We start from the raw sequence: 71,933 nt of genomic DNA, 5'->3' as shown, positions 1-71,933 counted from the left end.
GCCACATGAAACCACTTCGCAGGCCGGATCCGGGCCACGGGCCTTGTGTTTGACATGTCTGTTCTAAAACCTGCTGGCCCATTGTCTTATCAATGAATGTTATCCCTTTTCTGTGATGTCTTGATTTCCCCTCCCACCCTTTTCTAGCAATAAGGACAATCCTGTTAGTGTAACTGATGACACAGAGAGTCTCAGTCAAGATGAGCTGAGCGACATCCAGAAGATCCTGGAGAAGAACTTGTACAAAACAAGGAGGATGGTGAGATCTTTCTCCAATGAGAATATTTTCCAGGAAGGGAAAAGATCAGCGAAAGCTTTGGAGGAGTTTAACCTAAGCTAGAGACTTGGTGCGGTGGGTCTTTAGCGTTTTCTGAGCTTGGTTCAGTGGTGGGATTCAAATGTGTGAACAACCAGTTCTCTGTGTGGATGCCGCTTCTGGAAGTCCATTCTGGGCCTGGCAACCAAAAATTAGCTACCGGTTCTGCTGAACTGGTGGGAACTGGCTGAATCCCACCACTGACTTGGTTGTTATTATCCAACTAGCTAATATCATCTGTGTTAGAAACCTTACTTCTTTCTAGCACTGAATAAGTTACCTAGTTTGGGTAATGAAACATCCGCAAGTAAACAACCAAGCGCGGAGAGCACCAAGGCCACCACAATTCAACTGAGCTACAAATATTCTATTGGTACTGATAGTGCCTGGCCCTACAGGCGATCCTCGCTTAACATTCACTCATTCAGCAAATGTTTGAATTTACAACAACTCTGAACAAGTGGGACTTATGACCAGTTCTCCCAAGTTCTGGCTATCACAGCATCCTCGCAGTCATGTACCAATAAAAAATATTTGTAGCTCAGGGTTGAAATGAAGGTTCCTTGGTGTTCTGTGAACTTGCTTGTTGTCTTGAAGATGTTTCATTATCCAAAGTAGCTGACATCATCCGTGCTGGTCAACTAGCCCTGATGATGTTACCTAGTTTGGGTAACGAAACGTCTGCAAGTAAACAACCAAGCTCAGAGAGCACCCAGGACCCCTTACTATAGAGTCATGTGATTAACAACAACAACTTTATTGATTAGCCCTTGGGCCATATCAAAGTACAAAGTTCCAGCAACAAACCGTCACCAAAACTAGATAAAAACAATCCGAAATGGAATTTGATAAAATATAATTTAAAATGGAATTAAAATACAATTTAAGTTAAAATAGTAATAAAATACAAATTTAAGATATAGATAAAATATGTTAACATTATATTTCGGAGTCGCCCTTACAATCTACCCCAATCAGTCCCACATATGCAGATCTTAACTGGATCATTTTGTTTAAATACTGTGCTACATTGAATGTTCTTTTCAAGTTCTGGCCGGACATAAGGTAAGTTATTTTGATATGGGGATCCCAATGGGTCATTCGTTTGGTATATAGGAGTCATGTGATTGTTATTTGTGACCTGCACTGCCAGAGCTGCCATTGCTAAGCCACGTGGTCATGTGAAGTCACACTTTACAGTGCAGTTGATTAGCAGTGGAAATTCCAGTTCCAATAGTTTACTACCTCTTTAAGCGCCACAGCAATGTGAATTTCTTACATGGTGTTTGTAAGCCCCCCACCTCAATAAAATGCAGAGGTTTCCTGGATTATTTTAAACAGCTGAAATCTCACCGGACCTGAAGAATGTTGGCTTTGCTGCCTAAAATGTTGAGATGCAAGCGTTCTTGCTCTCAAACTTTACAGCATTCCATGTGCGAATGTTAAAACCTTTCAAAAACTTGGCCGTTCTCCATTATTCTGAATAAAAATGCCCGAATTGATTGGATCTCAAATCTGGGGACCACTGAATGAGATGAAAGCAGCTCTTAATAGCCACAAAAGATTTTGCAGGCAACTTTCAGCCAGTAGATGAGTCAGCTCCACTGGGCAGAAGAAAGAAAGAAAGAATGTTTATTGATATTGGTCTGTTTACATTGCCACAACCAGGTGTCGGCTTATAATCGCTACACACTTCCTCGGGAGCCAGAACCAGTGGAGCAAGTCAAAGAGATGGTGATCCTCAGGCACAAAAGTTTGCAAATCTGTCTGGAAAGAAGTGCCTCGGGCTACCTCAGGAAGGAGGTACAGTGGCTGTGAGGAGGGGGAGGTAGATTCAGATGATGGTCCGTCCGATGACTCCGCATTTACTCTGGGCCAAGTTTCCCAACCTTCTCGACTTGCAGTTTTCACACAATGTCAGAATTTGCTTTACAGCTTGTTTCAACTGAGAAGAGAATTTTTAGTGATCTTCTCTTGCGTGGAGTATGGTCACTGCTGGGATTCAGCTGGTTCCCACCACTTCGGCAGAACCGGTAGCTAATTTTTTGTTGCCCAGGCCCAGAACGGACTTCCGAGAACGGACCTCCGGAAGCGGCATCCACACATTTTGGGATTTGAAGTCCACAAGTCTTAAAGTTACCAAGGTTGGGGACCCCTGCTCTAGATGTCTTGGTGTTGACATTGCCTTCTAGAGCCATTTAATCCCTACTATGCTGAAATAATAGTGAATAATAATTAAATAATGTTTTAATGGCTGCTGTGGCTTGCTAGTATGAAAGAGATGTAAGCTGGATAAGGCAATTCCAGGCCTAGTTTCATTTAAAAATCTATCTTTTATTTGGCCACAAGATGGAGCCAATATAATTACATTTACAAGAGAAAAAGAAGGGCAGGGATGGGAAGCAAAGAGAAACATAATTTGAAAAGTTAGAGAGACATGTTAAATGTGAATTTATCAGTTAACCTTCTGGATGGGAAGGGCATAGGGCACTTAAGGTGACGAAGGAGACAAAAATCATTGGCTGAAAACAGCAAATATTAAATGATAAGTCAACAATAAAATTAGAGTTTGGGTAATCCCTCCATGGTCCTAAATGATGATGTGTTTTCTCAGCTCAGGGATGCCCTTCACTCAAGCTGCAATGATCTTTTATTAAGTTTATTTTTCAATTTCATCTGAGTCAAGGAAATCTAATTATTAGCTTTGTAAGGATTGAACTTCAGACCATTTTTTTAAAAAAAATATCCTAGCCTGTCCGAATCTGGTCATCATTTTTCTCGGCTTCGAAAATGGAAAACTTGGAGCCTTCCTTTTTATGATAAGGAAAGAAGAAAAGACAAATGGGTTGATCCTAATGGGATTAATTCAATGGAAGTTTGATCACCCCAATTCAGCTCATCTTTAGCGCTCCAGATAATCTCAGTATGACAGACCTCATTTAGAGTAAATGCAAGTTTAATCAAACGTACATTGATTGGCCAGATGTCCTGAAGTCTGATCAGTTAAATTCTGAGATGGGCTTTGCCTGGGAAGAAAAATCACAATTGGGGCTGTTGAAGGAAAAGTCTTCATCAGGGTCCAGTCCAAGCCGGGAATAATCAAAATGGCGACTGCTTTAGAAAGAAGGTTGTAGTTTATTGAAGAGGAGAGCCAGACAGAAAGATGGCTCTTGAAGAAAAGAGAGAGAGAGAGAGAGCACATGTAGTAGGGAGTGGGTTTTTATACCTTCTTGGGCTTTTGTTTGGAGTTGTTCCTGAGTCATGAACTTTGGCCTGAGTCTTTGTGTGCCTTTCTGGTATTCTGATAGTGGTGGGTTAATCCTATTATGTCCTGTCTTAGAGTTTGGGTGGGGTATGTAGATCTTAAGGGTCTTTGTCTTCCTAATCTCTTCAGCTTTTAGCTGGAGGGCTCCAACCTTCCTGAATGGATAATTACATCTGCATTTCTAAAAGCTGGTTTCTGCTAAGTTGTCTGGCTGCAGGGGTGGGGGGGAAGAGAAGTTGCTGCCTTTTTAAAGGTAAAGGTAAAGGTTCCCCCGCACATGCATGCTAGTCATTTCCGACTCTAGGGGCCGGTGCTCATCTCCATTTCAAAGCCGAAGAGCCAGCGCTTGTCCGAGGACGTCTCCGTGGTCATGTGGCCGGCATGACTAGACACCAAAGGCACACGGAACGCTGTTACCTTCCCACCGTGGTGGTCCCTATTTTTCTACTTGCATTTTTACGTGCTTTCGAACTGCTAGGTTGGCAGAAGCTGGGACGAGTAACAGGCACTCACTCTGTTACGCGGCACTCGGGATTCGACCCGCCAAACTGCCGACCTTCTGATTGACAAGCTCAGCGTCCTAACCCACTGAGCCACCGTGTCCCTGTTTAATATTTTAATATTCCGCAAAATATTTCTTTCTCTGGATTGTTCCCACAGGGCCATTGCTAAGAATATCAAGTATCGCCAGAACTCTTGATATATCTGAAGGGTTTGTCTATGGAGATTCTCAGTCATCCGAATCATGGTTTCCCAAGGGAGCTTTTTCAAGAGGCAACTGGACTGGTATTTCCTTGAAGAACCGAAGAAGCTTCTTGGATAAGAAGCGGAATGTCTTCAAGGAACAACAAAGAAAGTTCACCTGCCTCTTGAAAAAGCACCTTTGGAACATCTGAAGGACTTCTTTCTTAATATCCACCAACTGAACCCTCATTAGCTATTTGTGTTAATTAAGGGTCACAACAGCGCATGGCATTTTCGGATAAAAAGTGTATACAGATCTAAAAGGGGAAGCAAATATGCAATTTATTAATAAAATAATTTAACAATATAAACTTTTATTGTCACTTGAGAATCTCTCCCATTTTTAATTACTGTCTGTTTTTTTTTAAGTCGTGCTATTACTGGTGATCAGATTGGAGAGATTATTAGATTGTTTCTTTTTTTTTTTCTTCCCCCCCCCAGGCTTTGCAGTAGAAAACTCCCAAAAGGGATTTGCCCACCTATTTTGCATAATGCCCCAATTCCACCACCCCCACCCCGTACCACCAGCTCTGGAGTAGATTGGGTGATTGTGTGCCCTGAAGTCACCATCAACTCTTAGCAGTAGCATAGATAGATTTCCTCCACAATGATCAGTCCCTAACCTGCTCCTTCGTTGGTTCACTTATCCATCGGGATGCTGCTCATCCTCTTCTCTTTCCTTCCACTTTTCCCAGGATTAGGGCCCTTTCCAGAGACCTGGGTCTTTCATGTGTCCAAAATATGATAAATCTGAACCTGGTCATGTGTGCCTCAAGTGAGAAACCTGAGTTGATTTTTTTGGATGATCCGTTGGTTCCTTTCCTTTCCTTTCCTTTCCTTCCTTTCCTTTCCTTTCCTTCCTTTCCTTTCCTTTCCTTTCCTTTCCTTTCCTTTCCTTCCCTTCCCTTCCCTTCCCTTCCTTTCCTTTCCTTTCCTTTCCTTTCCTTTCCTTTCCTTTCCTTTCCTTTCCTTTCCTTTCCTTTCCTTTCCTTTCCTTTCCTTTCCTTTCCTTCCCTTTCTCCTTTCCTTCCCTTCCCTTCTTCATCCTTCCCTTCCCTTCCCTTCCTTCCCTTCCCTTCCCTTCCTTTCCTTTCCTTCCCTTTCCTTCCTTTCCTTTCCTTCTCCTTTCCTTTCCTTTCCTTTCCTTTCCTTTCCTTTCCTTTCCTTTCCTTTCCTTTCCTTTCCTTTCCTTTCCTTTCCTTTCCTTTCCTTTCCTTTCCTTTCCTTTCCTTTCCTTTCCTTCCCTTCCCTTTCTCCTTTCCTTCCCTTCCCTTCTTCATCCTTTCCTTTCCTTTCCTTTCCTTTCCTTTCCTTTCCTTTCCTTTCCTTTCCTTTCCTTTCCTTTCCTTTCCTTTCCTTCTTTCCTTTCCTTTCCTTTCCTTTCCTTTCCTTTCCTTTCCTTTCCTTTCCTTTCCTTTCCTTTCCTTTCCTTTCCTTTCTCCTTTCCTTCCCTTCCCTTCTTCATCCTTTCCTTTCCTTTCCTTTCCTTTCCTTTCCTTTCCTTTCCTTTCCTTTCCTTTCCTTTCCTTTCCTTTCCTTTCCTTTCCTTTCCTTTCCTTTCCTTTCCTTTCTTTTCTTCTTTCTTTCTTTCTTTCTTTCTTTCTTTCTTTCTTTCTTTCTTTCTTTCTTTCTTTCTTTCTTTCTTTCTTTCTTTCTTTCTTTCTTTCTTTCCTTCCTTCCTTCCTTCCTTCCTTCCTTCCTTCCTTCCTTCCTCCCCCTTTCCTTTCCTTTCCTTTCCCTGACTTTTCTTTTCTTTTCTTTTTTTCTTTTCTTCCTTCCTTCACAAATTGAACAAGAATTTATTATAGGAAGGAAGGAAGGAAGGAAGGAAGGAAGGAAGGAAGGAAGGAAGAAGAGAAAGAAAAAAGATTCGCTGTCCATGGTATTCCCAGAAGTCTTCCCCAATGCCAAAGTTGAAAAGCATTCAATACTTCTATCCTGTTTCTTCAACGTCCAGGGTTAGAATAACCCATGAGTAATGCAAAAGAGAATGTTGATGCAATTTTCATAGGTAGAAGGTGATATTCTGAAACTTATTTATTAACAATTTGCCCAAGGGAGTGTCCTGCCTTTCAACTGGGCAACCCTTTCTCTAGCAATCCACATTCTCCTGGCTTTAAATCAGTGCCAACAGAATTCTGTCTGTGCTGTTTTGTTTTGTTGTAATCAGAAAACTGGGTAATCTTGCTGACTGCGTAGTTTTTTTTTGGGGGGGGGAAAGAGATGTATAAGGGGGGGGAACATTGCTACCATCTTCCACCATCTTGCAACAATAAAATCAGACACAAATCAATTCCCAACAATTTAGAAAGTGTAAAACACTTTGAAAAAAGTGGTAGCAAAATGATACCTCTTTTTGCAGGATAAGAACACTTTTCGGAAATGGTAGGCAGATTTTGAGTAAATATTACACATTTACTCAAAGGGAAAATGACCCTGAATTTAAAATGTTCCCACTTTGCTCGCCAGGAAGACTAGATGACAAAATAATTCATCTGTCTCTTTTATTGTATCATATGCTCAGTTGAGTCTAAGCCAATTCTGTAAAAAAAATCATTACAAAGATAAATTACTTGGGGGTAAAACTTCTGTCTTTGTGGTAAGAAGAGAAGTTGAGCTAGAGCTGGCTTGATGTGTTAGTTGTGAGCTTCTGGTTCATGCCTTGTTCTTTTCTCTTTTGACAAGGATGTAAAGAAAAAAAAATTATCTGGAAGCCTTTTCTGTTTTATCTGATTAAGCACAGGTTTTCATGGATGGGGCCCTCTAATTGTCCAAGGATCAGCAACACTGAGAAATGGAGAAAGCTGTTAGTCTTATCCTCCCTAATGCATCTCCCAAAGCTGCTATTAGACCTGGTTTCTCTCTCTCTCTCTCTCCCCTCTCTCTCCTTTCTCTCTCTCCTCTTCCCTCTCTTCTCTCTCTCCCCTCTCTGTCTCCTCACTTTCTCTCTCTCTCCTCTCTCTCTCTCCTCTCTCTCTCCTTTCTCTCTCTTTCTTCCCTCTCTCTTCTCTCTCTCTCTCCTCTCCCCTCTTTTTCCCCTCTCTCAACCCTCTCTCTCTCCCCTCTCCTTTCTCTCTCTTCTCTCTCTCCCCTCTCTGTCTCCTCACTTTCTCTCTCTATCCTCTCTCTCTCTCCCCTCTCTCTCCTTTCTCTCTCTTTCTCCTCTCTCTTCTCTCTCTCTCCTTTCTCTCTCTCCTCTCTCTTCCCCCTCTCCTCTCTCTCTCCTCTCTCTCTCCACCCTTTCTCTCTCTCCTCTCTCTCTCTCCTCTCTCTCCCCTCTGTTTCTCCTCTTTCTCTCCCTCTCTCTCTCCCCTCTCTCTCCTTTCTCTCTCTCCCTTTCCCTCTCTTCTCTCTCCCCTCTGTCTCCTCACTTTTTTCTCTCTCTCTCCTCTCTCTCCTCTCCTCTCTCTCTTCCCCTCTCTCTCCCCTCTCCTCACTTTTTCTCTCTCTTCTCTCTCTCCCCTCTCTCTTTCCCCTCTCACTTCTCTCTCTCTCTCCTCTCTCTCTCCTCTCTCTCTCTCCTCTCTCTTCCCCTCTCTCTCTCTCTGTGAGAAAGACAAAGACAGAAATGTATTTATACAGTATGCATCTTCATTTTCTCAGTGAGCTTAATAGCAGTTGATGACAGCAAATGGTAAGTTAGATCAGAGAATGAAATAAATATCTCCTTTCCTCCAAGCACAAGGTTTGCTGTCTATTTTACATGAAAACAACAGATACACTCCAAATAATTCTTATATTAGCATCTGTACCAATACTGCTAAATTAAAACAATAGTCCCGATGATGATGATGATAAAACAAGAGTTCCAATGATGGACCTTCTGTCTTTTAGGACCCATATATCTGAATTCTAGTTTCCCATTAAACACGGATCGAGCAGGAGATTTTGGGCCAGTCACTCTCTCTCTCAGCCCTAGGAAGGAGACAATGGCAAACTGCTTTTGAAAAACCTTGCCTAGAAATTGTCCAGGAAGTCACATGGAGTCAACACTGACTTAAAAACACATATATACAAGTTTAAGAAAGTAGTACTCTGGGGACGCGGTGACTCAGTGGGTTAGGACGCTGAGCTTGTCGATCAGAAGGTCGGCAGTTTGGCGGGTCGAATCCTGAGTGCCGAGTAGCAGAGTGAGTGCCTGTTACTCGTCTCAGCTTCTGCCAACCTAGCACTTCGAAAGCACGTAAAAAGGCAAGTAGAAAAATAGGGACCACTACGGTGGGAAGGTAACAGCGTTCCGTGCGCCTTTGGCATCTAGTCATGCCGGCCACATGACCACGGAGACGTCCTCGGACAAACGCTGGCTCTTCAGCTTTGAAACGGAGATGAGCACCGGCCCCTAGAGCTGGAAACAACTAGCACACATGTGCGGGGGAACCTTTACCTTTTACCTTTACTCTTCTTTCAGATTTTGGTTTTGGTACTGAGGCTGAAAAAAATCCCAGTTTCTCTCCGGTGTGAGTGGACAAAGAACATTTCAAGTGAAGAAAGCACATTGCAACATAAATGTCACACTTGGAGCGTTCTCAAAACCAAGGAAAACATATCCAAACAAACCTTTCAATGTCCTTGTTGACCTTTTCATCATGCCCAGAAGAAAAGCTATGAAATGTTATTACCTGGAGAGTAAAAGGAGGTGTTTGCTGTTTAGGAACAATTTATCTCAGTGTGTTTTCTGCTGCCATATCCCTTTGGCTACCCTTCTCAGGAGTCAGTCAACTTCTTCACAACAGCAAAACCTGTTGTGCTCCTTGAAGAGACACAAAATCAAACCAAGGGAAAGAGCACAGGTTCTTTTGTGGCCAGAAAAACAAAGCCACACCAGAAGACTGGGCTGGGAGGTATCCAAAATTAATTGGTGGCCTGGCTGTGAGGAATCTAGTTTCCAGACTGTACATCCATCAGACAAAAGCTTTCAGTTTGGGAAGTGCTACAGGCATCTTAAGGCATTCAACCTGCTAACAGGAGTTCTTGATGAATGTAGATTAGTGCTTATCAAAAGGACAAAGTATTCATTAGCATGAGTCTATCTACCTCAGTGTTTCCCAACCTTAGGAACTTGAAGATGCGTGGACTTCAACTCCCAGAATTCCCCAGCCAGCATAGCTGGGAGTTGAAGTCCACGCATCTTCAAGTTCCTAAGGTTGGGAAACGCTGGTCTACCTAACAAGGGGATGCGGTGGCTCAGTGGGTTAGGACGCTGAGCTTGTCGATCAGAAGGTCGGCAGTTTGGCGGGTCGAATCCTGAGTGCCGCGTAACAGAGTGAGCGCCTGTTACTCATCCTAGCTTCTGCCAACCTAGCAGTTTGAAAGGACGTAAAAATGCAAGCAGAAAAACAGGGACCACTACGGTGGGAAGGTAACAGCGTTCCGTGCGCCTTTGGCGTCTAGTCATGCCGGCCACATGACCACGGAGACGTCCTCGGACAAGCGCTGGCTCTTTGGCTTTGAAACGGAGATGAGCACCGGCCCCTAGAGGTGGAAACGACTAGCACGCATGTGCGGGGGAAACTTTACCTTTACCTTATCTACCTAACAAGCCTGTCTTTTGCAACTTGGTCCAAAGCCAAACATTACCTTCTCATAAACAGGCCAAGTTTCTGTTCTCTGTATAGTTGTCAGATATGCTGCTTCCCAGACTAGATTGGGCAGTTACAACCAAGGTAGATTGGACTTTTTTATTATTAAAACAAACACAGCTATGAGTATCATTGCTCCTGCCCCAGCCTAAGTTGAGGCACAAATAACCCAGCTCAAATCATTTTAGGGATACTATGCAAAGATTCAGCTCCCTTGATTAGTCAATGAAAAATAAATGGAAGGAAAGAGAAAAAGGGGTTTATAAGCAGCAGAGTGGGTGGGTTGGGTTATGGCAAGGGTCTTCAAACTTGGCCCTTTTATGACTTGTGGACTTCAACTCCCAGAATTCCTCAGCCAGGCACGCTGGCTGAGGAATTCTGGGAGTTGAAGTCCACAAGTCATAAAAGGGCCAAGTTTGAAGACCCCTACTCTCTAGTATATGAGGTACAACTCTCCAAAATGCCCTACTTCCCAATTGCCAATTCTAGTTCTCTAGGCTGCAATGATTTCCAAGTGATTAATGATTCCACTGAATCATTTTTTGTTGTAGGAAGAGGACTCATCAACTGGTGAAACAGATCCCAAACTAAATCTGCACAGGTCCCTTACTGGTAGGTTGGAATACCTCATTCTCATTTGAATTCCACTTTTTTTTTAAAAAAAAAAATGGGGAATATACAATATTACATGGTCATCGATGCTGCCTTGGCTTCTTTTGCTCATTGGGCTGTGGAAACAGCAACCTAGGCAATGCTCTTGACCGGAGAGAGGGGCTGAAATCCTGCTCTAGTTTTCTTTTTACTGGGGTTCTTTTGGCAATATTAGCACAACTTTCTCACTGGATTCTCATCTTTCCTTATTTCTCTAGACAAACATTCCAGAAAAGTATCGTTACTGAAACCAGGTCGCTCAAAGTCAATCGGTTTTATTTCACTTGGGTGCTCCGATGCAAATCAGCCCGGGGAAGGAGAAACTGAGCAACCAGTGATTTCTAAGGAGAAGTAACACACACAGTTGTTGTATATTTTTATTTTCATTCATTCTAATTGACCCCTCCCCTTCCTTTCCCTTCCCTTCCCTTCCCTCCCCTCCCCTTCCCTTCCCTTCCCTTCCCTTCCCTTCCCTTCCCTCCCTTCCCCTCCCCTCCCCCCTCCTCTCCCCTCCCCTTCCCTTCCCTCCCCTCCCCTTCCCTCCCCTCCCCTCCCCTTCCCTCCCCTCCCCTTCCCTTCTCTTCCCTTCCCTTCCCTTCCCTTCCCTTCCCTCCCTTCCCCTCCCCTCCCCCCTCCTCTCCCCTCCCCTTCCCTTCCCTCCCCTCCCCTTCCCTCCCCTCCCCTTCCCTTCTCTTCCCTTCCCTTCCCTTCCCTTCCCTTCCCTTCCCTCCCCTCCCCTTCCCTTCCCTTCCCTCCCCTCCCCTCTCCTTCCCTCCCCTTCCCTCCCCTCCTGTCCCCTCCCCCCTCCTCTCCCCTCTCCTTCCCTTCCCATGTTCAAGGTAGTTGAAGAAGTCTTGTTTTCCACGAAGAAGGTTCAGTGTGTGTGAAAGCTGCTTTGCAGTCAACTTAAATCCAATTGTTGAGGAGGAGAAATGGCTGATCCTGGAGGGATTGGAAGCAGAGTACATTTCCAGTGTATGGTTACCCAAGAATCTGCATGTGTTAGATCAATAAATATGCCTTGCTTAAGTGACTGTGAACAAGGCGCATGCTTTAGAGCTGTGTTTCTCAACTTTGGCAACTCCAACGCCCAGAATTACCCAGATGGCTGTGCTCTTCTTGGCACACACTATACAGTGAATATCTCCCAGGAGCCCCGTGCTGCCCAAAGGACTTGTCTCTCTTGACATGATTCGGTGGGTTGGACTTCAGCTTTCCTGATGCTGGAGGTTAATTCTTGACTAATTCATATGTCAGGCCAGAAATGGGGAATCTCAGGCTGAGATCTGCTCTGTGAGATTGTTCTATAGGACCCTGGAAAGTGTTGTTCATCTTAAGAGATTCTTCCACCTATGTTCATTGTGTCCCTTTGCAAATAAACGGGTCTCTTCTTGAGGCACATTATGTCTTTTGTCATCTTTCTCCTTCAAGGGAAGCCAGCCCAAGTAAATGTTATGATGCATTAGAACAGTGGTCTTCAGGTGACTTCCGGTGGCTCCGCGGCGACGGAGACAGCCTTCCCGGGCTGCCCGCGGCTCAGCTGTTGTTTTTTCGCCCGAAACAGCGCCGATCAGCTGTTCGGGCGAATTTGAAGCCCCCTCCTCGGGAGAAGAGGAGGGGGCGAGCTCCCAGGTAGGGGTAGAGTTCTCCAGGGCCGCCTGAGCTTATGGCTTGGGCGGCTGAAGGATTGAACTCCCCCGTAGCCTGGGCTGCTCCCAGCTGGCCGGCGCCTCTGCTCCTGATTTCTTGGAGCAGAGCCAGGCGTCTGCGACCACCCCTGCCTGAAGGAATGACTATGGATTAAAGGAGCAGGCAGAGCGATACAAGAGGAAAAGGTTTATATTTTACTCTCCAGCTTGATGGACTTTTTTGAATTATAAATCTGAAGTGAAAGTGCGTCACATTTGGTAAAAGATGGCGGCTAAACCACCCCCTAAAACTCTTCGGAGTGCTGGAACTTCTCCTGTGCAACAATCATTACTGCAGGCGCTGCATCCTCCTGATGTATTGACATCAAAGGACTTACAAGATGCTCTTGAAAAACACGCCCAGGTAATTTTGGAATCAATTAATGATAGATTTGTACAGATGGAGGAGAAATTGGAGAAATTGGAGGAGAGAATGGAGGAGAGGATGGAACAGAAGTTCAGAGTGATGAAGGCAGACATCTTGTCTTCAGTGTGTAAAGTGGCTCGCTGTGTGGAAGAATTGGAGGAAAAGCTAGAAGATTTGACTCAAAAGAATGCTATATTAGAAGCAAAAGTATTGGAGAATGAAGATAAAGTGGAAAAGGAACTGAGTCTTGCTCAATATTACCAGATGCAGTTTGCCATTAGAGTTAGAGGCTTAAAGGAGAATACCAAGGAAGATCTAAAGCAGCTGGTTTCTGAGGCTTTTGAAGTAGTGTTGAAACAGCCAGCATCTGAAATAAAAGGAGGCATGGATAAAGTGTTTCGTGTGAATTCATGGATTGCTAGACAGAGAAAGTTGCCTAGAGATGTGGTGGTATATTTTGCAAAAAGGGAAACTAGAGATGAAGTTATACGAGCTGCTTATGATACTAAAGTTGTGATTGCTAATCAAGAAGTTTTGGTCTTAAAAGAAATTCCTCCAAAGATTTTAAGGAGAAGGAAGGATTTTACATTTCTTGTGCAAGAGCTCAAGCAACGAGATATAAGGTTTAGATGGGAGATCCCAGCTGGGTTGATGGTGACGCACGAAGGTAAAAGGTACCGTCTGGTTACTGTGATGCAAGCGCGTGATTTCTATAATAATGTTTTAAATGCAACGCCATTAACACCTCTGGAAGCTGAAAAGGGATCTGGAGAAGGAGTGCATCAAGAGGTCGAAGGTGGTCAGATAGAAGACAACGGTGTTGGAAGAGATCAAGATACAACTTCGTCAGATGATTCTATAGAACAGAGGGTGACGCGTGCTGCTGCAAAACGATCTAAGAAGAGAAAATAGCAGGATTTGCAGAAGTCTATGGAATTTCTACGACGTATTCATAGTCAAGTATGGGAGGTGGGAAAAGATTTGGGTGTAGACGCAATATATTTTTTATATGTGGTGGTTTTGTGGAAAGGGTGAGGTTTTTTTTGGATTAAAGTTTGGTGGAATATATAGAAGATTTCCAAATGGAGATTAAAGTTTTGTTCGCAATTTTTTTTTTTTTTATTGTTTGGAATAATTATAGATGTGCTGGAAGAGGAACGGCCGATTACAGAAGAGTGGACTTTAAAGTTTTCTGATTTGGTTGAGGTGGCGAAGATTTTGGTTAATTTGAAAGATTATTTGTAAGAACGTTATATCATGGAATGGACAAAATGAATGGAGTCTATTCAGGACAAGTATAGGCTGAGAAGTATTATATAGTATTTGAATAATTCTTCTTTCCTTTTTTTTTTGTTTTTTTTCTCTTTTTATTTTGGGTTTTTTTTTCTTGTTTTTAATGTATATTTAATATTATTAAGGTTTGTTTTATTCTATATAAGCTAGAAAGTGTTTCTTGTTTATTTTAGTTTTTTATATATATTTAATATTGCCAAGGGTTGGTTTATCTTATATAAGCTAGAGAGTGATGGATTTTAGAATTTATAGTTGTTAGTACATGGTTGCTTATGTTTGCTTTTTTCTTTTTTCTTTTTATATATATACCTTGTATTCAGCTCTGGGAAGTCGGGGGGGGGAGGGGGGGAGGCAGGGGGGGGGAGGAGGGAGGGAGGGAGGGGGGGAGGTAGGGGGGGAGGAGGGAGGGGGAAGGGGGGGTTTTTTAAAGGAAAATTGTATTTTAAAACTTTTCAATTAAAAAAAAAAAAAGAACAGTGGTCTTCAAACTTGGCCCTTTTATGGACTTCAACTCCCAGAATTCCTCAGCCAACATGGGGGAAATATGGCCCATTCATGACTTGTGGATTTCACCTCCCAGAATTCCTCAGCCAACATGAGGGAACTATGGACCCTTCATGACTTGTGGACTTCACCTCCCAGAATTCCTCAGCCAGGCAGGCTGTGGAATTGTGTTGGCTGTGGTTTGTAGAGCTGCTTTGTACCATCTCACCCAGTGGTGGGATTCAACCAGTTCACACCACTTCGGCAGAACCGGTAGCTAATTTTTTGTTGCCTGGGCCCAGAATGGACTTCCGGAAGCGGCATCCACACAGAGAACCGGTTGTTCACCTATTTGAATCCCACCACTGATCTCATCATTAAAAGCTTGGTGAAAGAGATTAATCCATTCACAAAAGGGTAAATGGAATGTGATTTGTAAGGCCAAACAAGTTCGCTAGACAAGGCAGGAGCTTCTTCACAAACTGAACTGGACCCACTTGCAGAAACAGGAGAAGCCAAAATGAGTAGATTCACCTCTCCCAGGTGTCAGCTTGCCGACCTCTCTGCATTTGGCAAAAGGGCCTTTGCCTTCCTGCCACTCCTATCTAGACTGCCTGGCAGCAAGCAGCGGCGGTGCCTGTCCATCCAGATCAGTTGTGTTGTAACCTGAAATAGATCCTCTCTAGCTGGATGCATGAAGCAGAAAACCCCCAAACATGACTTCTCTGGAGTGAAGCATCTCGGTCCAGCCCTCCTCCCTAATCCTACTTGAAATGCCTCAGCTGTTTGGAAACTCAACCCTTTTGCTTTTGATAGCTGTCTCCTTACTGCCTTGTGAAAGGCATACACTCGTGAAACGCTGCCAGTCCCGTTCTTAAAATAGGTCTCCTTTCCTTTCAGCTCCTAGCTAGCACACTCAACTCCTGCATGTTTGCTTTATTATTATTTTTTTAAAGCCTCGCCCTTCTAGGCTCCTTGGCTCAAGACCCTCTTCTCCCTTCCCTTTTCCACCATGAAGATCAAAATAGTAGCCCTTTTAGCTGCAATTCTGGGAGTCCTCAGCATCTTCCTTTTTCTAGTAGCCTTCGGGACAGATTACTGGCTGCTGGTGACCGAAAAGTGTGGAGGATTTGAAGCGAAGAACAGCAATCTCTCCTCTGAAAAGGTAAAAGTACCCCAAACTGTGTCACTCCAGAATATCATTATTGGGAGTTTACAAAGGAGCACGATTTGAAGGAGACTTCTGGAAACAAAAGGAAAACTCAGAAGTTGGGAATTTAATTCTCAGATGATTAGGGGACTGGAGGCTAAAACATATGAAGAACGGTTGCTAGAATTGGGTATGTCTAATTTAATGAAAAGAAGGACGAGGGGGGACGTGATAGCTGTGTTCCAATATCTCAGGGGCTGCCCCAAAGAAGAAGGGGTCAAGCTATTCTCCAAAACACCTAAAGGCAGGACAAGAAGCAACGGATGGAAACTAATCAAGGAGAGAAGCAACCTAGAATTAAGGGGACCTTTAGTTAGAACAATTAATCAGTGTTACAATTTGCCTGCAGAAGTTGTGAATGCTTCAACACTGGAGGTTTTTAAGAAGAGACTGGACACCCATTTGTCTGAAATGGTCTAGGGTTTCCTGCCTGAACAAGGGGTTGGACTAGAAGACCTCCAAGGTCCCTTCCAACTCTTATTATTCTGTATGCTGTAAATAAACAGTATACTCTATGTACCCTTGAGATAGAATGCTTTCTTAAGCAGTTGGATCGCAGAGTGTGTAATCTGTAAATCTTTACATATGAAATATTGTAGATTTAATTGATTGATCCCACGAGGCTCGACGGATTAATTCATCCATTGTTCTCTTTAAAAATTAGGAACATTCCTGCAGAAAACAAATAGGTTGCTGTCTGCCTTTCCCTACCCTTCCCTTCTTTGACTACTTAACTTTTTTCCCAGGAAAAGAGGAAGAGAAAGAACATTTTAGGTAGAAAATATTTCTGCCTGATACGCTGGGAAGATGAAACAATTTTATTAGCCTCCCAGGCTAATGAATCCAGCCTTCCCCCCCAAAAAATGAAGCTTGATAGGAAATGTACGTTTACGATTTTACAAGCTGAGATGCAAGTTCAGAAGTGGTGACAATCACTTAAAGAGACATAGGAGAAGTGGAGACAATGCGATTGGCACCCAGCTGAGTTTGCTTCTGGGTGGATTCTGGTTCTTTGTTATAGTACCAAAGCAGGGCAGATGGAGGGTGGGGGACCAGTAATTTGAAGTCCATAGGTCACTCTTTACTTAATCATAAAAACTGACTGTGAGTGAGCAGTTCAGATCTATTGTAAAGTCCATCTGGAAAGAAGATTAGGGAAGATAGTAGAAAATAAGGTGATATCTAAAAATATCTGTTTCCCCCCCCAATGGTAACTTTAGGAGGATGTGCCCCCTTAGAGAGCAAAATGTTAGGTCCACAGGTGTCACGCAGAGCCCTCTCTGTGGGCACGCGCACTGTCGCCCCAGTCCTAGGTCTTCAGCTGGGTTTTATAAAACCTTTTCGTTTTAGGCCTCCGCTGCCGTGTGCAAAAAAAAAAAAGGTTCAATCAATCAATTTCAACTTCTCGCGGGAAAAAAAAATCTTGCAAAGTTGGAATTGATTGAACTTTTTAATCCCATCCAGTCTGTCGTTACCACCACAGCCACGCCCACCCAATGGGCCATGCCCACCCAATGGGCCACACCCACCCAATGGGCCACACCCACCCAGCACCCGACGATACATAAGTGGGTTTGGGGTTGCAGCTTGGGCACTCGGTCTCTAAAAGGTTCGCCATCACTGCGTTAGGTGCACAAAATGTGGACCACACATTAAATTCCAGTTAAGATGATTTATTGTTCATGCCTATTCACAAGAATCTAGTCAACTAATGGTCATTACTAAACTGGCTCTAGATAAGAATCAACAGAATTCAAGAGGGGCTGGACTTAGACTGTGTGTGGGAATGTAATGACTCTAGGCCAGGGGTAGGCAACCTTGGCTCTTTTACGACTCGTGGACTTCAACTCCCAGAATTCCTGAGCCAGCATGAGTCCACGAGGTTGCCTACCCCTGGCTAGGCTGATTACTCTCTTGACTCCATCCTCAGCTCTGCCTGCTCTTCTTCTACATAAAACGTTGGAAAACACATTCTTTCTCTTTGAATGCAGATTTGACTTAGACCTAGGAATGCTTGGATGGGCTCTGATTTGAATTGAATGACGATTTTGACTCAGATCGTCGATCTGATCCCTAAACAGATAGGAAAAATCACCGATTTCTCTGTCTAAAAGGCAACTGCAAGCTTATCCTTTGTAAATTTGCCATGGTGGTGCAGCAGTTAAAAATGCAGTACTGCAGGCTACTTCGGCTGACTGCCGGCTGCCAGCAGTTCGGCAGTTCGATTCTAACCGGCTCAAGATTGACTCAGCCTTCCATCCTTCCGAGGTGGGTAAAATGAGGAGCCAGATTGTTGGGGGCAAGAGGCTGACTCTGTATAAACCATTTAGAGAAGGCTGTGGTGCACTGTGAAGCAGGACATACGTCTAAATGCTATTGCTATTGCTATTTCAATTCCCATTAGCCCAATCTTGGAGGACATCAAGCAGCTATCTCTTGCCATTCCTTATATAGCTGGGTTTTACCTCTGGCTGCGAGTTCCATTTTGCCACCCTTAGCCTGTGAATGTGCCACCCTGAAAGTGCAGGTAGCTTGGGCGCCGAGTGGAAAGCTAAAGATGAAACCCAAGGAGTTTGCACCCTACTTCTCAACGGTTCTGATTTGTTGTGAAAACAGGATGGAAAGCACGTCTGGAAAGAAGGTGACCAAGGGATCCTGACCTTCCATCATGAAGGTTTCTTTTGGCGATGCTGGTTCTTCGGCGAAGGTTACAGAGAGAGCATATGGAACTTCTGGTTTAGTGAGTATGAGAGGAAACAACGTCTGAATTCTCGTACATTCTGATCTCTTAAATGGAAGTCACCTGTTTGAGGTTCTCACCCATTTGTCTGGCTTATCCTGCTTTAGGGCTCCAACTGTACGCTTTTCCCCCCCCTCAAAAAGTCATCACGGATCTCTCTGCTCAGCCCACACTTCCCCAATTGGCACCTTGGGATCAGGTGAAAGAGGGGCAAGGATCGAAATGTCACTATACAGGTGGTCCTCGACTTACAGCAGTTCATTTAGTGACCGTTCAAAGTTACAGCAGCACTGGAAAAAGCGACTTATAACTGTTTTTCACACTTATGACCACTGCAGCGTCCCCAGGTGATCAAAATTCAGCCATTTGGCAACTGGCTCATATTTACGACAGTTGCAGTGTCCCAAAGTCACGTGATCCCCTTTTGTGACCTTCTGAGAAGCAAAGTCAATGGGGAAGTCAGATTCACTTAACAACCATGTTCCTAACTTATCAACTGCAGTGATTCACTTAACAACGGTGGCAAGAAAGGTCGTAAAACGGGGCAAACCCTGTTTTAAATCTCTCTTGCTTAGCAACATAAATTTTGGGCTCAGTTGTGATCATAAATCAAGGACCAGCCACGGTCCAACCCACTTGGGAAAGGGAAGGCAATAGCATTGCTTAACGCCCTACATCTGTCAAACCCAAAATGCCACAAAACTTTTATTTCTCCCCCCACCCCACCCCAAATGAATCAATACGATTTCTTTGGATTAGTTATCGGTCCGTGCACATGTAGTTTGAAAGTTCACGCACAACCCTCCTGGAGAGGGATGGGAGAACTTGCTGCAATTCACTGTGGCCAACGCACCACGGGACAGCTCCCCGTGGGACAATTCAACAATTCAATTTACTTATTTAAAATAATTTTTAAAAAAATGTTTTAATTTTTGTCAGTCACCTTTCATTTTGTCCTTCCTTTGGCATCCCTTTTTTAATGATTCGATTCCACTACTTCTTTGATATTAGTGAAACTTGTGTTCCACGGCAAGTTGTCCTGTGGTGAGTTGGCTGCGGCAAGTTGGCCACGGTGAGTTGGCCACGGCGAGTTGGCCGTGGTGAGTTGTCAGACATACACCCACCAGGAGCATCCCCATAACTAAATGTGCAAAGCATATCAATAGAGTCTAAGACGATTCCTTGCCTTGAACTTCCGGAAAGATCTGATAAAGCGCAGATAATTCTGGATTGCACATTAATGTAATAATGGAAGGCTTTCTAAAGCCTAATTATTGTTTCACAGGATATTACCTTAAGTCAAACGATCAAATTAAACCTCACTTGAGATGCATTCCCATGGTTTGAGATAACTAGGAGATCTTTTATGACTTCTGGTGTCTGTGTTAATGAGACCGATCACAGCAAATTCATTCAGCTGGATTTCGCTGCCCCCCCTTCTTTCTGCAGTTGCAATAATTAATGCAGTAGAAATTTCATTAGTCACTTTGCATGAACGAATGTCCATTTATTATGAAGGGCTCTCATTCGGTGGGAAACATTCTAAAGCAAAGTGGATAATCATTAATTAATTTGTTTAACATTCATCCTATTACTGTTCATCACGATAAGCTTTGGGGCCATTAATACCGGTGGGACTTTTCAAGAATCACGAAGCTCCTGTTCCTGGAAGGTTGTCAGTAACTCTGAAATAGTAGCCACGGTGATGCGGCGGATCTAACATAGCCTGGCTGACTTGGGGATAAAATGAGGGAAATTCAATCAGCACACTATTATTATTATTTAAGTTAACAACACAAAGTCTATTTCATCAAGTTGAGTATAGAAACTGCAAGGTAATACAGATAGTCCTCTATTTACGACTGGGATCAGAATTTCCACGGCTAAGCAAAGCGGATGTCAAATGAATCCCAACCCTTTTTGCCACAATTGTTAAGCGAATCACTGCACTTGTTAAGCAGATCACACTGTCGTTCAGTGAATCTGAGTTCCCCCGTTGACTTTGCTTGTCAGAAGCCACTGGGAAGGTCACAAACAGTGATCACACAGCCCTGGAACACCGCAACCCTTGTAAATGCATGCTGGTTACCAAGTGCCGGAATTTCCATCATGTAATCTTGGGGTTTGCTGCAATGGTTGTAAGTGCGAGAACTGGTTATAGGTCACTATAGGCCATTGGAACTTCAGCAGTCATTAAACGAATGGCTGTATGTCAAGGACTTATTATTGTAGTGTAGTGTAGATATTCCTTTTACAGATGGCCCTTGACTTTCAACCACACCTGAGCCCAAACATTTCTGCTGCTAAGCGAGACATTTGCCCTTTCTTGCCATAGCTGTTAAGTGAATCACGGCAGTTGCTAAATTAGTAACCCGGTTGTTAAGTGAATGTGGCTTCCCCATTGACTTTGCTTGTCAGAAGGTCACAAAAAAGGACCCAGATTGTTGGGGGCAATAAGCTGACTTTGTAATAATGCCGCTTGGGGTGTGTGTGAAAACCCTAACAAGCAGGCATATACATAGAATGAAGGCTACTGCTAAGCTTGTAAGCCGCCCTGAGTCTTCGGAGAAGGGCGGGATATAAATGTAATAAACAAAAGGGATTACGTGACCCTGGGACGCCGCAACCGTCATAAATACAAGTCAGTTGCCAAGTGTCTGAATTCTGATCACGTGACTCTGGGGATGGTGCAATGGTTGTGTGAAAAACGGTCCTGACACACTTTTTTTCAGTGCCGTTGTAACTTTCAGCGGTCGCTAAATGAAATGTTGCAAGTTAAGGACTACCTGTGTTATATACTTTTTTCTTTCTTTCCTTTGCCTTTGGTCACCATTCTGGGGCCCCATGTACCCGGGCAATTTTTTTTTTCTTCTGTGAATTTTCTGAACATGCCGATAATCCAGTTTTGTGTTTGTGTTGGTTTCATGCTAGCTACTTAAGAAGCAGCGATTAGAAAGAGACAACGTGAGCATTTAACACGGGAGGTTGTGCTGAGAGCTTTCTGCCAAACCCTCTCTTAAGTTTCTCTATTGAAAAGGGCCACGTTTTGCAATCTGCACAAAGTGTTTCATCAAGCAGGTCTGAGCTTTCTAGTCTTTATTTTGCTTCTCTGGGGAAAATTAAGGTGTAGGTGAGGCTTAATGCTTCACACATGCAAGGAACAACGAAGTCATCAGTTCTGAATTAGGCCTGTAATTGCAAGCTTCCTTAGCAAATGTGCAGAAAGCGAGCATCTGTTCTCTTTTAGCCTGTAACATGGTTATTAACGTGTGGTTGAATTGCCTGGATGCACTATAGAGAGTTATTCTCTGCAAAGAAGAACGACTTGGAAGCTCAGTGGTCATCAAACAGAGCCGTAGGCAAGTGTAAGCAAGTTCCTAGACCATAATATCTCACAGCGAGTTGGGTGAATTAGGGCTTGTAAACTCTGCATTATGGCTAAGGGTGTTGCTTATCCAAGAAATGATGCTGAAGCAGGGGTCTTCAACCTTGGCCCTTTTATGACTTGTGGACTTCAATTCCACGCTGGCTGAGGAATTCTGGGAGTTGAAGTCCACAAGTCATAAAAGGGCCAAGTTTGAAGACCCCTGTTTAAGAGGGCTGATAGTCCCTCAGTTAGTCCTCAGAAGATACTATCATTGTAATATTAAGGCAGTTTCTTATTCTCTCATGTGCCTTAATTGTGAGATACTTGAAGGAGGTTTGTGAGTGTGGCAATCACCAATTATATGAAGCAATCATCTTATAGGCTGCACCTGTCTTGGCTTCCCAGCTGTTGAGTCCCAAGGAAAGCTGTTATTCCAAGATACCTGGATAAGTACTTCAATGGGACCTTTACAGATGAGGAAGTCAGGATGAGCAAGGCAGCTGCAGTGTTAGAAAGGTAATTTTATAACACACATAAAGAGGTAGCATCCATTGTTGCTATCAAAAGATTTTGAAATTCCCAGGAGGCCAAGCAAAATGAAACACTTTTTTTTCACAATGGAAAAGAATATCAGGAAACTGGAAGGAAGAATTGGGCCTAATATTAAAGCTATTAGGCTGCCTTACAGAAGCAAGCCTGGTAGAATAGGATAGAACAGAGCTGGAAGGGACCTCGGAGGTCTTCTAGTCCAGCCCCCCGCTTAAGCAGGAGAACCTACACCATTCCAGACAAGTGACTGTCTAGTCTCTTCTTAAAAACCTCCAGTGATGGAGCACCCACGATTTCTGGGGGTAAGCTGTTCCACTGGTTAATTGTCCTCGCTGTTAGGAAGTTCCTCCTTAATTCCAGGTTGCTTCTCTCTTTGGTCAGTTTCCATCCATTGTTTCTCGTCCTGTCCTCTGGTGCTTGGGAAAATAATTTGACCCCCTCTTTTTTGTGGCAGCCCCTCAAAGACTGGAAGACTGCTATCATGTCACCCCTGTTTCTTTTCTTTAGACTAGTCAAACCCAAGTCCTATATTAACATACAGATAGTCCTTGACTTGCAACCACAATTGAGCCCCAAATTTCTGTAGTTAAGCAAGACAGTTAAGTGAGTTTTGTCCTGTTTTATGGCCTTTCTTGCCACAGTTGTTAAATGAACCACTGCAGTCGTTAAATTAGTGACACGGTGGTTAAGTGAATCTGGCTATCCCATTGACAGGTTGATTGCATGACCCCAGAAACAGTGCAACGGTCACAAATATGAACCAGACGTTTGATCATGTGACCATGAGGATATTTTTCCCCCAGTTCTTCAAATGGTCACTAAGTGAATGGCTGTAAATTGAGGAGTATCCCTATGTGTAGAATTGACGTGTAGCTGTTCAGCTCTATAAAAAAACAGACTAATCCTATCATTTCTTTCTTTCTCCAGCCAGCCAGGCCCACCCTAAACACTGTATGAACGCCTACCTGTTTCCAATGCCTATTGTGTTTGGGCCTCATCCTCACCCCTCTTATGACGCAACTGCAGGTATGTTCTGAGGAAAACTTGAATTCATAATATATTCTTCATACCTAGGCTTCATTTATGGTGCTAAGATGTACGGTAGTTGTTGTGTATGTAAATAGTTGCAAACAGGGAAGATTGCAGATTGCAAAGGTAGTGGGGTTTGAGCGGGAGATTCTGTTGCAATCATTGGTTGCCATAAACAAGAAGCGGGAAAATAGTCTCTAACGATTGGTTACAGTTCAAGCAGTTCCACTATAAAAAGGTTGCAACATTTGACAGTTGTCAGTTGACTTTGTGTATTCAATAAACTCATTCCTTGTTAAACCACTCTGAGTCCTCGTCTATCAGAACCAAACAATTGGCGACGAAGGTGGGATAGACAGAAGACCAGAGAATTGGCGGAATTGTCGCGCAAAGGCGGCAAATTCGAATACGTGTCAAAGTCAACCGAGCGGCCGCGGCAGAATAAAAAAAAAAAAATTCTCCGAATGGCGCAGATTGGGTCATTGAAGGAATTCGACCCAAACTTCCCCGAAGATTGGGAAGAATACGTCGGACAGGTCGAAGGGTTCCTGCTAGTGAACGGAATCACCGACGACCGGAAAAAAGCGGCAGCATTACTGACGATTTGCGGCACACCGGTCTATCGAGTCGCTGTCGGTCTGTGTCAACCGCAACCGGTCTCAAGCGTGCCGTATGCCGATCTCCTTGCCAAACTAAAGGTCCACTTTACACCTAGGAGATCCGAACTATTCTGGCGGCGCATCTTCGAGAAAAGAAACCAGAGGCCGGGAGAGTCCATACAAAAATTTGTCGCTGCCGTCAGGGAAGCCGCAGTACGATGTAAATACGATAATCTTGAAATAAGAATTCGTGACCGTGTAGTACTGGGCTTGAGGGACGAGCAGCTACAAAACAGAATTATATCCAAACCCACTGGCGATCTGCAGGAGGTGATCGACGAACTTCTAACGTACGAATCAACCGGGTATCGCGACCCCCCCCGCAGTAGCATGGCAGCATCATCCGAGATCAACCAAGAGGGCTATGCGGACTGCGGGGAGGCGGACCAGCAGTGGGAAGAAGATATCGCCGAAGTCTCCAGGCGATTCGGAAAATTGGCGCCAAGACCACCCAGAAGCGAAGGGCCCGAACCTAACCGACGTCAACAACCCGCAACTCCGCAAAGACAAGCGACAGGGCCACAACGCCCATGGAGGGACACCGCAACCAGACCGCGCGAAAATGAACCACAGAACCGGTGCGGCAGCTGCGGCGGCAACCATCCCCGCGCATCTTGCCGATTCCGCACCGCAAAGTGCAGGGCGTGTGGGAAGACCGGCCACATCCAGGCCATCTGCAGGAGCCGTGCTCGAGACAACCGCCTCCACGAAGTCGATGTGTGGCCCGAAGGTAAGGTAACCCCTAACGTTAGTGGCAAGGAGTCCCTTAAACCCTGGGTAAAAATTCCAAAATTAGGGGAGGTGGCTCGAGTCAACCGCAGGAGAATTGGGAAAAATGGCAATTTTCCAGAAGGGAAATTAAAAATCATAGTCCATCTGCAAGGGGTTCCATGCAGAATGGAAATCGACTCAGGGGCTTCAGTATCAATAATTTCCAGTGAAACCCTTGATAGGATTGAACAAATAAGTGGAAGAAAAATTCCACTTAGTTCAACAAAAATTCAATTAACCGATTTCCAAAAAAGCCCAATTAAAATAAAAGGGAAAATTAGTCTTCGCGTAGAATTTAAGGGATTTAAGGGGAATTTAGATTTAATAGTAACTGAGGGTCATAGGACTAGCCTAATTGGCATTAACTGGTTCCCTGCCCTGGGCATTTGGATCGGGGGAATAAATTCAATAATTAAAAATAAGACCCTCGAATCAGTCTGCAATGAATTTGCAGACGTATTCGACGGATCCCTCGGTAAATACAAAGGACCCCCAATTAAATTCAATCTAGACCCCTCAGTAAAACCTATCAGGCTTAAGGCCCGCAGGGTGCCTTTCGCCCTGAAGGAGAAAATCGAGGCCGAGCTCGAGAGGCTTGTAGGCCAAGGCGTGTTAGAACCTGTTGAGGGTGGTTTGTGGGAAACGCCGATTGTCACACCCCTCAAACCCAATGGGGATGTGAGAATCTGCGCTGACTACAAAGCCACCCTGAACATTGGAATGAAAAAACATGCTTACCCGGTCCCGACGGTGAAGCAGGTCCTCGCCACGATCCAGGACGGCGCCATGTTTGCCAAGCTAGACTTGGCGCATGCGTACTTACAGTTGACTGTTTCCGAAGAGGCTGCAGAAGCACAGACGATAGTTACCCACAAGGGGGCGTTCCGAGTCCACAGACTGCAATTTGGCATTGCAGCAGCTCCAGGCATCTTTCAAGAAGTGATGGAGAGGACCTTAAAGGGCATACCAGGTGTATGCCCTTACTTTGATGATGTCTTGATAGCTGGAAAAAATGAAGAAATGCTAGTGGAGCGGCTGGAACAGGTATTAGGAAGATTTAGAAGGGCTGGTTTAAAACTAAAAAGGGAAAAATGTTGCATTGGGGTTAAGTCCACTGATTTCTTGGGGTTCAGGATAGACAAAAATGGGGTCCATCCAACCCCTGAAAAAATAAAAGCAATTAAATTAGCTCCTGAGCCTAGGAACAAGGCTGAACTACAAGCCTTCCTTGGCTTAGTAAACTTCTACCATACATTTGTACCCCACAAGGCTGCCATTGCAGAACCTCTCCATAGGCTCTTAGATAAAAAGACTCCTTGGCAGTGGCAGAAGAAACATAGAATTAGTTTCCAAACGTTAAAAGACATTCTTTCCAGCCAATCAACTGTAACCCACTTCATAGAAAATAAACCAATTTACCTAGCGTGTGATGCTTCACCTTATGGTGTAGGGGCCGTGATCAGCCACTTAGACAACCAAGGAATGCAAAGACCAATAGCATATTATTCCAGGACACTAACCAAGGCAGAGCGGAACTACGCTCAGATAGACAGGGAAGCATTAGCAATCGTGGCTGGAGTTAAAAAGTTCCATGACTACCTATATGGAAGGAACTTTACCATACTGACAGACCACAAACCCCTGTTGGGACTGTTTACCACAGATAAACAGACTCCCCAAATCATGTCACCCCGGATGCTGAGATGGTCCATTTTCCTCTCAGCATACTCATTCTCTCTTCAATACAGACCGGGCAAGGACATGGGGCACGCAGATGCCCTTAGCAGACTGCCCTTAAACATCACCGAGGGTGACCCTGCCCCAGTGGGACAAATAATGTCCCTACAGGACATCCCTGACTTGCCTCTAACTGCTAAAGACATAGCTGCGGCAACAAATAATGACCACACTTTAAAGAGAGTAATGGCCTGGGTCCTGAGCGGGTGGCCTAATGCCAACCCGGATGAAAAATACATTCCCTATTTTAGAAGGAAAGATGAACTATCAGTTCATCTGGGTTGCTTACTGTGGGGAAATCGCGTGGTTATTCCTGGGATCCACAGATCAGCTATTCTATTAGAATTACATGAAGGACACCCAGGAATAGTACGGATGAAAGCGTTGGCTAGGAGTCACTTGTGGTGGCCAGGTCTGGACAACGACATTGAGGAATGTGTTGCAAATTGCCATTTGTGCCAACGTTCTAGGCCAGAACAACAACACACCCGTACGCATAAGTGGGAGATAGCTAGAAATCCTTGGTCCAGGATTCATATTGACTTTGCTGGACCCTTCCAAGGGTTAACATTCCTGGTGGTGGTTGATAGTTTCTCTAGGTGGCTAGAGGTAGTACCAGTTAGTTCAGTAACTTCAGGAAGAACAATACAGGTATTAAGGGGCCTCTTTGCCACTCATGGGTTACCGGATGTCATCGTGTCTGATAATGGGCCACAATTCACATCTATTGAATTCCAGGATTTCCTCAAGGTCAACTCGATTAAGCACAAGACATCAGCACCCTTCCACCCATCCACCAACGGCTTGGCTGAACGAAATGTGAGGACCACGAAAGACGCCTTAAAAAGAATCATTCGGGGTGACTGGCATCAAAGACTGGCCGAATTTTTGCTGGCCCAACATTCGACCCCATGCGCTGCTACAGGCAAAAGTCCAGCTGAAATGAGGTGGGGAAGGAGGTTGACCACCAAATTGGACAGATTACACCCTGACAGACTTATACCAAGCGCTGAATTGGACTTGCCAAATAGAACATTTAAAGTGGGGGAATTAATCTGGGCCAGGAACTATACCCAAGGGGACAAATGGATTCCAGGGGTGGTTACTGAAATCTTGGGTCCCTTGTCGTACATTATTGAGGGGGAAGGGAATAGGATCATTAAAAGACATCTAGATCAGCTGAGGAAGAGATCTAGTGGATGCTTGCCAGAAGATGGGGACCAAAATATATTGGGGGAAAACAGTACATCCAGGTTCAGTAATAACATCATGCCAGAGAGTGAGGGAGAGGAAAGGCAAAATAATTCACCCCCTGGTACTCAACAACAACCATTTAGTCAATTTGACTGGGTAGCGCCCCTGCGAGGTAGGCCAGTGACCACTAATCTTCAAGCACAAACAAATACACAAATCAGCAACAGGGAAACATCAGAGTCGGGTAGCCAAGAGCCCAGGTCCAACAGAGATAATCAGCCAAGCATAAATTCTGAAAAAGGGGTCCCTTGCAGCCAGAGCAATAGATACCCTTCTAGAATCCATAAGCCACCAAAATATCTAAAGGATTTTGTTCAGAAATAACAACAACTGGGGGGTAAGGGGTGTTGTGTATGTAAATAGTTGCAAACAGGGAAGATTGCAGATTGCAAAGGTAGTGGGGTTTGAGCGGGAGATTCTGTTGCAATCATTGGTTGCCATAAACAAGAAGCGGGAAAATAGTCTCTAACGATTGGTTACAGTTCAAGCAGTTCCACTATAAAAAGGTTGCAACATTTGACAGTTGTCAGTTGACTTTGTGTATTCAATAAACTCATTCCTTGTTAAACCACTCTGAGTCCTCGTCTATCAGAACCAAACAGTAGTTGTATGGCAATATGCAAACTCTCATTATCCCTCTTTGGGGGAGGGGGTCAAAAAAGTCAAGATCGAGACATGAGGGAAAGGCCCTCCTAAGGTATAACATCTCATGCTCAAGTAGGGGGTTGGACTAGGAGACCTCCAAGGTCCCTTCCACTGATTCTCTGATCTGCGCAGCATTTATGGCACTATATCTACCCCATTATACATTCCGAACTATCTGGCATAACTATGACTGCTAAAAGGTATACGTGGGTGAAGCTTTCTGCACACTGTAGCTTTGCATCCAACATAATCCAATCCCAAATGATTTTTGAGAAAACTCGAATGCATCAAGCTCCCTTCGTCCAGTGCGCTCCCACAGGGAGGGTCTTCTCAGGGTGCCGCCGATAAAAGACTGTCGGCGGAGAACACCCAGGGGAAGGGCCTTCTCTGTGGGTGCGCCTGCCCTCTGGAACCAGCTGCCCGTGGAGCTTAGGACTGCCCCTGACCTTCGCACATTTCGCCGGGACCTGAAAACCTGGCTCTTTGAGCTCTCTGGCCCAGGCTGAGAATTTTTAACTGGGGTTTTTAATTTTAGGGATGATTTAATCTTTTTTAATTTGTTTTTTGTACTGGTTGTTTTAATACCCTGTAAACCGCCCTGAGTCCTTCGGGAAAGGGCGGTATATAAATTTAATAAAATAAATAAATAAATAAATAAATCTCAGCTCGTCTCTCTCTTTTCCTTTTCAAACATTGGGGGGTAAAAGTAGATCTCCTCGCATTGATATTTTTTCCCATGTACCCTGATTGTATAGCTTGCTGGACTCAACTTGTGGTGTGTCTTTTCATCTGTGCATAGTGTACAGGGGATTCTGGACAGTCCTGATTGTCCTGGCCATCACTGCCAGCCTTGTAGGAATGTTTTTGCTGGTGTGCGGTGTGCCCTTTGTCAATGCGAGATTCTATAAAGTTGGAGGCGGATTCCTTATTGCTGCTGGTAAGTGACCACTGCAGTGTTCACTGCTTTAGTTGCCTGGATTGCTAAAATCCTGAGCATGCACGCATAACCGCATGCAAATGTGTGTAAGAGACTTGATGTGTAATGTGCACTTAACAAGCAAGGCAGTTGCATGTTTCTATTAGTCTTACCCACCACTCTTCAGAAATACTGGAATTTAAAAGCTCTAGAATTTTAGACTAGCTTGTGTGAATTTGGGGAGCTGTAGTCTCTGCGCATTTGGGCAGCTGTGGCTTCAAGGAAGCAGTATGGACCCTTCCATAGATAGAGGATTGGCTTTGAATCTTAGTTTAGTTACCTAATGCTTGCTTGAAAGGAATGCACTTTTGAACTTATTATCTGACTTATTATTCTTGCAGACAAGGGTAAAGCAGATGTTCTAAAAACAGGAGGGCTTAGACATTGATATTTGTGTTAGAACATTGCTGGAGAACAATGGAACATAACATCGTGTCTCGTGTGTTAAATGGAATTCTCCTTTAGTTTGGTCTTTCTATATCAGGGTTCCTTAACGTAGAATTGGAACTGAAATAACTTGAATCATCGCTCTGATGATTCGGATTGACCTTCCAAGTAGAATCATTTAACTCAGAGGGGTTCAATTTCTTCTGAGAGAAGAAATTCTCAAGTCGTAAAGTTGCTAAGATTGGACACCCTTGATTTAAATGGAGTTGTTGTTCTGCATTGGTTTCATGTATACCTGCCAATTGCATGAACAGATTCTTTCCCTAGGAATAGCTTAAAAATATAATAGGTTGGGATGAAACCTTGCACCTAGGACCCAATCATTTTAAAAGTATTTATCTGAATACCAATACTTTACTCAACTATACAGTTATGAGTGGTGAGAATATATGTGGGCACTTTCTAGGAAATTTTACATCTGGTGTGACTAGTAACCTTATAGTACTTTGATGCAGAATGAGGAACTGAGGGTGGCCATTTAGTTTTATGACGAGCAATATTTAAATATGGATATGGTACTATATCAGTAATATGAATTTTTGTACAGAGCCCAGAATCTCTGAATTGACGCACTATAGAAATCATTATAGTCATCCTCATTTCAGCCACAGTCTATCTGCTGCAGGACGAAGGCCTCTTCCCCAGGTTTCCAACCAATATGGCCCTGAGCTTTCTTTTGCCAATGGGATCCACCCTACTTGTTGATGTCATTGCTCCATCTGGTTTTATGTCTCTTTTGTGAATCCTTTTCATCAAGAGGGATCCATTCTGTGACTGTCTTGGTCCATCTGCCCTCAGTTCTTCTTGCTATGTGACCATCCCATTTCCATTTCCATTCTTTTACTCTCTTGATGATATTGTATAGTTTTGCTTGTTCCCTAATCCATGTGCAGGTCTAAGACCACACTTGGAATACTGCATCCAGTTCTGGTCACCACAGTATAAAAAACAGATGTAGAAACCCTGGAAAGAGTGCAGAGAACAGAACAGAACAGAACAGAACAGAACAGAACAGAACAGAACAGAATAGAATAGAATAGAACAGAACAGAACAGAACAGAATAGAATAGAATAGAATAGAATAGAATAGAATAGAATAGAATGGGACCTTAGAGGTCTTCTAGTCCAGCCCCCTGCTCAAGCAGGAGAACCTACATCGTCTCAGACAGGTGAATGTCTAGTCTCTTCTTAAAAACCTCCAGTGATGGAGCGCCCACAATTTCTGAAAGCAAGCCGTTTCCACTGGTTAATTGTTCTCACTGTTAGGAAGTTTCTCCTTAATTCCAAGTTGCTTCTCTCTTTGAAGGAGGAGGAGAAGGAGAAGAAGAAGGAGGAGGAGGAGGAGGAGGAGGAGGAGGAGGAGGAGGAGGAGGAGGAGGAGGATTAGGGGGCTGGAGGCTAAGACAAAGAATGGTTGCAGGAATTGGGTATGTCTAGTTTAATGAAAAGAAGACATAATAGCAGTGTTCCAATATCTGAGATGCTCCTACAAAGATGAGGGGGTCAAACTATTCTCCAAAGCACCAAAAGGCAAGACGAGAAACAATGGATGGAAACTAACCAAAGAGAAAAGCAATCTAGAACTAAGGAGAAATTTCCTAAGGGTGAGAGCAATCAATTAATAGAGCAACTTGCCTTCATCACTAGAGGCTTTCCAAAAGAGACTGGACACTAATTTATCTGAAATGGAATAGGGTCTTCTACTGAAGCAGGGGGCTGGATGAGAAGATCTCCAGGGTCTCTTCTAACTAACTCTGTTATTCTATGTTCTAGATCCTTTCTATTTTGCCTTGTAATGCCGAGCATATGTCTTTCCATGGCTCTTTGCACCACATAATGTAAAGCAAATAAATAAATCAGAGTGACAAGATAATATTTCGCAGATGGACTAAACAGCTCCACATTTTAGTCCTCTAGCAGTTACTGTAGTTTTGCTAATTATTGTGTGTGTGTGTGTGTGTGTGTGTCTGTCTGTCTTTATATTCTTATTTGGTACAGTAGTTGCAGTGGGAGAGCCTTATTTGTCATCTGCTATGGATGGCAGATCGGCTGTAATTAACTTTTGTATCCCAGTAATTGTTCCTCAGAGAAAGGTGAAAGTGCTTATAATTCATCAAGAGGGAAATTTGTCTGGAGAATTAAGTTCTGAGGGAGGAAATCAGGAGGCTGTCCTTTGAAGTCTCGAAGTAAAGCTTTCTCCACTGAAATAATATTCTGGAATGTTCTTCCCATAATTTGGTGGCCTCATTATCAAACTTCTTCTAGGGGAAGGGTTAAGCCTTTGGGGTAAAAACCAGATGTACAAGGCAAAGTTCATGCAAATGTTTAAAATAATAAAAGCTGCTAGTTTTTTTTAAGCACTCTGGCGCTTCAACTTTATTAGAGGGCTTCCCAACCTCAGTTAGCAAATGGTCCTTTTTTTTCTTTGCTGCCCAGAAGCCTTTTATCCTGGGATGCTTTTTAATCCCCTTGGACAGGTTTTCCCAAGATGCTTTTTTTTCAGCTGATAATTTATGGATCAGTATGTGGAGGGAGGGACGCGGTGGCTCAGTGGGTTAGGACGATGAGCTTGTCGATCAGAAGGTCGGCAGTTTGGCGGGTTGAATCCTGAGTGCCGCGTAACAGAGTGAGCGCCTGTTACTCGTCCCAGCTTCTGCCCACCTAGCAGTTCGAAAGCACGTAAAAATGCAAGTATAAAAATAGGGACCACTACGGTGGGAAGGTAACATCGTTCCGTGCGCCTTTGACGTCTAGTCATGCCGGCCACATGACCACAGAGATGTCCTCGGACAAGCGCTGGCTCTTTGGCTTTGAAATGGGGATGAGCACCGGCCCCTAGAGTTGGAAACGACTAGCACGCATGTGCGGGGGAACCTTTACCTTACCTTTTTATGTGGAGGGAAGAAGGGGTGCGTGGATCAGTAGTTAAAGATGCTTAGCTCGTCAGTGGAAAGCTAACATCCCAGGTTTGAGACCCAAGCGCCAGGTGACAGGGTGAGCTCCTGTTGCTTGCCCCAGCTCCTGCCCACCTAGCAGTTCAACAGCATGCAAGTGCGAGTAGATAAAAAGGCACCACTCTGGTGGAAAGTAACAGCATTCTTTGCACCTTGGCATATAGTCATGCTAGCCACATGACCACGGAAAAAGGTCTTTGGACAAAGCTGGTTTTTTGCCTAAGAAGTAGAGATGAACACCACCCCGTAGAGGCAGATACAACTGGACAGGTGAAACTTTTACCTTTATGTTGAGGAAAGGGTTGCATTGTCTTAGCAAGTTGGATGAACTCGGTGGCCCCATTAGATGCCATACATTAAATGAATGCAACAGTTGGGTTTTGCTAAATGGAATGTAGAGTTTGAGAATGTGTCTTCTACATGTCTTCTAAGTTTACTTATTGCTTGGGTTTCTAAGTCAGAAATTTGGAAATGTGAGGCCCGTGATTTTAGTTTACAAAAAAAAAAAAAAAACCACAGAGAAAAGTTGGAATGGAGCATTGGGTCATAGAGACTATGCTGGGTGGCTAGAAGGGATGTTGAAAAGCAGACTTGTCATCTTGTTTTGGCTAGCTTTGGAATGAAAATGCCTGCCTTAGCCAACAGCCATTTTATGAAGATATCTATGATAAGCTTTCATAGAATTCCCGATTTATCCTATAATTCTCCCTTGCCCAAAGATAGCTAAATTAAGATGGCTTGGGGCCGTAACAAGGGAATATCACACTGGAGGTAGTTGTTTAATTAAGAGGCAGTCCCACCCTCCCCATCTTTTAACTATATTTTATCTTGATTGGAACTTTTATTTTTATTCTTTTAAAGAACTGTATTTATTAGGATTTTAATGTTGTAATGCTGCCCAGAGTTGTTCCTTAAAAGATGGGCGGCAAATAAATTAAACGAATAAATAGATTGATAAACAGATGAATAATCTAGATCCTTTTTTGCAAAGCTCATTTACAAGAAATCCAAAATATACAATAGTGAAGACCTCGGGATATTATTTGTATTATAGGGATGCAGAGCAGGTGAGCTATATTTCAAAATATCCCCTTGTGGGTTTTTTTTAAATTTTATTTTAATCAAGAAAGCTCAGCAAATTGAGGTGAAGCAGGAGTGGGCATGAAACAATATGGGACAAGTCAACGCTAATCAGATTGTGGCCAAATTGGAGGGGGTACCTTTTCGAGAAAGCCTCAAAAAGCCAGCTTTTTTTCTTCAGAAGGCAACTGGGCTTTTTTTTTCTTCTTGAGGAAGAAGAAAACATTTTGCTTCTCATCCAAGAAGCTTCATCAGTTCTGATGGCGGGGGGTGGAGATGGAAGGATAGGTACCAGCAGTGCTTTTTTTGTAAAAGAAAAAGGTGCTGGAACTCACACACGTCATACAACCCGCCTTGCCTACCCTACAAGGTTCCATCCAAAAAAGGTGCTGGAACTCCGTTCTGAGCGTTCTATGAGAAAAAAAGCCCTGGGTACCAGTTGAAACCAGATAGTGGTGAGATGGGAAGGATTGCATTTCTTTGTAGTCATCTGGTCATTAACACTCTACCTGAGAGCTTTTGAGGCCACTTGGAGGTTTATCTGTGCCCTCGGGGTCATCTGAACTAGGGTGAAATTGGTTGTGGAAACTTCTTGGAACTGCTGCAAGGGCTGCATTGTACTGATGGGTGGGGTCTTATTCCTCCCCCTCTGTTGAGGGAGGGCTGTTCAATTCTACCGTAGATTGATTCTTTCCCCGCTCTTTCTAACCAACTGTCCTCTCTGTCCAAAATGTGGAGGAAGAAGTAAAAAAAAAATAACTTTAAAACTTGTGGAATTTCATGTTCCCAATGGCCAAATTGGATCAGTCAGCATATAAAAAGCTGTTCTTCCCCAATTAAAATCACAGATTTCAGAAGTTATCACATTAGACGCCCTCTTTTTAAGCAGTTTTCATTGCATTAGATCCTTTCTTTCTAAGAACAGACCGCAGTTATTTATGCTATTTTAAGCATATCCATCTGGCAGTTGTCCAGCTAACTTAACAAATCTTGCTGTGGGAGATTGTTTTGGAGAACACTTTCAGAGGAAAGAGAATAAGAAAAGAGGGGAAAAATTGACCATCTTGCTTGAAGGTTATTCAAGTGAAAAAGGAAAAGCTGTGATATTGATTGCTTCTGGTTCATTTCCCTCACCAAGTTCCTCGTTGGCTTCGTTGCCAACTTGCCTTTCAAAGGAGTATAACTCAGTAACCCAACAGTGGCTCTTCTGCCAAATGTTCTTAACCATGTTTGACATATGAAGCTTAGTTTGCAAGGATTTCCTTTTGGCTTGTATATCCAGGAGAGAGAGAGAGAGAGAGAGAGAGAGAGAGAAAAGCAGCCTCATTAAAGGCTAATTTCCACATGTCAAGGAAATATGTCTAAGCTGGGGCAACGAACTATCTAAGGGGGCTTTCAAGATTTTAACAGTAATCTATGGAATTTATTGAGAAATGCAGCTTCCCCCCAACTCATTCTTTTTCTCTCTGTCTTTTTATCTCACGCACCCTTGTGCACACACATAGGCAATGAGAGCCAATGTTTGTTTGTGTCAGAAGCATCAGAATTAACTAAGGCATACTACCATACGACATGAAATTTAAAATATCAAATACAAGATTAAAATACGTACAAGTTAAACAGATCTTGCCCAGAAACTAGCAACATTAATTGTGTTTGGTCACCCAGCCAGCAGGTCCTCAAGTGGGCACAAAGGACCGATATGCATATGTGTTGTTGTCTGCATGTCACCACAATTGCAAAGGGCAGAAGTCACCGGACAGCCCCATTTGTTCAGAGTATCTCTGGATCAATGGTGGGATTCAAATATGTGAACAACCGGTTCTCTGTGTGGGTGCCACTTCCGGGAAGTCCATTCTGGGCCTGGGCAACAAAAAAATAGCTACTGGTTCTGCCGAACTGGTGCGAACCGGCTGAATCTCACCACTGCTCTGGATCTTGTTGTACCTGTGCACAGTCTACTCAACAATTTACATACTTCCCAGCTTTCATCCAACCTAGGTGCCAGCTCCTCAGTTGGTTCCATTCAGTCTTGGTTCTTTGTAGCTTTCCATACGTCCTCTCTGCTTCTACACTTTTCAAAGTCTTCTTGAGGAACCTTTTCCTAGATCTTAATCTCTGACAAACTGGTTGTAGTCCAGAGAGACTTGTGTCTACTGTTGTCTAGATATTGATGATTTAAATCTCTCTCTGTGTGCTTCTCTTTGAACAGCAGGCAGGCCAATGCTGGCTAGTTACAGATAGTCCTTAACTTACAACAATTCGCACTGGGGAAAAAAGGGACTTATTACCGTTTTTCACACTTATGACCATGGCAGCATCCCCACGGTCACGTAATTTACCTTCAGAAGCTTGACAACTGACTCATCTCTATGGGCTAATCAATAAAGACTCATCTCTGTGATGGTTGCAGTGTCCCCCGGGGTCATGTGATCCCCTTTTGTGACCTTCCGATCAGTAAAGTCATTGGGGGAGCCAGATTCAGTTAACAACTGAGCAATTGCAATGATTCACTTAACAACAGTGGCAAGAAAGGTCGTCAAATGGGGCAAAACTCACCTAAAAATGTCTCACTTTGCAACAGAGGGCTCAGTTGTGATCATAAGTTAAGAACTCCCTGTATGCCATATCGAAGCCACATCATGAAATTCAGGATATGTCAATCAATCATCTCTTTTAGCAAAATATTAAAGATGGTCTTCCTGGAAATTATGTGGTGGACTCTTGTACATTCCAAGAATATGCCTTGAGCCATAGTGGCAATCCAAATGAAAAATAGTTTGTGTTCATGATAAGGTCGCCTCCTAATTAGGCAACGACTAACTTGGTCTTCAATTATTCTTTCCAGCTCATGATCAGAGTTCCATGAGGTTGTTTAAATGGAATCAGCAGAAAAATACAGCCTACTGCTTTGATTCAGAGCTGCTTTCTCAAAGTTCCAAACTGTGACAGCTATAAACTGTTCGCATTTCACGTGGTTTGGCGCTCTCGAAATTTGCTAGGGAAGATCTCAACATCTCATTATTTTTTATTAGAGTTCTGAAGTTTCAGCTAGGCACGGAGGTGAGAAGAAAGGGGACCGAGGTTCATTTCCTTATAATTAGCAAATTATAGATAAATTCTGCAAGTTCCAAAGCAAGCCAGGAGTTCACCCACATCCCTCTGCAATTAGCCAATGAGGTTTCACGAGGCTGTGAACCCCAAAAGGAAGGTAGGAGGGTTGAGTTGCACGATTTACTCAGAATGACGGTGCTGCTCGCCTGGAAGTTAGAAAGCCTTCTGGTTAGCCCCTTGACAATTGCAATGAGGATAGAAAGGAGAAAAAGTTTCATATCATGGTTCAATTCTCTCACCATTAAATTCTCTCCAGAAGAGACAATTAACCCGCATCAAGCACGGAGATGCAAATGTAGAGTTAATCTCGTGCCTTTCATGCATACAGGCAGAAAGGGGGTTGAAAGGGAAAAAAAAAGAAAAGAAAGGAGAGCAAAGCAAAGTTGAATGCTGTGCGTCTCGGTGGGCTGCAGTTCAAATTTGGGGAAAATTTGGGTCATTTATGGTGGGTACCTCTGAAAGAAAAGGGAGGATGAAGGAAGTCATATCCCACCCTCCCTCTTGTTCCCAATATATCTGCCCCAACGTATCTGTCTTCTGTTTTTATAAGTTTTATTTTTATCCCACCTTTATTGGTTTTATAAATAACTCTTCCAGTCTTGAAGTGTTCTCACTTATTCTTCCCTGAAATATCAACCAGTAAAATTAGGTGAATTTAAGGTCAGTGGCAGGATCTCTCTCTCTCTCTCTCTCTCTCTCTCTCTCTCTCTCTCTCTCTCTCTCTCTCTCTCTCTCTCTCTCTCTCTCTCTCTCTCTCTCTCTCTCTCTCTCTCTCTCTCTCTCTCTCTCTCTCTCTTCTATTATCTATCATCTATCATCTATCATCTATCATCTACCATCTCTCTCTCTCTTTCCATCTATCATCTCTCTCTCTCTTCCTATCCTATCCTGTCCTATCCTATCCTATCCTATCCTATCCTATCCTATCCTATCCTATCCTATCCTATCCTATCCTATCCTATCCTATCCTATCCTATCCTATCCTATCCTATCCATTAAAGTAGATAGGATTCTGGGTGTCTCACAAGTACATACGCTAAATCCACAATCAGCAGCTCATCTCAAGCAAGACAATTGCAAAATTAAAACCTGGCATGAAGAAGAACTGTTACCTCTTGCTCCCCAAATTTTTCATGGAGGAGTATAGTAGTATCTTGCTCTGATTCTAAAAGGGTTAGGATAACATGGTCACAAACTTAGCTTGGGGGTCAAGCTGTTCCATAGGTTGGGGCCACCATAAAGATGAGCTACTTTGAACTATCCCCTTCTAATGTGGGGAAGGGGCCTTCACCCTCTGTTTTCCCAGGTTCACATACACAGGACAGGCAGATTACATGGGGAAGAGATTCAATAAGGGGGTTTATTATTACCTATTCATAATAACAAACACTTTGAACTGGGTTGGAAGCAACCTACATTGGTTACACAGAATAGATATAACTTGCTATAGAAGCTCATACGTATCAGGAGATGAATGTATAACTTCTGAGTGTCCAAGCAGTAGTTCAGAGATGTCAGATAAGGACATGAGTCTCCTGTTCCCCCAAAAAGCTTGATCCCATGTCTACAGAAAACCAGATTTTGTTGAAAAGAAGGCTTTTGTTATCTTTGTCCTGCCCTGCAAGTTTTTAAAATGCTTTTGGTTGGAAAGAAGGAAAATGCTAGGTGAGGTGGAGATTACCGATTAATACACTAAATAAAAAAGACAAATCCAAAATTGCAACAACATCCATTTGGCCCAATATTTGTAGAACAACATCTATCTTGCAAATGACAAAGGAGAGGGGAAAATTGTGAGTTAAACAGACAGGATCAAACAAATTCCAATGCAGACTTTTGGAGAAGAGGGTGTATGTATGTATGTAGGCATGTATAAAAAATCTCAGAAATCAGAGAGCTACAAAGATAGCAATATAAGAAATGTGAAAAAAGGGTTTTATGCAGATCTGTGGGATCAAGGAAAATGGCAGTGAAAAAGAACCAAATTTAAAATAATGTAAGCACATTTCTTAGAATGATCCCAATTGCTTCACAAAAAATAAGAAGAAATGTGGTCCAAATGAAAAAAAAAATGAGGACAAGCAAAGGTACAGAAATATGAATTTATACGACTCATACTTATAAGCTCATGTTATAATCTCTGTGGAATTTTCTTCATTTGATCATTCTGCTACTCAGCTGAAATTCTGAAGGAAGCTTTTATTTTTAAGTGCAGAAAATTAGCTGAGAGTTACCTGTAAAGGCTTGCTTTTGGCAACTGTTTCTTCATGCTACTTTTGGGTGCTTTTAACTGGCATTGGCATTTTATTTGTTCTAAGTTTTCTTTTTATGTGAGGTCATTTGTGCATCTATAGGTTTGCAGCAAATATAAAGTTGAGTGAGAAAAGCCATCCTAATTTGATTTATTTACTGCCTTTAAACTTGCCCTTCCACTATACTGTAGGTTCAAGAGGGTGTATGCATTTCTCTTCATTTTACCCTTTCACCAATGACTACCTGAGACAGGTTGGGCTAAAAGATAGTGACTACATTCAAGCAGTGACTAGCACTGATGATGTAATCTAGTTTGGTAATGCAATGTCTGCAAGAAAACAACCAGGCTCAGAGAGTACCAAGGACCTCACAAATTCGGCAGTGAATTCCCTTGGTTGAGTAGAGACTTAAATCTAGAAATTAACATCATATCCGTTTCAGCAGATGAAGGTAACATATTTGGAACAAGCAAATGAAGCCATTCTGGGCCTCAGTGGCTACTTTCAACTTCTCTGGTTCTGTCCAACAGGAAGACTTGTGTCAAAAAATAACCTTCGATTTGAAATAGGGTTCAAAAGCTTTATAAATTGAATGTACACACTGGATCTTCAATTCCGTCACCCCTTAAAAGCAACTGGCATCTTTTGCAGATCTGGGGCATTTATTTACAGAGGGCAGGAACCAACTTGTCCAAGTTTAAAGCTTCTTTAATGAAAGGGAAACATTGTGGAGCTAGCTAAACAGTCACCAGTCGGACCAATGGTATGTACAGGGATTCCTCAATCAGCAAGCACTCATTCGGTGATTGTTCGAAGTTGTCACAGCATCAAACAAGGGCACTTAACAACTGTTCTCTGTAGTTGTGGTCATCATCATATGCCACAGTCATGTGATCGCTATTTGTGACCTTCATTGCTGGCTTCCAAGAAGCCAGCAGAAGGTTGCAAACAGCAACCGTGTGACAGTGGGACATTGTAAATGCTTGGGATTCATCTCTAACAATGCCAACTGGGATTGCTAGAACTACTGTCGTAAGTTAGCACGACAGTGATCTTGCATTTTAAGCGACAGAATTGCCAGTCCCGATTACCTTCATTAAGGACTACCTTCAATTTTCTGTTGGTTTCATCCAGGGAATGGAACTTTTTCTCTTGCTAGGATGTCAGATATATTTTTTCTTCTCTCTCATTTTTCCTCTTTCTTTCTTTCTCTCTCTCTCTCTCATTTTGTCAAACAGGAAGTTTATTTACCCTGCTCATATTTATGTTTGTGGTGTGGAAGGAATTTGCTGCTGATCTCCGTAAATACATCTTACTGGAAAGAAGTGAAAGGTGCCCAGATGACATACCTCTATCTGTTTATTATGGCTGGTCTTTTATGTTTGCGGCTGCTGGGATACCATTAGTGCTGAGTTCAGGTCTTCTCTTCTATCTGGTTGGACACACCATCCTGAAGGAGCTTGAGTAAATGAGAGGAGGATGCTCCTTAGCTACCACCTAGGAAGGATAATTGTCTTCTTAGTTGTCCCAAAGGTGCTTTTTCAAGAGGCAACTGGACTTTCTTATTTTTCTTTGAAGACATCCAGGGAGATTCTTCAGTTCTGCAAACTGAACTGAACTGAACCAAAACTGAAGGAGCTTCTTGGATGAGAAGCAAAACGTCTTCAAGGAAAAACAAAGAAAGTCCAGTTGCCTCTTGAAAAAGCACCTTTGGGACAATCATGACCTGGATGACTGAGAATCTCCATAGACATATGTTTTTCCTATTTATTTCTAGAATGAGTGATATTGTGCCAGGGGTATTAAGCAATGGTGTGGAAAATAGTAGATTAGGCACACAGATTCTAATATTTACATTGTTTCATTGGGTTTTTTTTAATGGTCATGATTTCCATAACTATTTCTGAGAGGAGCCAAGTAAGTAAGCAATTTTGTTTTCTGAGTAGATTTGGGATTTCCAGGTAAGAACTGTCAAGACCCATCAAACTGATGGGTTCCTGGATTTCTTGGCTGGAGACTGGAATTATTATAGACTTGGATTATTGGTGCTCCATCACTTTGCCTTCAAAAAAAGATTCTGTCTATTTGGTGTAAACAAATAAAGGATCAAACCCTATTGGATTTCTCTGTGTTGTCTCTGAACTTGGCCTGACATCAATCAAGTCCAAGCTACAGCCATCATCAGCCATTCAGTCATGTCCGATCTTTGGCCTCTCTCTGGATTAGCATCTCCATGCCCTTCTATCCCACATTGCCTCCTTCAGATCCTCCATGGTCATCCTGGTGTCATCCTTCATGGTGTTCAGCCAATGGGTGCTAGGGCAGCCCCCTTCTCCTTTTTTCTGATGATCACTCCCAGCATGATAGATTTTTCAAATGAGTCAGCTCACATGACATGGCCAAAGCATGACAGCCTTTGTCTAACCTACTAGATATATGCTGAGAGATTCTAGATATATCAGAGACTCCCATCACATTTCCTGGGTCCTTGCCCTGAGATTACAATTGCTACTTCTCTCTAGAACATGAAAGTGATCTGTCTACTTTTTCATGTTCCTCTTACTGCTTGCCAGCTTGCAGAGAGCAGATGAACCTGCATTAGCAATGAGAGGGAGACATAAAACAAAGATTGTGAGAATTGATTGGGTTCCAAATGATGCCAATCTATGCACTGACTCAATTCTCCTGTCTCTGAGTAATCCATATCATTGGTTTTATTGTTGGATGAGAAGATTATATATGGCTTTTTTTGAGGGGTCCTTGGTGCTCTCTGAGCTTGGTTGCTTTCTTGCAGATATTTCATTATGGTGCCACTGATGATGTTACCTAGTTGGGTAATGAAACATTTGCAAGAAAACAACCAAGCTCAGAGAACACCAAAGACCCCTCATTTCAACCCTGAGCTACAAATATTCTCCTTTGTGTCTTTTTCTTCACAACAGTATTTATGTTTTCTTGGCTTTCGGAATAGTCAAAGTCTCATAGTAATGAAACAGCTCAGGAAAAAAATGGCATAATAGATGCTTATAATAATTGGCCTGATTGAAACTGAACTGAAGCACAGGTATGAATGTGAAGTGACTTGAAGAGACATGAATTGATCCTGATGGCAGACTGATGAAAAGTTGGTTTTGTTTTCAAAATTTCTTTCAAGCATAGTGATAAGTATTCAATTTTAAGTCTCATTTTGGTGGGTTGTTTTTTTTTTGTTAAGTGCAATCAAATCTGGCTGGGCTGATGTATGCTATTAGCTCTATTTGTAAATGCTAATTGATTTTTTAAAGTCATTCTAATATAAAAGGATAGTTTTAGCATATCTTTTAAATATTTTATGCATCACATTACCTTGGGAAGATAAAAAAGAAGGAATTCTTGCTTGTGTGAACAGATGTTCTGTTTGCAAGGCAAAAATAAGACTTTGATTTGGAAATTGAGCTATCAGTATGATATCCTAAACTTGAGTGGAACTACCCTTTCACGTGAAGCAAAACAAGGTTTAGCTGGCATATTGTAATAAAGTTCCATAATAAAAATAACATTAACCATGCTTCATATTACATTGGATTACTCTTCGATTGACACCTAATGAATTCTACCTCTAATCTAATTCCATATACAGAGATTTATGATGCAGCTTTTTAGACATATAACTATGGTTTCATGAAGATACAAACTGTAGTGACACTCTTGATTGATTGATTAGCTGCCATCACGTCAGTTTTTATCCTGCTAAACACGAAAATAGATTTGAATTTATGTTTCAAAAATACATTCTGAAAATGAGACAATTTATTCCAAACTATCAAGAATATTCCAAACTGATGTTCTGTCCCTAACTTGCAGGGATCCCGATGGTTCACTCATCGTCCTTGTAACTGAAGTGACATTCTTATCACCATATCATTCTTCATGGAAATAAGCCCCTCTAGATTCAGTGTAAAGCAGTGTAGTCTAGTGGTGAAGGTGTGGTATCAGGTTCAAATCTCGCTGAATCACGGAAATTCACTGAGTAACTTTGGGACAAGAAAAGAAATTTTGTTCAGTCTTGGATTGAAATTTTGGATCCACCATTCTCATTCCAAGCAATACACAGGAGAGTTAAGGAGAAAAATAGGGTGAAGGAGTCGAAAAAACAATGTAAAAAAGACTACCGCCTACAAATCTGGTTATACAATTCTAAATCACAGTTTGTTTATTATCGTCGTAAAATGTTTTTATTTTTTATTTTTATTTTAATCCCATTTATATCCCGCCCTTCTCCGAAGACTCAGGGCGGCTTACAATCTAAGCACAAATCAAATGTGCTTAGCAATAGCCTTCATTCTATGTATATGCCTGCTTATTAGGGCTTTCAGGCCCCCCCAAGCGGCATTATTACAAAGTCAGCTTTATTGCCCCCAACAATCCGGGTCCTCATTTTACCTACCTCAGAAGGATGGAAGGCTGAGTCAACCTTGAGCCTGGTGGGACTCGAACCTGCACTAATTGCAAGCAGCTGGTGTTACTTAAGGAGGCATTAGCCCACTGCTCCACCAAGGCTCTTTCAATAGTTCAATAATGATGAAGAGAAATAGCAAGAAGCAATGAGTAGAAGACTGTCAGAGGGAGATCTAATCTAGAACTAAGGAGAAATTTCCTGACATTGAGAATATGGAATAGCTAGCCTGTTGAACTTGTGGAGTGCTCCATTGCTGGAGGTTTTCAAAAACAGACTTGACAACCATTTGACTGGGATGGTGTAAGGACCTCTGCCTTGGACAGTGGATTGGACTAGAAGACCTCCAAGGTCCCTTCCAGTGCCATAATTTTATGATTATATCAATACTTTTCCGAATGGGGTCTTTTGGCTATAATAAACATCACATTCCATAATTCTCTCATTATAGGACCCAAGATTTGTAATAAACAAAGATGACATTTGGAATTTCAACACATTGGAAGGCATCCGTGCTGGGGAAATTTGGATAAAATTGATAGTGTTCATGTTTTTGCAGGATAATTTCACTTTGTAAGTTTTTTTCCTTTGGATAAATTTTAATCTTTAACAATCTGACTTCAAGAAGTGCATAGAGTAAAACATGAGATTTCAGGAACCCAATAAGATTTACAGCACTTGACTGTTAATTGATTCCATCAAGCAACCTGAACATAAAGAAATATTTTGTCACCTGGGTTGCTCTACAAGACGTTTACATGAAATCCATCAGCCTTATCAATATCTTTAAAGTGGCTGAATTTCTGACATTAAGAATATGGAAATGAATTTCATATTGAAAAGTGAATTTTTTTGAAATAATACATTTCATGTTTTTTTTGAAATAATACATTTCATGTCATTGTGCCATTTATGGAATGCATTTAATTGAATAACATGGAGAAAAGAAGTTCCTTTAAGACTTTACGAATCAGTTCAAGAAGGTGCAAGTGCAGGGAAATAAAACTGATGGGTTTAAAAAGTTTTCCTCTCTCTCCTTTCAGCACATTAAGGTGCCATGAAAATGGAACTTTGATACACATTAGAAGATGGTCAATACTTATGAGTGAACATCAGGTGGACAAGAAACAATTTGGAGTATTCTCGGTACTTTGGAATAAATTGTCTCATTTTCAGAATATATTTTTGAAACATAAATTCAGATGAGTTGTGCACACACCAAAAGTTCTTTAAATACAAACAATTATTTTAACTGTTTTAATTCCAGCTCATGACATTGAATTTTTCCACTTTTCCATTTTATCTTATGTGTCTCTTATTCATAGCTGGACTAGTTTGGTTTACATGGTCAGCTAAGTTTGTGTAGATATAGCTACTTACTGTGACTTAAAATTTATGAAGCACAATAAAAACAATTTACAGTACTAACATCAATGTTATTATAAATAATTTAAAACTTATGAGATGAAGGAACCTGATATAAAAAAGTGAATAATAATATTTTGTGGCTGAAAGGAAAAAAAAAGTGTTTTATCAGCTGATTTGAAGTCAACCAACTTACCTTCTCTAGGGACTGAGAAAATTCAATATCCTAATGTTCTATCAGAAAAAAAATAATCTTGTCTAATCATGCTTCTGAAAATAAGGAATTTCACAGAAGTTGAGATGACGGCTGACTGAAGTGCAATTATAATATGAGCTAAATGTTATCCAATTTGAATAAAAAAATTTCACCTCAGTGTGTTAATTGATGCATAGGTTTTAGCATGAGATCTGTTCACTGAATCAATAAAATGGTCAATTAATTTTGTTAAGAAATGTCTCATTCTCTCCTAAGGGGATAATTTGTGCTGAATTTCACAGTGATTCAAGCATCCTTCATTGCCCTTTTTGCATTTTCCTTTTTATCCAACACAGCCACTGGAAGAAGACAGAACTTGTTACTCTGCGGATGTAACATTTTTCACTATAGCATTTAACCCAGATTTAATATTTTTAAAATAAAATGTGTCAATGAAGAACATTTCTTTTTACCAGGAATTCAACAAACTGGAATGGATAATGTCTCTGTTCCTTCTTCTGAAGGTTCAGAATGATTTATGTTGAAAGAATCATTGTGTAAAAAACAAGCTGCATGTTGGTATATAAAGAACTTTCCATTGTTATGATTCTCTGAAGTTATATATTGGGGTCTGCCTGCCTGCCTACCTACCTATCTATATCTATTATATCTCTATCTCTATCTCTATCTCTATCTCTATCTCTATCTCTATCTCTATCTCTATCTCTATCTCTATCTCTATCTCTATCTCTATCTCTATCTCTATCTCTATCTCTATCTCTATCTCTATCTCTATCTCTATCTCTATCTCTATCTCTATCTCTATCTCTATATCTCTATATCTCTATATCTCTATATCTCTATATCTCTATCTCTATCTCTATCTCTATATCTATATCTATATCTATATCTATCTATATATCTACAGTATATCTATATCTATATATTTATTTTTTCATTTTATTTTAATCCCATTTATATCCCGCCCTTCTCCGAAGACTCAGGGCGGCTTACAAGCTTAGCAGTAGCCTTCATTCTATGTATATGCCTGCTTATTAGGGCTTTCACACCCCGCCCAAGCGGCATTATTACAAAGTCAGCTTAATTGCCCCCAACAATCTGGGTCCTCATTTTACCTACCTCGGAAGGATGGAAGGCTGAGTCAACCTTGAGCCTGGTGGGACTTGAACCTGCACTAATTGCAGGCAGCTGGTGTTACTTAAGGAGGCATTAGCCCACTGCTCCACCAATTTCCTCTATATCATCTATAGTAAAGGTAAAGGTTCCCCTGCACATGCGTGCTAGTCGTTTCCGACTCTAGGGACCGGTGGTCATCTCCGTTTCAAAGCCAAAGAGCCAGCGCTTGTCCGAGGACGTCTCCGTGGTCATGTGGCCGGCATGACTAGATGCCAAAGGCGCACGGAACGCTGTTACCTTCCCACCAGAGTGGTCCCTGTTTTTCTACTTGCATTTTTACATGCTTTCGAACTGCTAGGTTGGCAGAAGCTGGGACGAGTAACAGGCGCTCACTCTGCTACGCGGCACTCGGGATTCGACCCGCCAAACTGCCGACCTTCTGATCGACAAGCTCAGCGTCCCAACCCACTGAGCCACTGCGTCCCATATCTCTATCTCTATCTCTATATTATCTATCTATCTATCTATCTATCTATCTATCTATCTATCTATCTATCTATCTATCTATCTAAATCCATCCATCAATCTATACCTCTCTCTCTCTCTCTCTCTCTCTCTCTCTCTCTCTCTCTCTCTCTCTCTCTCTCTCTCTCTCTCTCTCTCTCTCTCTCTCTCTCTCTCTCTCTCCCCTCCCCCTGGTCTCTGCCTCTGTCTCTCTCTTTGTGTATACTGTATCTCTCAAACTCTCTATCTCCTTCCTGTCTCTGGGAAAGACAATGGTTTAGAGCAGAAGTCTCCAACCTTGGGAACTCCCAGAATGCTGGCTGGGGAATTCTAGGAACTGAAGTCCACAGGTCTTAAAGTTGCTGTTTTCATTTTATGTCAGTATCTATTGGTCCACACCCTGTTGATTTTGTCATAGCTATTGCCTCAATGTTTGAAAGATCATCTAGACAAATTATACCCACTGATTCAGCTTCCAGCTTGGCACACATCTAGGTGAATTGACTTCACTTTGTTATAGTCTGGGCCTTCATATGTAGCAAAGGGGCTGGAAAATTAGAGTTCTGAAGTGGGTTTGAACCCAAAGGGAGAAGGAAAGGAGTGAGATAGAGTATCACAAATTTGGATTTCGCTTTCTGCATGTTGATATCAACTGTGTCAAAGTGGGAGGCATCCCTGGAATATCAAAAGCTAAAGAGGTCAGGCTGGAATTGATTCTAATAAGTGCACTTTTTCAAAACTGCATAATTAAAACTGATTTGATCTCCTTCTAATGAATTGAAGTCAAGGTTCTCTTCAAGGATACTTTTCCCCCATTAGCATTTGATTCTAGTTAGCAATGAATAATTCCATATTTTTTTCTTGGCAACCCTTCCTGCTTGATTTGCTATCCACTCAGTAGCTTGCAAGAAATCTTTAGAAGACCCAAGCACAACACATGCACACACCGTGTGATGTAGTAGCTTAAGTGTTGGACTACAGATGAGAAGACCCAGATTCTAAGCCACCTTCAGCCACAGAAGCTCAGTGGGTAATTTGGGGTCAGTCACTTTTTTCAGCTCAAGCCATGTACTGAGTTGTTATGGGGAGAAAAGAGAAGAGAGGGTGTCACATATATTGCCTTGAATTCCATACAAAAAGTGGGTTCTAAAATCAATAAATGCACATATATTTGTTCATAGACAGGATAACACACAAATGTGCACACACACACACACACACACACACATATGCACCAAATGAAAATGTGCTTACTTTCAGATGAGAATAATGTGGATTCCCCAACTTTCTTTCATCTTGCACCAGTAAATTAGATTTCCTCTGGAAGGCAATTGGTAGGGAAAAATTGTAATATGTTTGCCCCAAATACTCAAGGATGAAGAAGAAACTTAACTCGTCTTGCAAATCACACCTTTAAAGTAGAGTACATAGAGTACATAACTAATATTCCTGTAGCCTTCCATTGCTTCTTCTAAACAGTGCTTCACACAGTCTCCTACTGGATTTTCCCTCCATTGTGTTTTGGAATCCTGAGTAAATACACTAGCTCATTTAGCCTATTCCTGATCCAATAATTAATTTTATTTTTTACCCTACCTTATTTATTCATAAAATATAACATTTGTGTAGAGCAACATAGAAGTTCAAACAATAAAGGAGAAAGGGATTTTTTTCTTATCTCCCAATTCTTTGTAATAACTACTTTTCCTGGGTTCAATAACTCAAGTCTTCTCAAGCCAATACTGGAGAGTAGCAGAAGAAACAGAAAATCTTCACGGGTTTGCTGAACTACAGTTCCAAACAAACCCCATTAGCAGTGGAAAATGGAAATTCTAAAACCCATGAACAGGATATTAAAAAACAATGGAAATACATATAACATTGAGTATTGAGTATTTCTTAGAATGTGCTACATATGCAAATTTAACCCCAAGAAATTCTATTGACTTCTCTGGAGTGAAATCAAATACAATCAAAGCATTCAGACTTAAATGGGTTTGTAGATCAGATGGGAAATCAGCAATTAGATGCTAATTCAACTGCCAGTTCATTTCACATCTGATTACAGCTTTTTTTTTACCCCAATGCTTTTAGTTCATTTGGGGTTCTCCCCCTTATCAGGGAGAGCACTTTCCTTCTGTTATGTGACCTGATTAAAATGCTTTCTCCTGGTAAGTGGCTGTAGAAATAAATCTTCTGGAGAGCAGCGGTGGTCGGTATTTCTATTACTTATTGGGACTTTGATATTTTTTCAAAGCAAAGATGACTGTGGAAAACATTAAAATAGTAAAGGTAAAAGGTAAAGGTTCCCCCGCACATGCGTGCTAGTCGTTTCCAACTCTAGGGGCCGGTGCTCATCTCCGTTTCAAAGCCGAAGAGCCAGCGCTTGTCCGAGGACATCTCCGTGGTCATGTGGCCAGCATGACTAGACGCCAAAGGCGCACGGAACGCTGTTACTGTCCCTATTTTTCTACTTGCATTTTTATGTGCTTTGGAACTGCTAGGTTGGCAGAAGCTGGGACGAGTAACAGGCGCTCACTCTGTTACGTGGCACTCGGGATTTGACCCGCCAAACTGCTGACCATCTGATCGACAAGCTCAGTGTCCTAACCCACTGAGCCACCGTATCCCTTAAACATTAAAATAGAACCCTCTTTTTTCTCACTTGATGTTATTGCCAACCTTTTCCTTACTCCTAGCAGTTACCCCTAAAACGCACATGCTGAAAACATGCATTTACATACACAGATACAGAATATATGGAAAATCCAACAAGACAGAATTAATTGTTCAAACAAAACTTACTGGTGCATTTTGGGGGCACATTTGTATAATTCATATTAAGGAAATGGTGCTGCACATTCTGGTTGTGTAGAATAGTGGAATTAGGACAGCTCGACTCTTAACTTGAGTAAGTTTTAAAGTTGCTAAGAAGCAATAGTTAGTGTTGAGTTCGTGATTAATATTGTGTAGAAATCTGTCCTGGCAGTTATTTTTTTCATGCTGTGGTGGTTTCTGTTTTCCTATTTCTTTTTCTTCGACATTTCTTTACCGTTTCTTTGGAAGGTGTGCTTGAGCTTCATTTATTGTGTTAAGATGGTGGTGGCATCATCAGTACAATTATTTTATAAAGGAAAGCAATAGGAATCTCATAGACCCTATAGGCAAAACTTTTAAAGTAAAGCAATTTGGAAAGGAGGGTTACTAGGTTCTTAGGCTGATTTTGCTGCGGTCGTGAATCTTGAGCCCCCCTTAGTTATTCTAAAGCTCAGTGGATCCATGAAGATCATCAGAAACTATTTTCCCAAACTGTAGGTAGAGGTGTCCATGATAACAGTAATGAGCAGGCTCCCTTCTTGGTTTAGGAGAAGTAACAATGATTACCCCTTTCTCCAATCTTTCTTTGGTTGAGTTATATTCCTTTGAAGAAGCCTAAGAATTGCAGATAATGTTCAGTAAAATCTTATATTGTCAGATTAGGCAAGGCAGCTCACCCTGCCTATAAACTGACTGGTACCCTCTAATTACTGCATTGCAGTTCCCCTCCCTCCCAGTCCATTTGGTCATCGATTTTATGGTTTTGAAGTGATGGGAACTGTAATGTTGCATGGCTAAAGGATATCAAGTTGGAGAACAGCCATCAATGTGCTGCAGAGAAATGCTGGAAGACCGCTCCCTAGTTCTGTATGGAACTCTCCATGGTGCTGATTTCCAATTAATCTCTTTTTGTTCCTTTCCTGAAAAGGAAGATACACTAAATTAAAGTTTACACAACACACAGACAGAAAGACTGCAAAGGACAGATTTGGTAAGGAAAAAAAAAACACATAATCAGTCTCACTATCATATTTTCAGCAAATCTTTGTGGATAACCCCCTTTACTGCAGAAAAAAACCCACATAGTCTTTGCTATGTCAAACGCTCTAAGAGAGCCTTGGACTTCTAAGTGTTATTCCCATCTCTTTCCCCAACTGTTCATTGGGACTGAATTCTTAGAGCCATATCTGAACATTCCTAAAATCCCACCAAACCACTCCTGGTAGTGTAATCGTAAAAATCTATATATATACATAGACATTTGAACTCAAGAGGTACAAATTAAACCTGCCTTCCCCTACTAGAAAATGTCTAGTCCAATGAAAGCTTTCCTTGTGCTAAACTGTGATGTGATGTGATTTGTCTTGGTGTGTTCCACTATCTTAGTGTGTTTCACTTTTGCCCTAGTGTGAATCCATTCTCGTGGTTTGTAAGCTGTGATCTGTAGTGGGAATCCAGTGATTGTTCCTTGAAAACCATAGTTGATGGTTCTTTGTGATGGGTGAACCCATTCAGTCTTAGTTTGATCAATAAACCATATAACATGGCTTCTTGTGATCTGCGATCTATGTAAACAGTTATGATCAATCTAGCACATTTCCATTTGTTTTTCAGTCCTTTTTCTTTCTTGAATTGGGTGTGATTACTCCATGCTTTCTTGATCTAGGAAGTTATAGTCCTGGTTCTGCCATTCTTAAAACTACAGCACACATTTCTTGCATTTATGAAACTAGCAGCTTTGCCCATCCTGAGGCTATATGCTCATCTGTAGAAAAATCACTCACTTTGTAGTCCGTAGTGCCGTAGCCTATGCCATGAAACTTCATAAGACATCAAAGGGAAGACTTGTCATAACATCTGCCAAAGACAAGGCTGAGAACATTGGTGTCAGCTGATGCTGGTGGTTGCAGGATCTTAAAGCATGAAGCACTTCTCAGTCATTTAAAATTAATTAAAGTGTGTGTGGGGGGGGGGAAGACTGTAGAAGCCATAGCAAAAGATGCCTCACACACTCTTTTGAAGTTCTTTTTTTTGGAAACGCTAATTTAAACAAAAAAAAAACTGCTTAAGTAATTGCTTTAGAAACAAAGAGGAAACTTGTACAGCAAGGGAAAGAAATCATGATTTAAATATAAAGTGTTACAAGATAGAAAGGAATGAAGGGGATTGGGTTTACCTGATTTGAACCTTTTGCAGCTTGTTGTTTGGTTTGGATGAAAGAATGAAGGGATGTTGTGGAGAAACAAAAAAACTTTGAGAGTTGGAAGTCACAACCTAAGATTTGGATGGCATGGGTTAAGGTTAAAGTTAATGTGGATTCTAAAAACCATTTTATTAGAAGTTCCATATTGAGAATGTGGAGTAGATATAAACCCAAACTCTGCTGGAAAACACCTCTATGATCTCAGCACAGGAAGCATTTATAGAAGAAAAACAAAATTAATGTACCAGGAATTATTGGAAAATCATTAAGGGGAGTATAAAGTTAAATCAAGAGACTAACTAAAGGCAGAAGAATATATTTATCACTGGTTTTCGCATTTACAAGAGGTGGGATACGTACAAGAAACACAGATATGTGATTCAGAGGTATTCTTACACATACAGATTTTTTTACTTTTTTCTATGTATAAAAACATCTCTGAACTATGTAGAGCAGTGGTGGCGAACCTATGGCACAGGTGCCAGAGGCGGCACTCAGGGCCCTCCCTGTGGGCACCCACACCATGCCTCGGAGGTGGCAACTGTCCGTCTTCAACCAGCTGCCCCCCACAGGTGTCCCTCCCCATGAGCGACATTGAGGTGACCACACCCACCTTGGCCACACCCACCCAATCTTCCATGACCACCACAGCCACACCCACCCAGTAGGCCACGCCCACCAGGCTCCCAGCGATAAATAAGTGGGTTTTGGGTTGCAGTTTGGGCACTCGGTCTCCAAAAGGTTCGCCATCACAGATGTAGAGACTTGAGAAGGAATCTTAAAAAAATAACAATGAGGGCATCTTGACTGGGAACAGGTCCATCTGTTGAGGAAAGAAGACTAACTCATGCTCAGCTAGTGAAAAACTAGCTTAGCACTGATTTGCTTTTCAATAAATGGGTGCTTTCTTAGCCTGTGTGAATCAGGCAGAATCCAATTTGAGTCATTCAGAAAATGCAGCTGTTTGAATGGAATCAGTTAATTCAATCAATGTAATTTGGGGGGGAAAAAGCTGTTTAATACTCATGAACAGAAGTGTTCAAACTGATTGGACCGATTAGGAGGGATCTGATCAATTTCCCGTGCTAAAGTTTTGCACAGCCCGTGAATGAACAAAACCCATCAGAAGTTTTCTGAAACGGAGACTTGTATTTTGCTTTCTGGTAGTGCTGGGATGAAAGACAGAAGGAAACTGGCAGAAGAGCGGACTTGAGGGAGACACATATAACACCAGCATATGCTGCAATCATCATAAATACATGCCAGTTGCCAAGTGCTCAAATTTTGATCCCGCAGCTGTGGGGATGCTACAACGGTTGTAAATGTGAGCGCTCGTCACAAGTCACTTTGTTCAATGTCATCGTGACTTCAAACCATCACTAAAGAAATGGTAGTCAGTCAAAGACTATCTGTAGTGTATGCAAAGAGAAATAGATAGTAAACGTATTTTAGAAATACTATTAGTTTAGAACTCTAGATATATTGCTTAATATAACTTCTACCGTGTTGAGAAGCTGCAAGCTAGACTGGAAGAGGACTCAAGTGAGGGTGTAGCTTAGAATCTTTGTGCAGTTGTAAGAGGCATAAGCTTGACATTCCCTAAGATCCATGAAGCCTTATCTGGTCATTCCCAGGGAAAAGCAAGCAGTCTGGGGAGATTCTTGTAAATTAGAGAACAACAAAGTTGCTTGCTTTGTCTATTTCTAAGTGGCTCTGCTTGCTTGCCTGTCTGACATCCCAACCCTCAAATAGCATTAGCCAAAGTGATAAATTCTGGAAACGGAAGAATCACATAAATATCTCAGGGGAGCTTTTTCAAGAGGCAACTGGACTTCCTTGTTTTTCTTTAAAGACGTTTTGCTTCTCATCCAAGAAGCTTTTTCAATCAATCATTCCCCACCATCCTTCAAGAAGCTTCTTGGATGGGAAACAAAACATCTTCTGCAAAGAAAAACAAGGAAGTTGGGTTGCTTCTTTAAAAAGCATATTTGACCTGGATGACTGAGAATTGCCATAGACAATCACTTCACTATGAGCCAGCCGTGTGCTGCAGCTGCCAAAAAACCCAACACAATCCTAGGATGCATCAACAGAGGGATAGAATCAAGATCACTTGAAGTGTTAATACCACTTTACAATGCCTTGGTAAGACTGGACTTGGAACACTGCATCCAGTTTTGGTCGCCACGATGTAAAAAAGATGTTGAGACTCCAGAAAGAGTACAGAGAAGAGCAACAAAGATGATTAAGGGACTGGAGGCTAAAACATATAAAGAATGGTTGCTGCAATTGGGTATCTCTAGCTTAATGAAAAGAAGGACTAGGGGCAACATGATAGCAGTGTTCCAATATCTCAGGGGCCGCCACAAAGACGAGGGGGTCAACCTATTCTCCAAAGCACCTGAAGGCAGGACAAGAAGCAATGGATGGAAACTAAGCTAGGACTAATCAAGGACTCCTTACAACCAAAGATAAATAAATCTCCTGACAGAACAGTTAACCAGTGCAACAGCTTGCCTTTAGAAGTTGTGGGTGCTCCATCACTGAAGATTTTTAAGAAGAGACGGGACATCCATTTGCCTGAAATGGCATAGCGTTTCCTGCCTGAGCAGAGGTTGGACTAGAAGACCTCCAAGGTCCCTTCAAGCTCCGTTTTTCTTTTTTTTCCTGCTAGTAGCTTTCTACCTCATCTACATACTATATATCCAGCAGACATCTGATGGGTATATATACAAACAGTGATAACCAATTCCTCTGTTTTCTGTATTCGTGAATTAACTTATGGCATGGCTGAGCTGGTCCTACATGCAGATTTCTCAGTGTTAGGCTGTAATTACTGCTTTGCCCTGTTCTGCTGTATTTACAGCCATCCCTTGCCTCAATTAAATGCATAAATAAAGCCAGGCAGGAAAGCAGACTCACGCTTCTCCCCTTGTCAGGGCTGTAAGCGACATCAGAAGCAAAACATGCCAGCCCCGACTGAAAGATGGTGTGATTTCTAATTAAGGATAATACAGCTAATCAGGATCAATCAACACGCTGTGATCTTGACTTAATATTTTATCATAATGTTAATTATAATTGCATTCCTCGCAAATTGTGCAAAATGCTGGGTGTAGTTTCATGCTCCTACCATACTTTAAGTTCTTTCTTCTTTCTCCCGCCCTCCTGGGTGTAGTCACTATTTTATCCTAATGTTAATTATAATTGCATTCCTTACAAATTTGCAAAATATCGCTGTTTTTCCTTCCTTCCTTCCTTCCTTCCTTCCTTCCTTCCTTCCTTCCTTCCTTCCTTCCTTCCTTCTTCCTTCCTTCCTTCCTTCCTTCCTCCCTCCCTCCCTCCCTCCCTCCCTCCCTCTCACTTTCTACTTCCTTCCTCCCTCCCTCCTTTTTATCCTTCCTTCCTTCCTTCCTTCCTTCCTTCCTTCCTTCCTTCCTTCCTCCCTCCCTCCCTCCCTCTCACTTTCTACTTCCTCCCTCCCTCCCTCCCTCCCTCCCTCCTTCCTCCCTCCCTCCCTCCCCCCTCCCTCCCTCCCTCCCTCCCTCCCTCCCTCCCTCCCTTCCTTCCTTCCTTCCTTCCTTCCTTCCTTCCTTCCTTATATATATATCGTCTCAACTTGAGATGAATGGTAATGCAACTTATTGAATTGGAAGGTGGTTTTACTTCTTTGGAAACTCAATAAGGAGCTCCACTTTTTAAAGGAAGAAAATGAGTTTTTAAATACAAAGGAAGGTAATTTATCATATAAATCTTGTCGATGGAGAGTAATTGTTACACCTGAATTGAAAACCGTGAATGATGAGTTATTCATGATGGAGTGGAATAGCAGTGAGCATTTGAAATTTTGTAGTTTTCTGAATTTTGCAATGTATTTCATCTTTTTTCCCTCTAGTATACACATTGGGAATTATAAAAAAGTACGTGAAAATAAGATACAAAATCAAGCCATTCTGTAATGGCAAGATGTTTGTAAAAAGGGCGCATGTATTGGGAAGAATGGCAAACCCAACATGGTCATGTCTGAAAACGTTTAGAGCAAAATTAAAAAAAAATTCTATAGCTGAATGAACCAGCTTTGATTGGTTTCTAAAAACGGTTTGGTTTTAGCCTCTGATGGGATACTAGGAGAATCTCTTCACCGCCATCCCAATTTTTTGAGTGCAGAATTTTTGGAAATCAGGGGCCACCAAGGGAGCAACATCTTCAGGTCCTTGTCCCAGAAGATCAACCTCTGATGAGTCCCTCCTACAATTCTGCTCACAATTCTTGGTGGCAAGATTGAATGGCCTTCCATTAAGGCTGGATTGTAACAGTAACAGAATAACAGAGTTGGAAGGGACCTTGAAGATCTTCTAGTCCAAGCAGGAGACCCTATACCATTATGGAGAAATGAATGACCAAACTCTTCCAGTGATGGAGCACCCACAACTTCTGGAGGTAAACTATTCTATTGAGTAATTGTTCTCACCGTCAGGAAAGTTCTCCTCAATTCTAGGTTGCTTCTCTCTTTGATAAACTTCCATCTGTTACTTCTTCTCCTGCTTTGGAGAATAGGTCAACTCCCTCCTCTCTGTGGCAGCCCCTCAAATATTAGAAGCCTGCTGACAACTCAACCCTAGTCCTTTTCTTCATTAAACCAGACATACCCAGTTCCTGCAGATTCTTCATCTGTATGATGATGCTTCTAAGATTGTTCCTTAGCAATTAGTCCCTCCATTAAAAGGTATTTGGTTCTAAGGAAGTAACTAGAATTAGTCTATTTGGGTGGTGATGGCTCAGTGGTTAAAATGCAGGATTGCAGGCTAATTCTGCTAACTGCCAGGGGTTCAATCCTCAAAGTTGACTCATCCTTCCATCCTTCTGAGGTCGATAAGATGAGGACCCAGATGGTTGGGGGCAATAGGCTGACTCTGTAAACCACTTAGAGCAGGGATGTCAAACTCGCAATGTCATCTGATGTGTTGCGATATATTGCAACATTTTTCCCCATTGCCAGCAATGGGGTGGGCGCGGTTTTGCCATGACACATCCAGCCTGCAGGGCGGCAGTTTGACACCCCTGGCTTAGAGTGTTCTTTAAAGCACTGTGGAGTGGTATATAAGTCTAAGTGCTATTGCTATTCTTTCTTTGGTTAACATCTGGACTTCTCCCACAGATCAGCTTTAGGATTGAGGAGAAATAATCAAGGCAAAGCTGCTCCATACTGCTGGCTGTCTGCCCCAAATCTAAATTTATTATAATGTTTGGAAGTGACCGGTGGGAAATCAAAATAACAGTCTGGGTATTTTCCCACCATTTTCTAGGAAGACATTTCACGGGGTGTACCAAGAAAGTTGACGACTTCCAACATTCTTATGCATATTGCATGGAAGGATAATGTAGGTTTCATTCTCTTTGATTTAGAATGACTTATGTACCAGCCACTGTGGTCTATCTCAGCTGTCCCCAACCTTTTCTGGCTCCATGGATCAGCAGCAGTGGCAGGAGTGGTGGTGGGGGGGGGGAAAGAGGGGATGCTTTTGCATACATGCCCTTTGCTTGCACAAATAGAGCTTCCCATGCTTGCATGCTTACCTGCCACCTGCACGGCCCAGTTCCCAATGGGATGAGGACCAGTGTCAGGCCATGGACCAGGGGTTGGTGACCCCTGGTTTATCTGAGAAAGCATGGTTAAGCAAATCATGTTTTTATGGGTGAAGGGTAAATTTAGCCATTGTGGTTATTATGAGCCGGTGTTTGGGATGCATCCTCCTATAAGCCCAGGATTGTTGGTGGGGAAGCAAATTCTGCTGGTCCATTTATTATGGAGGTCTTAGATAGGGTATAAACAGAGCTTTTAATCCACCAATTACAACAAGAGAGGTAAGCATATATTGGATAGAATTGCAAAGAGCTGAGCTTTGATTGCATTGATCCATGGCTATATCTCTAGCTGTTTCCCTTCTTAAGCATGGTCGGTGACACGTCGTAACAAAAAAGAAGAAGAAGAAGAAGAAAGATGTTTCCAGATCCAAAATGGTAGTTTTACAGAGAAGCCCTTCCCTTATTCTGCCTCTCCCTTCCCACAAAACATGTCAGCTGCACCATAAAAGTAACTGTGCAATAAATTAAAAACCTTAAAGATCAACAGGCGGAGGAGAAAAGCAGAAAGGGAGAGATAAAACCCGTTTGTCATAAACAGGCGCTGCCTAGAATCACTGAACAAATTCGTGCATAAAAATTCAGCTTGTGTTGCATTTCTCCAGCGCTAGGGGTGAGGCATGTGACTGGTGATTCATAGTCCTGAGGAGTGTGCTAAATCACATATGCCTTTTGCTAGTGGAAATGTAAAGGCTGGGTGCAGAAGGGTGAGAAGAAGCATTAAGCGCATAGAATGGGGGAAAGGAAGAAAAAGGCAATGAATTTTCTGCAGGTTGCATATGGAGATTGTTTGTGTGTTTGTGTGTGTGTGTGTGTGTATCTGAAAGAGAAAGAGACAGTGTAAAAAAAAAAGAAACCTGAGGCTCCATCAAAATGTGTATCGTAGATGAAAGTATGCATGTTTAGAACTAAATGCTATTCTAACCTTGGCAGCTTTCCATCTAATAATCTCTGCCCCTATCCTTAAAGCAAAGTTACCCAACCTGCGACTCCAGAGCCACACGTCTCTCCTCCTTAAAATCTGAATAACCTTCCCTAAAAGGCTAGTGTAGAATGGTCCTCTTTAATGAGGGAACTTACTGAACACACCGGGTATAATTCTATGTAAGGCGCTTAATTAATCTAACCCTTAATTCAAAACTCAATGACATTGCATATGGTTTTTGTGCAGATTCCACACCAAGTAGCACATCTTGACGTCAAGATGAACCTTGCTCAGTTCAGTGGAGCTTACTCACAAGTTACATCCATGTAGGATTCTAGTTTACTCCAGGGTTTCTCAACCTTAGCAACTCGAAGATGGGTGGACTTCAACTCCCAAAAATGACCAGATAGCAAAGATTGGGAGGGGAATGCCAGCAGAAGCATCACAAGTCCCCAAGAAAGAGACAACACATTTCAAAGAGGGGCTGAAGGCAGAAAAACTGAGGAGTCCTGAATTGAATGGGGAGGAAAAGATTCAAGGTCCCATACCCTAGATTCTCCCACAGTAAATCTGTTAGATTAGGAAGTTATAGCTTTAATCTGGCAAGATTCTGTCTATTAGGTATAATCAAATAAAGGACTGGCCTCTACTGGATCTCTATGTAATCTGGCAAGATTCTGTCTATTAGGTGTAAGCAAATAAAGGACTGGCCTCTACTGGATCTCTATGTAATCTGGCAAGATTCTGTCTATTAGGTGTAAGCAAATAAAGGACTGGCCTCTACTGGATCTCACTGTGTCGTCTTTGGGCTTAGACCCAATGGTCATTGGTGTTTAGGTAAAGACAAACTCATTTAACATGAAATGAGAACAGCAGTGACAAATAACTGCAGATATTTTATTTCTTAAGCACTCAAGGGGGAAAGAAAGTTGATATATCATTACTCCAAGTTGAACAGGGCTGGGTAATTGAAAATTCTCTCTCCTCTTTCTTGTTGACTATCTGCCTGACTGTGCTGTAGGGAAGAGATACAGACCCGTCTTTGATGTCACTGTCTACATGCAGGAAGCAGCACATCGGAGGCTAATTAGATGCTAAACACAGGGAACTTGTTTTCACAGACTTCAGTTTTGTGTAATCTGGTATTTGAGTTTTCAGTGGTATACAAAGAAGATGGCTTTAGAGCAACACTTACAGCTTAACGCAGAGGCAATGTTATAGATCCCCCCGCGAAGATTTCATTGAGTGTCTCTCAGTCCACCATCATTGCGTTTCGTCCATCTTTCTCTTTGACAGTGTGCATTGCCTCAGGGGAACAACTTCACTGAAAAAAAAGGAACAGAGATGAAGGCAGAAAGTGGTATTGAAATTAATAGTGTGCCACAGTCTACTCTGCAATTTCTCAGAAGTAAAATTTCCCTGTGAGAGAAATGTCTGTTTCGTTACCTAATTCTCTGGGTGCCTGAGAGTTTCTTTCAACTATATTTCTGAAGTGTCTTGATCATCAAAGGCAGTGTAGGCTACTGCTGCTGCTGCTACTGCTGCTGGAGATTTTATTTTATTTTTTAAATCACATCTGTCATCACTCTTCAGCCTCCCAGGCTGGGTGCATTTTGCAGTCTGAGAAAGAGGTATTCCCTCTTTCCCAAAGGAACATCAGTGAAAATAGTCTTCTAGACAAATTTAGGGAAATGATTTGATTCCTCTGCCTATAAACATGGAGAATTTTGAAATGTCGTTTCTGCTCATCTTCTTTTACTAATTGACCTACTCTTGTTGCAAATGATCCCCTTTCTTTTAAATGTTATTTCCTTCTCTCTACCAATTGCAAACTATGCCATAATTGGAACACGATATGAGTTCTGCATATTGTCTAGCTTAGCAGTTTGGCAGCGAAAGAAATTTACAAGTGAAGTTGTAAATATCAGGGTTGGAAGGATACAAATTTCAGAAATCCAGGAAACCAGTTCCAGAATTGGTGGATTCCAGAAAACATAAATGAAACAATGTTTGTTTGTTTGTTTGTTTGTGTGTGTGTGTGTGTGTGTGTGTGTAACCCCCAATTTTCTGACTATCACTGCCAAAAGGACATAAAATGATTCAAAACACATCTTCCATACCGTTTGGCAGAATTTAAGATCTCATGTTGTGAAATATCAGTGGAGATTCTCAATCACGGTTGACCCGAAGGTGCTTTTTCAAGAGGCAACTGGACTTTCTTGTTTTTCTTTGAAAGATGTTTTGCTTCTCCTCCAAGAAGTCAGAACTGAAGAAACTTCTTGGATGAGAAGGGAAACATCTTCAAGGGAAACCAAGACAGTCCAGTTGCCTCTTGAAAAAGTACCCTTGGGACATGGTGTGAAATAGTGTCAACCTCCTTCTGAATTTTCAACCTAACATGTAAACTTCATTTTCACAGATTAAAGGAAAATAAACTCTTTGGTTAAGGACATTTTCAGGGAAGTTTGCCAGTTTGAAATTTTCTCTCTGAGCCATCACTGATGTCCATCATTGTGTCCTTTCTTTCAGTCAGGTACAAAGGTGTCCCAATGCTTGGAGATTTTTGGTCAAATCACTCAAAACAACCTGCTGAATATGATTTATTTATTTTTATTTATTTTAATTCCATTTATATCCCGCCCTTCTCCGAAGACTCAGGGCGGCTTTACAAGCTTAGCAGTAGCCTTCATTCTATGTATATGCCTGCTTATTAGGGCTTTCACACACACCCCAAGCGGCATTATTACAAAGTCAGCTTAATTGCCCCCAACAATCTGGGTCCTCATTTTACCTACCTCGGAAGGATGGAAGGCTGAGTCAACCGTGAGCCTGGTGGGACTCGAACCTGCACTAATTGCAGGCAGCTGGTGTTACTTAAGGAGGCGTTAGCCCACTGCTCCACCAAGGCTCTATGATGGCTGAAATTTCAGGGTTGACAGTCAGTCAATAATTCTACTTAGAAAAAAAGATCTGGCGTTATGTTGCTGAAAATCTAGACAGCTAACCAAACACCAGTAAAGATATATAATTCTCTTCCTTTGTAAAAAAAACAAACAAAAGTGAAATACAACTCCTAGAATATGTAATTATAAAGAAAAATAATATATCCAAGGCAAATATTCTTTAAGCTGAAAAAGGTAGAGTGCCACTAATAGGTTGATTTATACAAAAAGACCTTATAATTAACTTTCACAACATGTCAGAGATACAGGACTTGCTTGAGATAGGCTGCTAAATCTTCTGATCAGATCTAGGCTTGAATCAGAATTACTATGGTTATTACATTTTTTTTAAAAAAATCAATTTTGTTTTTGAAAATGGAATCAGGCATCAGGCAATTTAATGATTAGAAGGATAGAAGTGGTTTATTCAGTGCTGTTGTGTGTGGTTTTTTTAAAAAAACATCTTTTTAAATCAAGTCAGAAAGGGAAAAAGAGAAATTCTCTAAGTTAGATGGTTAGATAGTTAGATTTCTCAGATTAAAGACACTGGTCCCCACAAAAAAGAAAAAACAGGTTTATTGGCTGCAAAGACATTATTTTTTGTCTTGCCTTCTGGTGCTTTGGAAAATAAGTTGAAACCCCCCCTTCTTTGTGGCAGCTCCTCAAATACTGGAACATTGCTATGACATTTTTTAAAAAATCCCATTTATATCCCGCCCTTCTCCGAAGACTCAGGGCAGCTTACAATCTAAAGCACAAATCAATGTGCTTAGCAATAGCCTTCATTCTATGTATATGCCTGCTTATTAGGGCTTTCGCCCCCCCCAAGCGGCATTATTACAAAGTCAGCTTATTGCCCCCAACAATCTGGGTCCTCATTTTACTTACCTCAGAAGGATGGAAGGCTGAGTCAACCTTGAGCCTGGTGGGACTCGAACCTGCACTAATGGCAGGCAGCTGGTGTTACTTAGGGAGGCATTAGCCCACTGCTCCACCAAGGCCCCGAGTCCTTCTTTTCTCTAGACTAGCCAAATCCAAATCCTGCCACCATTCTTCATATGTTTTTGTCTCCAGGCCTTTAATCATCTTCATTGCTCTTCTTTGCACTTTTTCCAAAGTCTCAACACCTTTTTTGTAATCTTTCTTGCCCACCTTGCCACGAAATAAATGCAAGAACATCGGACCCTACCCATGAATTTTTTTTTTGAAGTTTTCACCGTTGATTGAAGTTCTATAAAGCAATTTTCCCCTTTAAACATGAGTTGTGACTATAAGGAAAATGCAGGAAAAAATGTCTTCCCTGGCACTAATCTGAAATAGCCATGTCTTTCTTTTCAGATCTCTAGTGCATAAAAGAAAACTCAACCTATTCATATGGAACAACATTCTCTCTCTCTTTGATTCCTCCTTACATTTCCGGTTTCAAAAGATCTTTCCCATCCCAGCAAAAACGCAGTAAGCAAGCATCCAAAACAGGGTATTCTCTGACCTGACATGTAATGCAATTCAGGGATGTGCTTGGGTCTTCTTTATTTGCATACAGACAGGGAATTCTGGAAAGCATTAGTACTGGAGAGAAATTATAGCCACAAGATCATAAAATCCATTGGAACTCATCTAGCTTGTGGTTTAAGCAAGAAACTAGTGGAATTTACAATCTTTCCTCCCCCCCCAAAGAATCAGTGATTATTTTGGAAGATTAAAACAGACCACATTCAGAGTGATTTTTCCAGAGAGGCTGCAGTTATGCAAGTAAAAGAGTAAGCAGTCAGTAATTCTTGATATCAAAAGAGATTCTTACTGTAGCTGGAAATAAGCTTCTTAGTTTCACTCTGGTTAATTTTATTCCTAGTCCTCACTGACATGACATTATTGCTACGTTTGGGTTTTTTCCCCACTGTTATTGCAATGCTGTAATATAACTTTTGGTTTCTAATCTAATTTGATGTAACACTGTCGGCTAACCTTCCCCCACTCCCAAGTTATCATGTTCTAGAAGAGCTAACCCAATAAAATTACAAATAATATACAGCACGCAAGGAGTTGTTTTACACTAAATGGATCAGGAACATTTGGAACTTCTCAAGGCCTTGCATACTCAAATGGTGCTATATTTCTAGAGATTCATCTCACTGAATAGTTGCATAACTGGCCTGGTTTGATGGGTTTAGGGTTGGATCTAATTTTAACATAGTTTTAATCATTGTATTATATTGGGCATGATTATTTAATCCTTTTAACTTCTTTTAACTTTTGTATTTATATTCTGATATTTATTGCCCTGTACACCGCCCTGAGTCCTTCGGGAGAAGGGCGGTATAAAAATTTAATAAATAAATAAATAAATAAATAAATAAATAAATAAATAAATAAATAAATAAATAAATAAAAACTGGTCCTAAAGAAAAACCTTGTAGTGGAATGTAGTCTGGATTCCCAGGAGGGAGGGGCTGCATTCCAGAGGAGCAAGAGACATCAAAGTTTAGATTGTTTGGTTGGGAGAAAGAGGGGCAAGACAGCTTCTCCTTAAAGGTTCTCACAGTATATCTTTAATGATGAAAGTAGTTCATTTTAGTTTGGCACGTTTTCTATCTATAGGCGAGGAACAATACAAAAAACGGTGTCGAAGCGATTCAGTGTGTCTTTCTCAGTTTTGGAACCTGATACCCCTGAACATTGGTCTGAGCTGGTACGCTTGTAAGCTTACTTTTCAAAGCAACACATGTTAGTTTCCCTCTCCACATTTGTGACTGGACTAGGCTGTTTATAAAGAATTCCTAAAATCTGAGAGCCAGGCTGGTGAAAAATTGTGTACAAGAAGCCAAGCACAGATGACGGAGGCTCCAAATAGCATCAGGAAAATTAGCCTTCAAGGGCTAATCCAGCACAAAGAAGAGCAAATTCACATGTTAAATGTGATCAGTGGGGTGAAACTTGTAATGCAGGCTAACTCTGTCCACACCCTGGAGTTCGATCCTGATGGGGCTCAAGGTTGACTCAGCCTTCCATCCTTTCAAGGTCTGCAAAACGAGGACCCAGATTGCTGAGTGCAGCCTGTGGATGCTGTAAATCACTCAGAGAGTGCTATAAAACACTCTGAAGTGGTATATAAGTCTAAGTGTTATTGCCATTATCCTTTTTTTTAAAAAAAAAAGAAGAGAAAAATTAAGGGGTTTAACTTTTCTGAAAACAGCAGCAGGTAAGCTGTGTATTTATTGAAAGCATATAATGGCTAGGAAAGAGAAAATCCTCTGAATTGTGGAAGTACGTGTGCGTGCATGTGCATATTTGCGTGTGTGGGTGCTTGAGTGTGTGTATGTATGTATCCGTGCATATGTTTGCATGTGCGTGCATGTGTATACACACATATATGTGTGTGTTTGTGTGCATATGCATGCCATATTTCCTTAGTGCATGGTTGCGGAGCTAATGTGCAGCGCATGCGATAAGCAGCCGCCAAGCCTCATGCTATCCTCTCTTCCTAAAAGCATATGAAACCGGCATACATAATTGTGCTGTAGAAAGCTATTCTGTTGAATCTTGCCTATCACTGACAATTTACATATCTTAGGGAAACCTTTTGTCAGCTTCTGCCATTTTGGAGCTATTATGTGCCTTTCTGGATAATTACCAGTTAATGTGAAAAAGCAGATGGGGTGGGTGGGTGGTGGGGTAGGAAGGGGGAAAAAAAACCTTGAAATTTCCGATAGAGAATCCTTAAACCTTCCCTCTTATCTGTGTGAAGCAGCTTCCTGATTTCAAAAGAAGTTTGAAAACCTTTGTTAGAAACGTCCCCGATTCCCAGTTTGAATGAACTGAATGACATTCAGCTCAAATTATAAGGCTTCTCTTTCTCACAACTACCCCCCCCACACCTCCAACCATTAAATTCCATTACCACGAACTGTCAGTGTAAGATGGGAGGCCTCTCAAGTAACGTATCAGTTGTTTGCTTGTGCCAATTGCAGCATCACTTCCATGGTGGGCACCAAACAAATCCATCACACTAGAGGAAATAATGGCAATTTTGCATCAGACGAATGGGGCCTTTCTAGAGTCTGTTGTATACAAGAGAACATCTCTTCATTTTCTGTTCTCCGGAGGTTTCCTGGACCACTTGAAAGATGGGTGCAGAAACATAGTGAGGCTCGCTGGCATTTAAATTCAGCAGATTTATTTTTTTTTTTAAATACGGCAGAACATCCTGAGTAGAGATAGTGCTTGACTCACCAGAGTTTATTTGTTGACCGTTTGAAGTTAGAATGGCACTGAGAAAAGTGACTTATGACTTATTGCATCCCCTAACTGCGTGATCCTGTGATCAAAATCTGGATGTTTGGCAAGTGACTCGTTATTTAGGACAGTTGCAGCAACCCAGGATCATGGGATCCCCTCTTGAGAACTTCTCCCAAACAAAGTCAACAGAGAAGCCAGATTCAGCGAAGAACTGTGTGACTAACTTGTTAACTGCAGTGATCCACTTAACAACTGTGGCACGAAAGGTCATCAAATGGGTCAAAACTCAACAAGTGTCTCGGGTAGCAACAGAAACTTTGGGCTCAATTGTGGCCGTAAATTGAGGACCACCTTTAGAAGACATTCTGTAGAAAAAGCTATCTCCAGGAATAAATCCTTAGCCAGGTTTCAGTGACCTGATTTATTAAACATTCTCTTCTGGACTTCTGGACTGAGGAATGTCTATGGAGATTCTCAGTCATCCCAGGTCATGGTTGCCCCAAAGGTGCTTTTTCAAGAGGCAACTGGACTTTCTGATTTTTCTTTGAAGACATTTCGCTCTCATCCTAGAAGCTTCTTCAGCTCTGACTGGATGGTGGGGAATGGAAGGATTTATATTCCTTGCAGATAGCTGGTCATTTGCATCCTTTTAGAGATTCGTTGAGGCCACTTGGAGGTTTATGGATAGAGGAGTTCCTTCTCTGATCTTCAGCGATGATGTTTCATGCTCTCTCCATCAAGTTCTTAGGCAGCTCATCTCAGCAGAGAGCAAGATTCTTCTCCACATACAGTATATCCACACAGATACTATGTGAACGTATTTGTTACGAATACATATTTTGGGATTTCTTCTAATCATTGGCCTGTTAGAATATTTGCAGCCATAGATTGAAATTCCCTATTTAACTTCAGAGGAAAAAGCTGAATGGTTGAAAGAAATTAGGATTTTTTTTTAAAAAAAATAATAATTGGAGGAAAGCGAGATAGCAAAATTAAATCAATCTGCAAAAGCTATGCATTTATTGTTATTAACTTTTTTATTCAGAGGGTCAGGAATGCCACTTATGCTTGTCCCTTTTTTGATAATCTTCACTTGGACTCTGGATCTAAATATTCTTGACTTATGGAGGCAGTGTGTAGTTGAGTGAACGAGTTCAAACTGTGAAGGTGAAGGGTCGTTACTAACTTTGTGAATGTTCAGATTTCAGTCACCTTGCCAGGTTGTTTTTTTTTTTTTGTAGCTTTCCTAACTCCCCATCCTTCTTATATCCCGTGAGAAGACAGCATTGTGGAGTATACCTCATGGAAGAGTTCCTTTTTTCTTTCAGCTGGAACATCTAGGAAACTACTATCATTTCAGAGCGATGGAAATACTTGAGCTGCAAAGAATGCCAACATCTTTGGGTCTTCCGACCATAAACAAGAGGAATTTCAAAGGAATTTCAAGTATAAAACACTGAGGCTGTTTTGCATGAAGGATGAAAACTTTGGATAAATTGCAAGGCAGATTTTAGCACTGGTCTGGACTGTTAGGTATAATCTTCTATCGCATTCAACCAATGCATTGGTTGATGTTCATTTAGCATCATTCCATATTAATGAATTTTCCCACAAATGATAAATAATGGTAATGTTACTGGGGAAAAGTGCTGGCGAAATAATATTGGAAGCCAATTTGAAATTTTCTCCTTCATCTAGCTCCTTATTTTATTTGTGAAGAGCTACCCCCTCCCCCCTCCCCCCCAATGGTTATTGGTATGTACACGACTAAGTCATATTTTTCTCTGAGCATCTGTTGGCTGCAAAGCAAATTTATTCAAAGAAGCTGGAAAAAGCACCTTGACTTCAAAATAAATTAAAGCAATGTTTCTCCCTCTGGCCACAGAGATCAATGCCTGGCTGTCATCTGTGCACACATGCAAAATCTGATGGCATGGCACGTATGGAAATGTTAAGGATATGTTTCTTGACTTCACCATAAGGATTGTTAAATTCTACCTAATCTCCTCTCTGGCTGATAGAATTTTACGCTATTGGAAGGTATTAAAGATAATTAAAAAGTTAAAGTCAGGAGGCAAAACGTATGCACGGATCGTGCTAGCTAGGTAATCGGTTTGCTCCACAAATGTTTCATCCATTAAATTTCATCGCATTCACTCAATGTTTCACATCCCGTTTAGCCAGTGCCAACAAATCTGAGCTACATTTAAAACATCTCTTTTCTAACAACATCTGAAGCACTTTAAACCCAAGGATGTTTTCAACATATTCCTTTTTAATTGCAATTTGCTTAGTGGGGGAATAAAATACGAGCTTGTGATCGTGATGCTGACCAAGTCCCAATTTATTAGGAGGAAATCTGACTCTTTTGGTTCTCTGGCTCTGCGCCTTCTGAAATGATTTGAGGTTGCACCCAAGTCCCTTTCCCTCTCTGATATGGCCTGTATACAGCCTTGGGGTTCGTTAAAGCTCCTCCTGAAATGATGATGGAAAGTAATCTGGAGTTGCAGAAGGAAAAGACATAGCAAACTTAGAACATCTGGTGGACAGGAAGAGAGCAAGGCTAGGCCTTCCCTAGCAATTCACAAAGTATATCTATAGGTATGGCAGATAATTGCTTTAGTCTGGCCAGAGTCTGTATATAGGCGAATAACAATAAAGGCACTACTCAGAAGTAATTTCATATGTCTTCCTTGGTTCTTCGGGCCTATAACCCTTCTTTGGGTTATAACTTTATGGGTGTGTAGGCAGATAGTAAGGTGAAATGCAAGGCATGATAGCTTGGGGAAAAATCCTGTATGCAAAGAGTGCATGTCAGTCTTGCATTTTGTGTTTGTGGTATTTTAACATATAGGGTGAGCAGATCCTGGTTCTGAGTGGGCTCAGAGAACAGAGGTATGTCTTGATAGGGAACCTGTAACAAGCTACAACGATGTCAAAAGACTTTGTGCATTATGACACCTTTACCCGAGAAGAACAGTTACATTATGAGGTCACGACAGATGAGGTCTTCCTTGTAGGGCTGACACATGGCTTGTTTGTTGCAACTTTGACCATCTCAAAAGCTTATCACTCAGGGAACATTTTGCTTAATAAATCTAATAATGTATATTACCATTATTCAAGCATGGATTTGGGCAACCACCCTGTCTGCCTCTTCTTCCTGATTTAAAACAGCCTGCTAGGAAGAGATCTAGTTATTGAAATGAAGCAAGGATGCTGTAGATCAGTGCTTCTCAACCTTGGCAACTTCCCCAAGCTGGCTGGGGAATTCTGGGACTTGAGGTCCACCTATCTTAAAGTTGCCAAAGTAGAAAAACACTGCTGTAGACTCACGGACAGAGGTTTGTGTGGTTAAAGATTCGATTCCTCCTACTCCATAATCTTTGGGTCATCTCATAATTAAATGGTAAGCCCCTGCCCCCAAGATTTACACCACATTTTTCATCTTCTGAAGATCTGGGAAATCTTCACTTCTTCTTTAGATGGAAAGAGAATGGCTGAAAGAACAGGCAGCTAGACTGTGCCAATTTCAGACTCCCCAAATGGACTTTCTTGAGGTTTTTTTTTCCCCTTGAAACATTTTTGCTTCTCATCTAAGAAGCTTCTTCAATTCTTCAGAACTCAACTGAAGAAACTTCTTGGATGAGCAGCAAAACATTTTCAAGGGAAACAACCAAGAAAGTCCAGTTGCCTTTTGGAAAACCACCTTTGGGACCAGTGTGACCTGGATGATGGAGAATCTCCATAGACATTTCCCCAAGTGAATGGCGATTTGCCCGAAGATAAAGAGCTATTCAATATTCACCACTTTCTGCCATTTTTATTTTGCCTTGAACTTAACTCAGGTCTTGGCAGTTTGTCAATCCACCTGATGCGGGAGTCCTATTTTTTAAACTATAGTCTAAGAATTGGCTTTGGTATGCTGATAACTTTGAGTATAATCAGTTGCAGGAAAGCAAGCACCCCCATTTGGGGATAGGCAGTTAGCAATCTATTATAATGTAATTAGGCTTGGTCATGTTTACACTGCTTGATGATGAAACATAAAGATTAATTTACCTTTCTGTCTCTGTTGTGAGAAAAACACCATCGTCCTCTCCCATTAAAACGCAGTGGTCGCAAGCCGTAATCAAGTCCTCAACTATTTTACGTTGCCCTAAAGTCTGCCTCTTAATCCGTCATTTTATATGCGGTTATCTTCATTTATTGCTTTGCCATCTAGTCATGGAAAGGCAATTATGGCAAATTATTTTGTGTTGGGTTTTTAAACGAGATTTGGGATGCTTTGCCATCAAGGAACACAATTCTTTCCCATTCTCTTTGCATTCTCCGTGCTTGCAGAGACGGGAGGCGGAAAAGGTTTGATGCCTTTGCGAAGCTGCCAACCTAGGGGTGCCCTGTGAACAATGCTGCATCATTGGTTTTGACTTGAAAGGATTGCACCCTTGATGCAATTTAAATTGGATCTTCACAGTGGCAGCCCAATTGAAAATTAAAGCAAAGGGTTGCCCACCCTCCCTTCTCCTCTCTGTCATGACTGGTAGAAAATGGATGGGATTTCTCCGTGGCAAAAACAGAAGCTGATTTATTTGAGCCCAAGTGTGCAATTTTTCCCAGAGGGATGGTGAGATTTGCACATTTGGAGCAGGGAAAAAGTGCCCCTTCCCCTTTTTTTTTAACTTTTCAAAGGACAGAATTTGCTTTTTCACCTACAGCAAGACTTGGTTCTATGGGAGAATGTTCACACATTACTCCAATATAGCAGGACCTTTTAATATTGGCTCATCCAGTTCCTTCTCAACTACCTCTCTTCATCATGGAGCAATTCATTTCACAACTTCTGCAGCTGTGATATTAGATATTAGATACCTTTATTGTCATTTTTTTACTGTGGGCACAACGGCACACATAAAAAATGAAATTTAGTTGCTTGCTCTCCAAGTATACACATACATAACACACATTTAAACATACTATATACAACATATGTACAGACCTACACCTTTACATATAAGTAACATGTACATATTAACCAGTTGAAGGAACAACTGGCTTGAGCAGAACAGTTATGTTCTGTTCTCCCAAAACTAGAAAACAATTGGATGCTTGACTATAGAGTCTCTTTTGCAGGGGAATACAGCTATTGAGAAAAGTTACAGTTACAAGTATATTCTACAAAAATTCCTATCCCTCCCCTCTCCTCCCCTTCCCCACAATTCAGCTAATCTGAGTTATAGTAGTGCTGTTAATCAAACTCCTGTCAGTCAAAAATATGCAGGTTGTTTTGTGATATATCTGGATTTCTGAATTAAACTTCTGCTTCCACACATCCAGGTAAAAGCTGAAAGAGTTACGTGCAGGTCCCAAAGGTGCTTTTTCAAGAGGCAACTGGACTTCCTTGTTTTTTCCCCTGAAGACATTTTGCTTCTCATCCAAGAAGAACTGAAGAAGCTTCTTGGATGAGAAGCAAAATGTCTTCAAGAAAAAAACAACCAAGAAAGTCCAGTTGCCTCTTGAAAAAGCACCTTTGGGACAACCATGACCTGGATGACTGAGAATCTCCACTGAAAGTTATGTGCAGGTTCCCCCCCCCCTTCCTAGATCAATAACAGCAAAACATCTTGCTTTCATATTCATTTGAAACATGGACACAGTAGCATTGTGCAAAACTAGTTATTGCCTGCTACAGCTACTGTTAGTGTATGTTATTACAGTTCTAGATGTGTTTGCTGTACGTATTCATTTTGTAAACCCAGCAGTATGTTTACAGTAAGGGTGTGAAAGTTGGACACTAAGAACAGCTGACTGAAGAAGTATTGATGTCTTTGAACTGTGGTGCTGGGATGAAATTATACGTGTATACCACAGAAGAGACTAGACAGTCACTTGTCTGAAATGATATAGGGTCCTCCTTGAGCAGGGGGCTGGACTAGAAGACCTCCAAGGTCCCTTCCAGCTCTATTTGGATTCTGATTCTGCTTTATTTTGGCCATGTCATGCATGCAAATTCATGGAAGAAGGCAACGATTCCAGGAATAGTTAGTGGAACAAAGAGGAAGGGGGCAAGCAACGAACATGTTGGCTTGACACCATCAAAACTGATACAAAGATGAACATCCAACAATTGAAAGAAGCTGTGTTTGACAGGGTTGCATGGAGACCACTTGCCTATAAAATCGCCAAGAGTAGGACACAACTAAATGGTTAAATCAACAACAAACACAACAGAGAAGGTGTTGATGTTTTAAGGATGCTAAGCTTGTTCCCTTTTCTTTTTTTTACCAATCTTCTTCATCTTGATACAGAGATTAATTGGACTTTTAGGGCTACATTCATTTTGTAATGATCCTCCACTGA

The 71,933-nt window shown here is 41.8% G+C and overlaps 2 protein-coding genes across 3 annotated transcripts in view; both read left to right on the top strand.

Annotated features, from left to right (window-relative positions):
• Nucleotides 1-2,134, top strand: part of LOC308673053 (sodium/hydrogen exchanger 2-like) — a gene marked incomplete at both ends in the record, with an annotated part of 15,746 nt that extends 13,612 nt beyond the window's left edge. Inside the window, 2 exons of the mRNA XM_081336434.1 lie at nt 148-259; nt 1,985-2,134. Coding sequence (XP_081192560.1) covers nt 148-259; nt 1,985-2,134 — 262 coding nt within the window. The remainder of the gene's footprint in view (nt 1-147; nt 260-1,984) is intronic.
• A 13,160-nt stretch (nt 2,135-15,294) lies between these two features.
• LOC308672989 (transmembrane protein 182-like) lies at nt 15,295-41,453 on the top strand. Of its 2 annotated transcripts, XM_081336322.1 has the most exons (5): nt 15,295-15,551; nt 18,213-18,336; nt 23,180-23,278; nt 29,147-29,284; nt 40,409-41,452. In XM_081336322.1, the coding sequence occupies exons 1-5, from the start codon at nt 15,399-15,401 to the stop codon at nt 40,636-40,638; spliced, it is 744 nt and encodes a 247-aa protein (XP_081192448.1). In that variant the 5' UTR covers nt 15,295-15,398; the 3' UTR covers nt 40,639-41,452. The 2 variants fall into 2 exon arrangements, with proteins under 2 accessions (XP_081192448.1, XP_081192449.1); XM_081336323.1 differs by lacking the exon at nt 29,147-29,284 and having other exon boundaries at nt 40,409-41,453.
• The last annotated feature ends 30,480 nt before the right edge of the window (nt 41,454-71,933 follow it).

Source organism: Vipera berus (assembly GCF_964194415.1).
Source record: "Vipera berus genome assembly, chromosome: 11".
Classification (NCBI taxonomy): domain Eukaryota; kingdom Metazoa; phylum Chordata; class Lepidosauria; order Squamata; family Viperidae; genus Vipera; species Vipera berus.
Note: the sequence above shows the minus strand (reverse complement) of the source record. Positions and strands in the feature narration are given on the sequence as shown.

Bases quoted from the DNA above. Each gene is read 5' to 3' on its own strand.
- LOC308672989 (XM_081336322.1), top strand. From the start codon at position 15,399: ATGAAGATCAAAATAGTAGCCCTTTTAGCTGCAATTCTGGGAGTCCTC. The intron at 15,552-18,212 runs GTAAAAGTACCC...TTGTGAAAACAG, and splicing joins GCAATCTCTCCTCTGAAAAG to GATGGAAAGCACGTCTGGAA. The intron at 23,279-29,146 runs GTATGTTCTGAG...ATCTGTGCATAG, and splicing joins CTCTTATGACGCAACTGCAG to TGTACAGGGGATTCTGGACA.